The following is a 72,089-nucleotide window of genomic DNA, read 5'->3' as shown; positions in this document are numbered from 1 at the left end:
TTCCCTGCCCCATACATGATTTGCTCAGACAGCATGTTCACGTGCAATTCGTGTATGGAATACCTGGCCATCTGGTCCAGTCGGGGATACACCTCCGCCGACGGGAGACCCCTGGCAATTAAGCCTCTGCTGGAGAACATCATGACCGCCGTAGGGGAGGAAGGGAAAGTCTATATCCATAAGGTTAAGGCCCATTCGAAGACAGAACCCTTGAGCGAGGGTAATCAAAGGGTAGATGAATTGGCCAAGCAGGGAGTTAGGGAAGGAGAGCTTTGGGACCCCTACCAGACAGGTCCGGTAGCCGCAATCCGGGACAAGGGAGGTACACAAGGGGTAGCCTTGGTCCCGGACCTAAAGCAGGCCCAGGTAAGGGATCCCATCCTCAGAGCCGTCTTGGACGCGCTTAGAAAAGGGGAGAAAGTAGAGGGCCCATATGGTACAGCAGCCATCGCCGTCAAGGAAGGCATTCTGTTCAGGGGGAAGCAATGAGTTGTGCTGCAGCAGCACCAGAGGGAATTCCTCCAACTGGCCCATGAGGGTCCAGGAGCGGGGCATCCCGGGCCTGAGACCACCTGGCAGTGGGTGGAACAGGCAGGATGTTGGCCAGGACTGAGGGAACAGGTCCGCTAGTTCTGTGCCAGCTGTCTGGTGTGTGCTGCCAATAACCCTGACCCCCAGAAAAGGAAGGTATCTTTGGGACACACCGGAGGGTACAGGGGCCATGGCAGTTGATCCAGATCGATTACATTGGGCCCCTACCTACCGCCCAGGGAGGCTACAATTACTGCCTAAACCTGGTGTATGTGTTCTCAAAGTGGGTTGAAGTTTTTCGCTGCTGCACAGCTACCGCATTGGGTACATCCAAGATCCTGGTCAGGGAAGTGTTCTCCCGATGGGGACTCCCACAGTATGTGGATTCTGACCAAGGGAGTCACTTTACTGGAAAAGTCATGCAAGGGAACCTCATGGTACTCGGCATTGAAGGGAAATGGCACGTCGCCTACAACCCACAGTCATCAGGTCCTGTAGAGTGTTTAAACCATACTATAAAGGAAAAGCTGTGCAAGGAGATGGGAGACTCACCCAAGAAGTGGGTGGAAGTCTTACCGTTGGTCCTAATGGGGCTCCGAGCCAGCCAGTCAAAAAGCACGGGGTATTCCCCACACGAGCTGATGACTGGCAGAGTTATGCAGACCCCCACCCATGTGCTAGCACCGGTGCTGACAGATGGTCAGCTCAGAGAGGTGAACCGGGACAGTTTTGTCTGGAATCTGTTTGAACACCTTAAACAGATTCACTGGCAGGCTGCTAGCAACATGGGAAAACAGCATCGGAGTAACTGATTGCTGCTAGAGCCCAACAGGTGCCACGAGTGGGAGGTAGGGGATCAGGTCATGCTAAGGAACTTTGCCCAGTTGGGAATTTTTGAAACTTTGTATATGAGGCTGTACAGCATTGTGGACAAGGCAAGCCCCATGGTTTATGCCATCAAAATGCCCCACCACACAAATTGGTTCCACATTAATCAGTGCAAGCTGTTCAAGACTGAGAGTGGAGAACGGCCAGCAAGGGTTAACTGCACAAAAGCTAGAGAGCAGCAGCCTGCAGTTGTGACAGACTCACAGACTGCAAACGTGGGGGCAGTGACATGTGTGACTGGAGAGGCCCTCCCACCAATTAAGTGGGACTCCGGTACACCCCCAGTAGCCGGAGCCTTAAGGAGGTCTCCTCGCATACCACAGCCTAAACTACTGTGGTCATCGAATATCACTTGAAATGGTCCAGCCCCAGGAGAAACCTTAACAGAAAGGGAAATACCAAAGTCAGGGACAAGTCTAACGACACAGATTACCAGCCTACAGCCTCCAAAGGTAAGGGACTCACAGGAGAGGTAATGTTGGGCAAAGAGAGAGAGAAGGGTCCTCAGCCTGTGGCATTAGGCTTTGGGGAACCCTCAGGGCAGGATAGGGACACCGCAACCACACAGAAAGGGGTAGTGTGTTGCAGCACAGGAGGACACACTCCCCTGGTTAACTGGGATTCAGGGAAACTCCCAGGTGTTTGTGTTTTAAGGAGGAATCTCCAAGTTCGGTGGCACAGGTCACCTTACGCCCAGGCGTACAAGCTGCCCAGATTCCACAAAAGGTACAGGCTTATCAGGAATTAGTCTGGCCTTCTGGAGACGGGCGGCAGATGTATATGGCTTTCTGAAGTTTTTTAAGTGTGTATTTACAGTTTGGAAATTTGGGATTTTAGTGGTTTAATTTTAGTCCAGGATAAGTTTAAGTTTTGAATTTTGATAACTGTGTCAGGCCAGAGAACCTTCCCAGGACATGGCTATTTTGTTTGTATGTCCCTACAGAGAGGAAATCGGGATGAGGAAGGTTCTGCTCCTGCTCGCCCTGGTAGGGGTGAGCATCAGATATCGAGGAGACGTGGAGAACTCCTACATCTATGGGTGTTCAGGAGAGAGAGCACCAATCGTTACAGCAGGGGGTGGCGAACGGGGTGTGGAGGAGGTCGCCATCTACTTCCATGAGGGAAGGTGGCCAGGGTGGTTGGGGACCAACTCGACTCAGTACTCCTGCCAGACCGGGTTCACATACAGCGAGGCCTCCATCCCGTGCCCCAGGGTACAGATCGTTGCTACAAGGGTCAGTGTCACCGTGGGGGAACGTGTGTGTTTGGCATGCAAGGGACAGATTCCTTTGGATAGATGGTGGTGGCTCAGAAAGCTGAGCAAGGATGTAGGAATCCCTGCAGTCGATTGGGAACAATTGGGGAACAATACCCATCGGACGATTACAGGGACCTGAGAGGGATTGAGTGTATGCTGGGACAAGTGGTGGGAACCGGACCAGGGGATTTATGTCTGTATGTGGGGGTCAGAGAATATCTGCCCCACAGGCATATCCATCATCTTCCACCGGCAATGGCAAGATGCCGGGGAGGGGATGGAGTGGGATTCCAGCCTGCATGCGTGCACGATCCCACACTCCCCGATTCCAGTCAATGCCACCGAACTCGTAACCTGCCCCCAGAAGTTCCTGCCCACGACCACAACATCACGGACCATAGTCCAGTGGTGTCCTACGACCACCAAGTGACCAGGGAATGGGTTAGTCCTAGTGCCTACTGATAAGCTGCTGTACGTGGGGGTACACTATGCAGTGGCCTCAGTGATCCTGAACCTGACCGAGGTGCACTTACCTGAGTGTTGCCCTAAGGAGACAGAACAGTTGTACCAAGCCCTGCTCACGGAAATGTTTAGGAAATTTTATGAATTCGACTTTGCCAGTGTGGACAAAGCAAAACTGTACATCATGGGCCAGAAATTCCAGGCCAGAAGCGTGAGTACGGTCGGCTTACTCACGCTTCTGGCCGTTGGAAATGCCGGCGTTCAGCATGAACAGCGCATGCGGGGAACGCCGGCATTTCCAGACCTCGAGCGCGTGCGACTGCACAGGCAGCGCTTGCGCAGTGAACTTCGTGGATTTCATTCATGAAATCCATGAGGGTAAGTCCTTAGAAGTTACACTTGGAAAAAGCAAGTGTAAAGTTGTTCATTGGCTGCGGAGGAAGATATATTTTATCGTGGAGCTTTTGAAATGCAATATTTTTGTTTGGGAAAGGGAGGGAAGTTATTTTAAGAAATTTTAAGTAAGTTTTAAAGTTTAAATTTTTTTTTTTTTTTTTAAAAAGGGTTTTCAGAACGGTAGGTAGAAGGAGCAATTGTGGCTGTGTGAATGGAATGTGGGAATGAGTTATGTATGTATGTCCACATACATACATATACGTAAAGGAATATATGTTTTATATTCCTTTACTAATGTGTATGAATGTATGTTTTTAATTATGATTGTCCAATAAGTTACTTTCTCTGAAAGTCATAGTTAAATAATACATTCATACACATAAATAAAGGAATATATACATAACACGCAAAGGAATATATACAGACATACATACTTTCAGAAGCTCCACGATAAGAAATATCTTCCTCCGCAGCCTGTGGAGCAACTGTACCCATGCTTTTTTCATGTGTAAGTTGTAATGACTGGACCTCACTGAAAGCATTAATGAAAGCGGCGAATTATACTGCGCACGCGCTGCCTGTGCAGTCGCACGCGTTCTGCCTCTGAACCCCTTCATTCAGAGGACAGGAAGTGCCGCTTTTCCCCACATGCACTGTGAATGCTGAAAACCGGCATTTCATCCGGCCAGATGCGTAAGTACCCCGACCGTACTAGCGCATTTGGAAGGGAATTACTGGGCCAACATTTTACATGTCAATAAAATAAAAAATTTAACAATTGCACGACTTGCCCCCTCGCATCTGCGACTGAGGGCCCAAGGAGGTGCATTGCGCAAGAGGTCATCATCGTACGTATCCTCACACTGTTCCCTTTGGGGAACTGTATGAAGTGGTGGAAGGATTTATGGCCGTGATTAACGCTCATTCCGTGACCGTAACCATCTTTGAACCAGCCATTAGGGTGGTTAGTCCTATGGCGGGAGGGTTTTACGGGCTCCCACAACCCATCTGAGGGGGGGGGGCCACCAACACCCACGGACGCAAGTATCCCGCTGGATGTCCACCCAGAATTTAAAGTTGGAGCTCCGACTCCACTTGCCGGGACTGTCTGGAGTGGGGTTCAAAACCCTACTCCTTCTGGCCCAGCGGTGGGGATGCTTACTGCTACACAAAAGGCCCACTCCGCACAAAAGGTGACACCCATACGTTTCCTGCGCCTTTTCCCTCCCCGTGACTGGAGCCCTATGCTGCCATTTCACGTTGCTAATTGGATTGGGCCTTTGTCATAGCGGTAGGAACCCCGCCGCTGGGCCAGATCAGGGTAGGGTTTCGAACCCCGCTCCAGACAGTCCCGGCAAGTGGAGTCGGAGCTCCGGCTCTAAATTCTGGGTTGACATCCAGTGGGATATTTGCGTCCGTGGGTGTGGGTGGCCCCACCTCCTTGTATAGCTTGTGGGAGCCCATAAAACCCTCCCGCCATAGGACTAACCGCCCTAATGGCTGGTTCAAAGATGGTTACGGTCACGGAATGAGCGTTAATCATGGCCATAAATCCTTCCACCACTTCATACAGTTCCCCAAAGGGAACAGTGTGAAGACACGTATGACGACGACATTGCTAAATAAATAAATGGAATTTAAAAAATTCTTTTAGGGCTTTTAAAAGTCTTTAAATTGCTTTAATTCTCTTTAAAACTACTTCAGATTACTCAAAATAATGTAAACATTTAAAAAAGTTTATAAAAATTACCAAAATCTTCAAAAAGCTTCCAAAAACCTATTTAAACTGCTGCTTTGCATGTAAAAATCCTTAGCAGCTTGACAGAAACATTGGGGGCGTGTCCAGTGAAACTGAGACCTCAAGGGGCGTGTCTCACTTACACTGCACGCTCCTGGCTTCGCGCTGGCTGCACTCCTGGGCGGCGTGACGTCATACGCTGCCCGGGAATGTGCTTTCTATTTCTGCAAGTTCAGGCGTCCCAGAAGCTGATCGGCACGAGCGCGGGGTAAGTGCAAATACGGGGCTTGCACACGCTGCAAGCCCCGTTCTGGAATTTCTGGGCCATTAAACCCTGAGCATTATATGGGCGTGGGGAGACAAAGAAGGGGGACCTGGAATTATATTTTCACAGCTTATAGTACAGGGTCCTAAGTAATAAACAGCCTAGATGGTATAGAGTTACTAACTCAGATAAATGGTTTAAAGACCCATTTAAGAAAACGCCTAACAGAGGAGAACACAGTGGTCAGCTCAGAGCTACATGAGGACCAGGCCATGACTGTCCATTTAAAGGAGATAATAGCTGAACTGGAAAGACATGCCAAAACAGTAAATGCACTCGTACGGGAGGACAGGAATGCTTTGGATCAAGCTGCACAGAATGAGGTCTGCGTGCTATACAGGGCATGGTTGCTGGGCAAGGGACGCAGCAACCTGGTGGATTTAAAACAAGGTTAAGTCCCCTCCTGGATTACCAGCAAGCACCTCGCAGCCCTCCACCCGTTTAGTAATTCGCTGAGCCCGTGTCCGCTCCGCCTAGCCTCTGAAGCCTACCCTGTTCCTGTGCATTGTGGACTTTCCAATCACACTATCATGGGGATAGTAGTGAGGATACCGGTCATGGTTGGGAAAGAGCGACCCGCACCGCTTTACAGGGTGGAGAACATTGGGATCATTCAAGGGGGTGCACATGTCCGCTTTGCAGAGGTCCCACCTTATGTCATAAAGTGGGAGCACGCTATGACAGGTACAGACCTCTCTGGGTGCCGGAGCCGGGGAGCACACATAATATTATGTCCCCAGCGCTTGAATGCCTATTCGAGACCACAGTGTGGGTTTAAAGCTGCTGGTGCACAACCTGTGAACTGTGCCATGGAGGTAATGGAACAAGACCATGTTTCTCCAAATGTAGCATTCATAAGGGGTGGGACATATTGTGTCACCACAAGTGCGCTCCACTACCGGCATGGTCAGTACATCTGGTGTCCGGTGAGTGACAGCAGTTCTTGTTTTAAACCCGAGGCAGAAGTTCAAGTGGCCCAGGAACAGATCGTACCCATCCCTGAACCCTCAACTGTTCACCCACTGTCAGGGAAAACATTACCAACATGCAAAATTATGTAACACATTTCGGCTATGAAATTCCCCCTCTACCAGAACATCTTACTGCCCTATTAAAAGCAGTGGTCATCTCACAGAAACATTTCTATACATTAGAGCAGGAGACAGTCGAGATAGGGGCCATGGTCTTGGATATTGTAGTTCCAACCTGGTGGGATATTTTTGAAAATATAGGAGGTCCCTTCTTGGATATGACTAGCTTCACATCTTTTACTAGTTTGCCAGCTCAGCATAATTTTATACCTATTGTGGACAAAGTGCAAAGGAAGGGTCCAGATGCTCCACTGTCAACATGAGGGAGCATGGGACAAAAATAAAGTCTATGACCAAGTATAAAACCAACCTTGACCATTATTAAAAATAAAGTTTGATGAGTGTGTGTGTCATTATTTTTCCTATGTGTGTGTATGACTTCTTCCAAGTGGTGCAGCGGTGCTAAACCCGCTCCGTGCTTGGATGTGAATGTAATAAAAGTTGTTGTATTTTGTTAAACACTTCACCTAAAGAGAACGGGAGAGAGTGTTTTGTTTTGGGTATTACTTTAGATAATACAGGGGAAGGTTGGCTCCTGAGGATCAGAGAATTTTGCTCACAACTGCATGATATTTTAGTAATAAAGTGTCACAGGGGGGTGTGTAAGGCTCACAAAATTACACACAATTCCCCCAAAGTAAGAAAGAAGAGATTGCACTCTTTGAATTAATATTGGGCCAAAGGGATTTAAAAATCAAGACCCCAGGAAGATTTGGCTGGTTTAAAAGGCTTGTTCAGGCTTGTGGAAAACTGTGACAAAGGGGAGGTTGGATGGGCCCACCGTGAACCACAGACAGTTTGAGTATTGTTCCGTCTGGGAATGTTCTGGGCCACCCCAACCTTTCTCTATAAAGAAAATAAAAACTGTTCCCGCCGAAACTAACAGAGCCACAAAGAACATGAATAAAACAATACATGCCAACAGTCAACAAAAGAACATGGCCCCAGCAGGAAAAGACAATCAAACAGCCGTTTAAACCCAAACAGAAAGATTTGCAAACTGCTTGACACATTTTAAACCGGTTTCAAGTCAATCCTGAAACCAGTTAAATGCCAATTAAAGTTAGATGGACCATCTCCGAAGCTCGTTAAAGTTAGATGGGTCATCCATGAAGCTAGTAAAAGTTTTACAGCATATTAAAGTTAACGAGCTCACCCAAAATCTGTCTCCACAAGAAGGCAGTTTGTTCAGTTAGATCGATGAGTTCGATGGGTTCGATCAGTTCGAAAGTTGTTCAGTCAGAGAATTGAAATAGCAGTCAGTGAATTTAAGTCAGCAGTACCGTTCGGACAGACACAGACAGAGGTACAGCTCATTCAATAACATCAGCCTTGGGACTATCAATCGACGAAAGGACAACAGAAGGAATCGCAGCAACAGCCCCAAGAAACAAACAACCAACAATATTACCAACAACTAGCTAATACTGGGCCACTGCGACCAACAAGAAACCAACTCAGAAGAAACCAAAGATCTGCAAGGTTTTCCCACTATACAAACTATTCCTGTGTTTGCTGTGCATTATCCCTAATACTTTAGAGTCCAACTTAGCTAGTAAGGTGGGATTAGGAGGGGTGAAGTATTCTGTCTATTGTCATTCTCCCTCATATATTCCAAGTGTTCCCCCTTTTAGAGTGATAAGATTTATTGTGTTGTGTATATTTTCTTGTCTCAAATAAAATCCAACTTCTTTTCACCAACTCAGTTGTCTGCAGCAATTTCATTACAACCCCCAAATAAGTCCAGGTCTACAACCAAGGGAGTGGGAGCGATTCGAACAGCTCAGCGAGTCAGAGGCAAAGCTGACCACACACACCACCCCTTACAACCAGAACCTGTACCCACAGTACCCAGATCTAGTGACCCTGATCCACAATGCAAAGGGTCAGTAATCCCATACTCACAATGCCGATTTGCTATAAAGGATCATTGTGTTCTTCATCAGTTCTGTTGTTTCTGGGATTATTATTGGATAACTGGTTGTTAACATTTTCTTCCTCAAGGCTTTGACTTCCGTTGATCTCCTCTTATCCGATATCTATTTGCTGGTATTAGTTTTCAGTACATTCCTTATTTTATCTTTAATTTTGTGACAGACAATGTTAATTCAAGGAGATGGAGTATCTTCTCTTCCGACCATGCTGATTTCATTCCTTCAGGTTTCTTGGGAACGGCATAAGTTATTTTTTTCTTGTTCCTTAGTTCAGCATGCTGGTACCGTTCATGCTGGCTTAACCCACTATGTGTGTTAAATTTCTTGTGAAAAATTGTGCATTGATAATCTCTTACTGGGTCAGACTGCTTAATCCTTTTACATTTCCCATAGTCGCAAGTGATGGCGTGGTAATCAACTTTTTGTTACATTTGGGAAAATTTTTCACTTTGTTTGACAAATTACATTCTGTATTTAAATGAACTATTTGTGTTAAACTTCGCTCTACTGGGAATTCTCAATCATTGATCTATTGGTTAGTGAATGTTAACCTCACTCTGATTCTTGTGATTATTTTGGGGGTCTATTCTAACCATTTCACTATAGGCACCCTGTATTGTATCTATTAAATCCTCATTATCGTGTATCTCTTTATTGGTATTTGAATTCTGCTATGCGATGGAATTTTGAGGCCAGAGTTGTGAAAGGTAAGATTCTAAATGACGATTCCTCTAGGTCTGTAATTATCATTGGCCCGTATATTCTAATCGGAGGCTTCCTGCGTGCGGAGGCCCCCGATCTGTAAAAAATCAACAAACTTACCTGAAGGCTCCTGATATGCGTACACTTCCACTCCTGGGCCTCTCCGAACGCGATATGCATGCAGGGCCCAGGTATCTCAGAGGCACATGCAGTTTGCAAGCATCCCTGTGATCACATGGGCCAGGCCAGCCAATAGCAGATATTAATCTCCCTTCATAGTTTTGACAGACTTATCAAATATATGAATGAAGGTCACCTCAAAAACACCGTAAAACATTAAATAAATTTTAAACAAGTCGCGTTTTTAAAAAGGGGTTAAGATTACAATAAATTAAAGAACTTAAACAAATTTTTTTTTTGAAAAAAATAATGAAAATTTTTTAAGGGGCTAAAAATAAACTTACCTTATTTAATTCTTGACAGGAGAGGAATACTGGTTTTCAGCGCATCTGCTTCGCATGCCTCAAACCGGCATTTTTGATGTCCCTACGGTTGTGTACACAGCTCGTTGGCATCAGAAAATACGATCCAATATCGTTAGCTTTATTATCATCTCCATAAGGAAAAATATATCACAGTCTTTAACGACCACAATTGGTATCCTACTGGGCATTGGAAATGGCCTTATACTGGCCTAGAAATTCGCACGGGGTTCTCACCCATAAGCCCAATGGAAGTGCCGGTTTTGTGCATGCACTGCGCAAGCGTGGGAAACCGGCACTTCCGCTCCCCTGGAAGAAGGGGTTCAGAGGTCGAACGCGTGCACAGGAGATGCTGCACATGCGCATTGAAACTTTCGTTTTTTTGCAGGTTTTCCCAGGAGGGTAAGTCTCCAGAAGTTAGGCAAAGCCTGCTTTTTCAAGGAATGTGGTGAATTAATTAAAACAATTTTTCAACAGATTTATTATTTTTAAATACTTTAAAGAAAGGTACGTTTATTTTTAGCACCTTTAGAAAATAAAATTAATTTTTTCAAAAACTTAAATTGTTTAAAATAGTTATTTCATGTAATTTATAGTTAATTTAAAAAATGTGTTTATTTTAAATTTACTTGAAGATTTAGTGATGTTTTGGGGCTTATAGTATTTATAATTTTGACAGGTCTTCCTGTCAAACATATGAATGAAGCATTCCCTGCTACCATTGGCTCTCCATGGCCCATGTGAGCTCAGGGGACGCATCGAACTAACTGCGCCCCTGGGATACGCAAGCACTGCGCGCTGGCAGTTGGAGGAGGCCCAGGATCGCAATTCCATGGGGGCCCACAGCTCAACGACCGGCGTGCAAGATTAGTGCAGGTTGGGGGCTTGCACCCGCGGGAACCCCCCAACGTGAATTTCTGGGCCAATGTCTTCCTCATTGGTTTGTATATCTGCAGATTTCAGTACTGGCAGGAGTTGAGCTAGTGAACCCGAAGACTATGCACTTAATATGCATTATTGCTGGAGGAATGAAAACAATGTCGTGGACATTGTGTTCCCCGGCCTTGCTCCAACTGGAATGGTAACCCTCGAGGATCTGATTGTTATTATAGAAAATATGTAAGGCCTGCTCTTATCAGCATAAGAGTTGAAAAAAGTAAAGAAAAACAATTTTTTCACTCATTTGTAATTAAAAAATACTCTTGAAAATGTAAGGTTATTTTTATCCTCTTAAAAAATTTAATTTTTGTTTAAAATATTTAATTTAATGTAATTTTAACACCTTAAAAAATATTGATTGTTGTATTGTTTTTATTTATGTGATCTCCATTCATATATTTGACAGTTATATCTGTCAAAAATATGAAGGGAGGTTCCCTTCTCCTATTGGCTGGCCTGGCCCGCGTGATCCCAGGGACACTTGGAATACATGGGAACTGCGCATTTGGACTATGGAGAGGCCCAGTAGCAGAAGTGTACGGACCTCAGGAGCCCTCAGGTAAGTTCGTAGATTCTTTTCAGCAAAGGAGGCATACGCACGCAGGAAGCCTCCTGTCAGAATTTACCGGCCATAATGTTGCACTGGAAATGCAAGCCACAGCGTGAATCAACGAAGCCCAGGAGCCAGATGGATACATTACGTCCCTGATTTTGTTGTGGTAGTGACGGCGAAACTGTCAGCATTCCCCTCACAACTCCTCTGGAACTGACAGCAACTTCTGGGATCAGCATATGCACAATGAACGCAGCAATCCAGAACTTGCTGTCAGTCATTACTTGCTCCTCGACAGTTTGCGCTGTGGAATTCCCCAAAGCGGGAAATCAATTCAATGCACAGTTCTTGGCGAAAACCTGCGCTATTACGCTGCAATATTACTATTCAACACACCACCCCCACCGAATAAGTTAAACCTTGATGAAAAAGGCGTAACTGGGTTTTTAACAGCCTTTTGACTGCTGAACAACCGTTCTTGCCCCGAAAAATTAATTTTATACTTTTGGAATGTCTTTTTTCTTCATTAATATGATACGAAATACATGGATTATAACAAAATATAGTTTTTTAAGTGTTTGTTTATGATATTTCAGCTTTTACTTTTATCCGTGGGTGCCTATCCCAATCTTCATTTTTCTCTCTGTAAAATGCATATAAAGTAAATTAGAATCTGCGCATTATACTTCCTGGTTTGATGTCTGTGAGAATTCTTGAATGTGATTGGTTGCTTAGCCTGCTTGATGACATCAGTGTTGCTGGACGCTGGAGATTCGTTTCATTTGGCACCAGATTCAAACAACAGTCTGGAAAACTGAAATTCACACCACAGAGATCGCTAGATATTTGTGGGCAGCTATTTTCGAGGTCAGCAGTGAGTGCTGTCGTTTTGGCGCTGATCGAAATTCCATCCCGTATACATTTGGTTTTGTCTTACGCTCACATACGTATCCTCATTATTTTCATTTTGATTGTTAAAAATAAATGGAATAAATAAGGTATTCCAAAAACCATAATAGGAACAAAAGAACATAGGAAATAGGAGCAGGAGTAGCCCATATGCCCCATCGAGCCTGTTCCACCATTCCATAAGATCATAGCTCATCTTTTACATCAACACCACTTTCTCACCTTATCCCCTATTCACTTGATTCCCTTAATATCCAAAAATGTATCTATCTCAGTCTTGAATGCACACATCGAGCATCCATAGCCCTTTGGGATAGAGAATTTCAAAAGATTCAAAACGCTCTGAATGAAGAAAATCCTCCGCATCTCAGTCCTAAATGTCCGACCACTAATCCTGAAACTCTGACCCATTGTTTTCGAATCTCCAGCCAGGGTACACAGCCGCTCAACATCTATACTGTCATGCCTGTCACTGTTTGTATTCCACTGTGTACATGCCTGTACATGCCTCGGCTGACTCATCCCACGAGCCCAGGTATAAAGGTGACTGCTCCACAGTCCCTCTGTATCCTGGACCGGTTGACCACTCGAGGCACACCTTCATTCTCTTGTTAATAAAAGCCTGTTAGTTACTCGCTTAATCTCAGTCTTTTGAGTTATTGATAGCGCATCAATTTTATTAACAAGATTTTTATAATGTAGAAGATCCTCACACCAGCATGCCTGGACTTAGATCATCGGGAGGCGGACTCATCCACCAAGTTTACTCACTGGCTTAGGTGTTTTGAAAAATTCCTGACCGCCTCCGCTGCAACGGTCAAATCGGACGAGGACAAACTGGATGTCATGACCTCCAAAGTGAACAACCGAGTGTACTCGGTCACCCAGGACGCGAGCTCGTACGCGGATGCTATCAAGCTCCACAAGAACCAGTACATGCGCCCAGTGAACGAGGTGTACGATAGGCACCTCCTGGGGAGTCGTAAACAACAACCTGGGGAATTGACCGAGGAATACCTTCAGGCACTGTCTGTGCTTGGCCGGGCCTGTGGTTGTAAGGATGTAAAGGCCGCCGTGTACACAGAGGAAGTTATCCGGGACGCTTTTGTAGTGGGCCACAGGTCCAATTACACCCGACAGCGAATGTTGGAGCAGAGTGAGCTCTATCTCAACAAGGCCTCTGAACTCGCACTATCATTGGACGCAGCCTACCGGGGCATGGATGCCTACTCCTCTGCACCATGGACGCCGCGGGGAACGACAGCCTGGGACACGGTAGGACCATCCCATAGCGCCGTGCCACCCCAGCCACATCCCAGCAACGGCCCAACTACCGCAGCAGTGTCCCAAGGCCAGACAGCAGTGCCCCAAGGCCAGAAATGCTACTCCTGTGGCCAGGCCAAACACCCCAGAGCGCGCTGCCCGGCGAAAAATGCGATCTGCTCACGCTGCGGGAAGAAGGGACACTACGCCAGTGTCTGCAGAGCCAAAGCCACCCCGAACCCCAGCAGCGCCGCGTGTGGGCCGTGCGGGCCGCCAACTTGGGCCTCCCCAGCCATGTGCGAACCACCGGAACAGCAGCCATTTTGGACGACTCCAGCCACATGGGGATCATGGACGCCACCATCTTGGACGACAGCCGGGACACAACAGGCCCCCAACACCGCCTCATCTGATACCCGCAGCGACAGACCGACCCCTACACTGGCCTTCGTTACGCTGGACCAAGCGAGACCGCACCAACTGGCCCGGTCCACAATGGACATTAAGGTAAATGGTCACGAAACAATCTGCCTTTTTGACTCTGGGAGCACGGAGAGCTTCATCCACCCCGACACGGTGCGGCGTTGCTCTCTCCCAGTCCTGCCTGCGCACCAGCGGATTTCTATGGCCTCCGAGTCCCAGTCGGCGGACATTGGCGGCTACTGCATCGTGACACTCGTAGTAGATGGGACTGTGTACGATAAATTTAAACTTCTGGTCCTGCCCCATCTCTGCGCTGCCCTTCTACTGGGGTTAGATTTTCAGTGCCACCTTAAAAGTGTTACGATGGCATACGGTGGACCCCTCCCCCCACTCACAGTCCGCAGCCAGCAGCTTCAAAATTGCCCACCGCGCACCAGGTGCAACCTCTCCACACTCAGGGTCACCCACCCCCCACTGTTTGCTAACCTCACCCCCGACTGTAATCCCATCACCACAAAGAGCAGGCGATACAGTGCCGGGGACAGGGTTTTCATTAAAACCGAAGTGGAGCGGCTCCTGAAGGAGGGGATTATTGAGGGCAGCACCAGCCCCTGGCGAGCCCAGGTTGTGGTCGTTAAGACCGGCGAGAAGCAGCGCCTGGTCATCGACTACAGCCAGACAATAAATCGCTACACCCTGCTGGACGCTTACCCACTCCCCCGCATAGCTGATATGGTCAACCAGATCACGCAGTACCGCGTCTTCTCGACCATTGACCTGAAATCAGCATACCACCAGCTCCCTATCTGCCCTGAGGACCGCCAGTACACTGCCTTTGAGGCAAACGGCCACCTCTATCACTTCCTTATGGTTCCCTTTGGCGTCACCAACGGGGTCTCCGTCTTCCAAAGGGAGATGGACCGGATTGTCGATCAAAATGCGTTGCAGGCCACTTTCCCATATCTGGACAATGTGACCATATGCGGCCATGACTTGCAGGACCATGACGCAAATCTTGAAAAATTCCTCCGCACCACCCAACTCCTGAACCTGACATATAACAAGGAGAAGTGCATATTCCGCACAACCCGCCTCGCAATCCTTGGCTGTGTTGTGGAACACGGAGTCATCGGTCCCGACCCCGACCGGATGCGTCCCCTTATGGAACTCCCACTGCCCCACTGCCTCAAGGCCCTGAAGAGGTGCCTAGGGTTTTTCTCCTATTACGCCCAGTGGGTCCCCTACTATGCGGACAAGGCCCGTCCGCTGATCAAGTCCACCTCCTTTCCCGTGACGGCAGAGGCCTGCTTAGCCTTCCACTGTATCAAGGAAGACATTGCCAAAGCCACCATGCACGCAGTGGACGAATCCATCCCCTTCCAGGTGGAAAGTGACATGTCCGATTTTGCCCTGGCCGCTACCCTTAATCAGGCGGGGAGACCCGTGGCCTTTTTTTCACGAACCCTCCAGGGTCCAGAGACCAGACACTCCACTGTTGAGAAGGAGGCCCAGGCTATTGTGGAGGCCGTGCGTTATTGGAGGCACTACCTGGCCGGAAAACGATTTACCCTGCTCACTGACCAGCGTTCAGTTGCTTTAATGTTTAACAACAAGCAGAGGGGCAAAATCAAAAATGACAAGATCTTGAGGTGGAGAATCGAACTTTCCACCTACAATTACGAGATCTTGTACCGACCCGGGAAGCTCAATGAACACCCGGATGCTCTATCGCGTGGCACCTGCGCCAGCGCACAGATCGATAGACTGCGGGCCCTCCACAATGACCTCTGCCACCCAGGGGTCACCAGGTTCTTCCACTTCATCAAAGCCCGCAGCCTGCCTTACTCCATTGAGGAGGTCAGGACCATGACCAGGAACTGCCAAGTCTGCGCTGAGTGCAAACCACAATTTTATAGACCAGACAGGGCTCACCTGATAAAAGCCACTCGCCCCTTCGAGCGCCTGAGCGTCGATTTTAAAGGGCCTCTCCCCTCCTCTGACCGCAATGTGTACTTCCTCAACATTATTGATGAGTACTCCCGTGTCCCGTTCACCATCCCCTGCCCGGACATGACCAGTGCCACGGTCATTAAATGTCTGAACGACCTCTTCACCCTGTTCTGTTTCCCCAGCTATATCCATAGCGACCGGGGCTCATCGTTTATGAGCGACGAACTCCGCCAGTATCTGCTCGCTAGGGGTATTGCCACAAGCAGGACCACCAGTTACAACCCCCGGGGGAACGGACAGGTGGATAGAGAGAATGTGACAGTTTGGAAGGCCGCCCTGCTATCCTTAAAGTCTAGGGGCCGTCCAACCTCCCGCTGGCAGGATGTGCTCCCCGATGCGCTCCACTCTATTCGGTCACTGCTCTGCACTGCCACTAACACCACCCCTCATGAGAAAATGTTTGTCTTCCCAAGGAAGTCCACATCGAGGACATCGCTACCACCATGGCTGACGTCCGCAGGGCCGGTCCTACTGAAAAGACACGTGAGGACCCATAAAATGGACCCCCTGGTCGAGAGGGTCGACCTCCTCCACGCCATCCCCCAGTATGCTTACATTGCGTACCCGGACGGGCAGAAGGACACAGTCTCCATACGAGACCTCGCACCCTCGGGGGCCGCAGTAACCCACAACCCACTAGCGCCCCCCCACCAGATCCAATATCCAGCCCCAGTAGACGGCAGGCCTGGTCCCCGCGACCTGCTCGACACCCACGAGGACTACACACCAGTGCCCCAGCCTACACGGGACTCGACGCTGGAAGCTTCACTACCCCTGCCATCGCCACGTCGATCACAGCGGCAGACAAGACCTCTGGAGAGACTACAATACACTAACTTATAATACACTTCACCCCGCCGGACTCATTTTTAATCAAGGGGTGAATGTGGTAAACCACTGTTTGTATTCCACTCTGTACATGCCTCGGCTGACTCCTCCCACGAGTCCAGGTATAAAGGTGCCTGCTCCACAGTCCCTCTGTATTCTGGACCAGTCGACCACTCGAGGCACACATTCATTCTCTTGTCAGTAAAAGCCTGTTAGTTACTCGCTTAATCTCAGTCTTTTGAGTTATTGATAGCGCATCAATGCCCACTAGGAATTTTATACTTTTCGAAGAGATCACCACTTATTCTTCAAACTCCCGAGAATATAAGCCCATTCGATGCAATCTCTCCGCATAGGTCCACCCTCTCTTCCCATGAATCAATCTAGTGAACCTTTGATGCACTCCCTCTGTGGCAAATATATATTTGCTTAGGTAAAGGAGACCAAGACACGACACAAAGCTGGGTGGGAGGGTTTGCTGCGAGGAGGATGTCATGAAACTCCAGTACGATTTGGACAGGTTAGGTGATTGGGCAGAATCATGGCAAATGCACTCTAATGTGGATAAATGTGAGGTTATCCATTTTGGTGGCAAAAACAAGAAGGCACATTATTATTTGAATGGCAATAGATTGGGAGAAGGGGAAGTGCAAAGAGACCTGGGTGTTCTTGTGCACCAGTCACTGATGGTAAGCATGCAGGTGCAGCAGGCGGTTAAGAAGGCAAATGGTATGTTGGCCTTCGTAGCAAGAGGGTTCGAGTACAAGAACCAGGATGTCTTGCTGCAGTTGTACAGGGCCTTGGTGAGACCACACCTTATGACGTATGAGGATCTCATTGAAACCTATTAAATTCTGTCAGGCCTAGACAGACTAGATGCTGGAAGGATGTTCCCGATGGTCGGGGAGTCCAAAACCAGGGGTCATAGTCTAAGGATAAGGGGTAGGACATTTAGGACGGAAATGAGGAGGAATTTCTTCACCCAGAGAGTGGTGAACCTGTGGAATTCTCTGCCACAGAGGGTGGTGGAGGCCAGTTCATTAAATATATTGGCCCAGAACTTGGTGTCGGGGGCTTGCCGCACGTGCAAGCCCCCGATGTGCGCTCACCCTGCGCGCTGACATTTGAAACCTGGCCCGCAGTGGATTTCCTTTCAGTGGTCAGTTTCTGATGTCGGCGCGCTCTGCTAACCTGACCCAGCAGTGTAGTTAGTGCGATGTGCCGACTGGGATCAGGTGAGCACTGTTCAGCCAATCAGGGGAGGGGAAAATTCATTCATAAGTTTGAGAGTAAGAACTGTCAAACTCATGAGAAGTACTGCACCCCAAAACACTACTTAAACTTTAAATAAAGTTTTAAAAAACATCCCAATCATTAAATTAAGTATAAATAAGTTAAAAAAATAATTTAAACAATAATTTTTTTTTTGAAAAAAATAAATTTTTAATAGAAGGATCTAAAACTAAACTTATCTTATTGTAGATTCTTTAAAATAATAAACCTGTGGGAAAAAAAATTATTAATTGCACTATAACACCACTTACCTGTAAAAATAAATAATTACGTGTGCTTTTTACAAGCGTAAAGACCGGAGGCCTTCACACATGCGCAAATCCCCCAAAACAGAGGAAATCCAAGACGCACGCATTGCGCCCTACAGCGCACGTGCTAGCCTCTTCAACTCTTGGGCTGGAGGAGAGGAAATGCCGGTTTTCAGCGCATACGCTGTGCATGGTGAAAACCGGCATTTCCTCCAGCCAGACGCGTGAGTACCCCTTCCGTACTCACGCGTTTGGGGAGGAATTTCTGCCCCATTCAAGAAAGAGTTGGATATATTTCTTAAGGCTAAAGGGATCAAGGGATATGGGGAGAAGGCAGGGACAGGGTACTGAATTTGAATGATCAGCCATGATCTCATTGAATGGCGGAGCAGGCTCGAAGGGCTGAATGGCCGACTCCTGCTCCTATCTTCTATGTTTCTATGTTTCTATGTACACAGTACTAAAGGTTTGGTCTCACCAAAGCCACACCTTTAGGAAAATAGGAACAAGAGCATATAGGAAATAGGAGCAGGAGTAGCCCATATGCCCCATGGAGCCCATATATACTATATACTAGCTGGGGGAGCCCGGCGGTGCCGAGGCTTTTTGAGGGCATGTTGTTGTTGGAAGAGAAAGAGGGAGCGACTGGGGGGAAGAGAGAGAGGGAAGGAGAGAGAGGGAGAGGGAAGGAGAGAGAGGGAAGGAGAGAGAGAGAGAGAGGGAAGGAGAGAGAGAGAGGGAAGGAGAGAGAGGGAAGGAGAGAGAGAGAGGGAAGGAGAGAGAGAGGGAAGGAGAGAGAGAGAGAGAGAGGGGGAAGGAGAGAGAGAGATGGAAGGAAAGAGAGAGAGAGATGGAAGGAGAGAGAGAGAGGGAAGGAGAGAGAGGGAAGGAGAGAGAAAGAGAGGGAAGGAGAGAGGGACAGAGAGAGAGAGGGAAGGAGAGAGAGAGGGAAGGAGAGAGAGAGAGGGAAGGAGAGAGAGAGAGAGATTGGGAGTGTGACAGAGATTGGGAGTGTGAGAGAGAGAGAGATTGGGAGTGTGAGAGAGAGAGAGATTGGGAGTGGGAGAGAGAGAGACTGGGAGTGTGAGAGAGAGAGTGATTGGGAGTGTGAGAGAGAGAGATTGGGAGTGTGTGAGAAAGAGAGACTGGGAGTGTGAGAGAGAGATTGGGAGTGTGAGAGAGCGAGAGATTGGGAGTGTGAGAGAGAGATTGGGAGTGTGAGAGAGAGAGATTGGGAGTATGAGAGAGAGAGAGATTGGGAGTGTAAGAGAGAGAGAGATTGGGAGTGTGAGAGAGAGATTGGGAGTGTGAGAGAGAGAGAGAGAGACTGGGAGTGTGTGAGAAAGAGAGACTGGGAGTGTGAGAGAGAGAGAGATTGGGAGTGTGAGAGAGAGATTGGGAGTGTGAGAGAGAGAGATTGGGAGTATGAGAGATAGAGAGATTGGGAGTGTAAGAGAGAGAGAGATTGGGAGTGTGAGAGAGAGATTGGGAGTGTGAGAGAGAGAGAGAGATTGGGAGTGTGTGAGCGAGAGATTGGGAGTGTGTGAGAGAGAGATTGGGAGTGTGAGAGAGAGAGAGAGATTGGGAGTGTGAGAGAGAGAGAGATTGGGAGTGTGAGAGAGAGAGATTGGGAGTATGAGAGAGAGAGACTGGGAGTGTGAGAGAGAGACTGGGAGTGTGTGAGAGAGAGAGGCTGGGAGTGTGAGAGAGAGAGAGATTGGGAGTGTGAGAGAGAGAGAGAGAATGGGAGTGTGAGAGAGAGAGACTGGGAGTGTGAGAGAGAGAGAGATTGGGAGTGTCAGAGAGAGAGATTGGGAGTGTGAGAGAGAGAGAGATTGGGAGTGTCAGAGAGAGAGATTGGGAGTGTGAGAAAGAGAGATTGGGATTGTGAGAGAGAGAGATTGGGAGTGTGAGAGAGAGAGACTGGGAGTGTGTGAGAGAGAGAGATTGGGAGTGAGAGAGAGAGAGAGATTGGGAGCGTGAGAGAGAGAGAGATTGGGAGCGTGAGAGAGAGAGAGATTGGGAGTGAGAGAGAGAGAGAGATTGGGAGTGTGAGAGAGAGGGAGATTGGGATTGTGAGAGAGAGCGAGATTGGGAGTGTGAGAGAGAGAGATTGGGAGTGTGAGAGAGAGAGATTGGGAGTGTGAGAGAGAGAGATTGGGAGTGTGAGAGAGAGAGACTGGGGAGAGAGAGAGAGAATGGGGAGAGAGAGAGAGCGACTGAGGGGGAGAGAGGGAGACTGGGGGAGAGAGAGATGGGGAGAGAAAGAGAGAGAGTAGAGAGACGGGGGGAAAGACAGGATAGAGACTGGGGAAAGAGAGAGAGAGAATGGGGAGAGAGAGAGAGAGAGAGACTGAGGGAGAGAGAGAGAGAGACTGGGGGAGAGAGACGGGGAGAGAGAGAGAGACTGGGGGAGAGAGAGAGATACTGGGGAGAGAGAGAGAGACTGGGGAGATAGAGAGAGAGAGCGAGAGAGCGACGGGGGGAGAGAGAGAGACCGGGGGGTGGGGGAGAGAGAGAGAGATTGAGGGGAGAGAGAGAGAGATGGGGAGAGAGAGAGACTTGGGGGAGAGGGAGAGAGTGGAGGGAGAGGGAGTGAGTGGGGGAGAGAGAGAGAGAGAGAGACTGGGGGGAGAGGGAGAGAGTTGGTGAGAGAGAGAGAGAGACTGGGGGGAGAGAGAGACTGGGGGAGAGAAAGACTGGAGGGGAGAGAGAGAGACTGGGGGGAGAGAGAGACTGGAGGAGAGAGAGAAAGACTGGGGAGAGAGAGAGACTGGGGGGTGAGAGAGACTGGGGGGGAGAGAGAGAGACTGGGGGGAGAGAGAGTGACTGGGGGGGAGAGAGAGAAACTGGGGGGAGAGAGAGAGACTGGGGGGGAGAGAGAGAGACTGGGAGAGAGAGAGATAAACTGGGGGGAGAAAGAGTGCGACTGAGGGGGGAGAGAGAGAGACGGGGAGAGGGAGAGAGAATGGGGAGATAGAGAGGGAGCGACTGAGGGGGAGTGAGAGAGACTGGGGAGAGAGAGAGAGACTGGGAGAGAGAGAGAGAGACTGGGAGAGAGAGAGAGAGAGAGTAGAGAGACTGGGGGGAGAGAGAGGAGAGAGACTGGGGAGAGAGAGAGAGACTGGTGGAGAGAGAGAGAGAGACTGGGGACTGGGGGAGAGAGAGAGGGAGACTGGGGGGGAGAGAGGAGAGAGACTGGGGAGAGAGAGAGTGAGACTGGGGGAGAGAGACAGGAGAGAGAGAGAGAGCGACTGGGGGGGGAAGAGAGAGCGACAGTGGGGGTGAGAGAGAGCGCGAGTGGGGGGGGAGAGAGCGCGAGTGGGGGGGAGAGAGAGAGCGACTGGGGGGAAGTGAGAGCGACTGGGGGGTGAAGAGAGAGCGACTGGGAGGGGAAGAGAGAGCGACTGGGGGGAAGAGAGAGCGACTGGGCGGGAAGAGAGAGCGACTGGGGGGGAAGAGAGAGTGACTGGGGGGAAGAGAGAGCGACTGTGGGGGAAGAGAGAGCGACTGGGGGAAGAGAGAGCGACTGGGGGGGAAGAGAGGGCGACTGGGGGGGAAGAGAGAGCGACTGGGGGGGAAGAGAGAGCGACGGGGGGGAAGAGAGAGTGACTGGGGGGGAAGAGAGAGTGACTGCGGGGGAAGAGAGAGCGACTGGGGGGGAAGAGAGAGCGACTGGGGGGGAAGAGAGAGCGACTGGGGGTGAAGCGAGAGCGACTGGGCGGGAAGAGAGAGCGACTGGGGGGGAAGAGATTGACTGGGGGGGAAGAGAGAGCGAATGGGGGGGAAGAGAGAGCGACTGGGGGGAAGAGAGAGCGACTGGGTGGGAAGAGAGATCGACTGGGGGGAAGAGAGATCGACTGGGGGGGAAGAGAGAGTGACTGGGGGGGAAGAGAGAGCAACTGGGGGGGAAGAGAGAGCGCGACTGGGGGGGAAGAGAGAGAGCGACTGGGGAGAAGAGAGAGCGACTGGGGGGAAGAGAGAGAGCGACTGGTGGGAAGAGAGAGAGCGACTGGGGGGAAGAGAGAGAGCGACTGGGGGGAAGAGAGAGAGCGACTGGGGGGAAGAGAGAGAGCGACTGGGGGGAAGAGAGAGAGCGACTGGGGGAAGAGGGAGAGCGACTGGGGGAAGAGGGAGAGCGACTGGGGGGAAGAGAGAGAGCGACTGGGGGGAAGAGAGAGAGTGACTGGGGGGAAAGAGAGAGAGCGACTGGGGGAAGAGAGAAAGCGACTGGGGGGAATGAGAGAACTGGGAGAGAGAGAGGCGACTGTGGGGGGGAGAGAGAGCGACTGTGGGGGGGGGAGAGAGAGCGACTGGGGGGGAAGAGAACTCCCCCCTCTCCCTCACACTCCCCCCTCTCCCTCACACTCCCCCCCTCCCTCACACTCCCCCCCTCTCCCTTACACTCCCCCCTCTCCCTCCCCCCCTCTCCCCTCACACTCCCCCCCTCCCTCACACTCCCCCCCCTCCCTCACACTCCCCCCTCACACAATCACACCCCCCTCTCCCTCACACTCCCCCCTCTCCCTCACACTCCCCCTCTCCTCTCCTCACACTCCCCCCCTCTCCCTCAAAACTCCCCCCCTTCCCCCCTCTCCTCCCACCCTCTCCCTCCCCCTCCTCCCCCTCCCCACACTCCCCCCTTGAGCTGAGTGGCGGCCGGCGCCGGGAGCGGGAGAGTGGCTCTCGCGGTGTGGCGGCGCAGGCGCGGTCAGTGCCAGCGGAGCGAAGCGGCCTGCGGGGCGCAGGCAGGGAACCCCGCGGCCCGGCGGCCGTTAACGAACGGCAAACCACCGGTTTTTCTGGTCCCGCACTCACTGGAAGAGAGAGAGGGGGAAGTGGAGAGAGAGAGAGAGGGAAGAGGAGAGAGAGGGAAGGGGAGAAGGAGAGAGAGGGAAGAGGAGAAGGAGAGAGAGAGAAATTTTTTGAGCTTCAGGCCTGCCTGCAGCGGGCCTGGAGAGCAGCCCCAAATCCCCCCTGCATGAGGGTGAGGAGGAGGGGGGGGACGGCGGCGGTTAGGGGATCATTTAATTTCCTACTGTTGCTAAACACAATTTAAAACTCAAATAAATTGTTCCCTAACACATAATTCAAATATTTACCTCAGTTCCCTAACACACAGAAAGTGTGGGAAAGAAATCGCGAAAAATCAAGATGGCGGCCACTCACCTCGGTTCAGAACGATAAGGTCCGCCCACACACGCACCGATTGGTCAATCGTCAGGTCACCGAAGCGTAGGATTGGTCAATCGTCAAGTCACTCAACACTCAACTGTAGGATGGCACGCGCCAGGAACCCGCCGTACGATTGGTCGACCTCAACGTCACACAGTCGCTAATTAGATGCTAATGAGCGGAATGTTGAACGTTTTTTGGATAACGCGGGCGCGATTTTTGTCCGGCCGAAACGTTAATACGCCTATGACCGGTCCGTAATCGTAAGCTTTCTATTGACGTGACGCGCGCGTAGGTACGCTCTATAACTTTCAAACGTATAGAGAACAGACAGACAGACAGACAGACAGAAGAGGTCTTTTTTATATATAGACTAGCTGAAGTGCCCGGCGGTGCCGAGGCTTTTTCGAGGGCATATTGTTGTTGGAAGAGAGAGAGAGAGTGACTGGGGGGAAGAGAGAGAGCGACTGGGGGGAAGAGAGAGAGCGACTGGGGGAAGAGAGGGAGGGGGGAGGGGAGGGGGAGGGGAGGGAGGGGGAGGGAGGGAGGGGGGAGGGAGGGGAGGGGAGGGGGGAGGGGAGGGGGAGGGAGGGGAGGGGAGGAGGGGAGGGGAGGGGGGGGAGGGGAGGGGAGGGGGGAGGGGAGGGGGAGGGGAGGGGAGGGGAGGAGGGGAGGGGGGAGAGGAGGGGAGGGGGAGAGGAGGGAGGGGAGAGGAGGGGGAGGGGGGGAGGGGCGAGGGAGGGAGGGGGAGGGGAGGGCGGGGGGGAGGGGAGGGGGGTGTGCGGGCAGGGGGGGGAAGGGAGGGCAGGGGGCATGGGGGGAAGGGAGGGTGGGTCGGGGGGGAGGGCGGGGGGTAAGGGAGGGGGGTAAGGGAGGAGGTAAGGGAGGGCGGGAAGGGAGGGGGGAAGGGAGGGGGAGGGCGGGGGGGGGAAATGGGGGCGGAAGGGAGGGCGGGGGGAGGAGAGGGCGGGGGCCCCCCCGAGGGTCGCGCCACCCCCCCGAGGGTCGCGCCCCCCCCGAGGGTCGCGCCCCCCCCCTCCGAGGTGAAGACCGCCGATTGCGCGCACAGCAGGAGCTGTTGCCAGGGTAACCGTGACGCTGACCAAGCCCCGCCCCCCGGCCGAGCCAGAGAGAGAGACGCCGCGTCTCAGCTGCTCCTGCTGTGCACGCGGCCCCCCCCAAGTGTCGCGGCCCCCCGAGGTTCGTGCCCCCCCCGAGGGTCACGGCCCCCCGCCGAGGTGAAGACCGCCGATTGCAGCTGTGCGAGACGGACGGCGGGGCCGGTTGCCAGGGTAACGCTGGACGCCCAGCAAGCCCCGCCCCCCGGCCGAGTCAGAGAGAGACGCCGCATCTCAGCTCCTGCTGCGCGCGCACCCTAGCGGCGTTGGGCTGAGGCTCGGCCCTCCAGCCTTCGAGTGGGGCCGGGAGGTGCCTAGCTCGGGCATGGGTGCGGAGGAGACGCCGAGGCTTCTGGGCCTACCTGGAAAAACGGGGAAAGGTAGGAAAATTAATGAGATTAGATAAGTTAATTACTTTCTAAATCATTTTTTTTTAAAACAATATGTGTTTTTAAAGCAACCTTTTTTTTTTAAGACGCAGAAAGCGGGAAAAAGAAAGGAAAAGTTTGGAATCAAGATGGCGGCGACTCACCTCGGTTCAGAACGATAAGGCCCGGCCACACACGCACTGATTGGCCCGGCGGCACACACCAGCAACCCGGCGTACGATTGGTCGAGCTCGAGGTCACTCTGTCGCTAATGAGCGGATAATGAGATGCTAATGAGCGGAACGTTGAAGGTCTTTGGGATACCGCGGGCGCGATTTTAGCCCGGCCGAAACGCAAATACGCTTAAAACCGTCTCGGAAGCGTAAGCTTTCTTTGGAGGTAACGCGCGCGTAGGTACGCCCTGTAACTTTCGAGCGCGTAGCCCGACAGATGCACAGGCGATGACAGACAGAATGACAGACAGACAGAATGACAGAATGACAGACAGAGAGACAGATGTACCGATTTATATATATAGATAAGCGCAGCAAGACGTCTTTACTCTTATACTCCAAACCACTTGCAATAAAGGGAAAAAGACCATTTGCCTTTCTAATTGCTTCTACCTGCGTGTTAACTTTCTATGATCCGTATACTAGGACTGCTAAATCTCTCTGAACACCAGCATTCAAAAGTCTCTTACTTTTTTTAAATGTTGCTTTTCCGTTCTTCCTCCCAAATTGGATAATTTCACACTTCTCATTTTATACTCCATCTGCCACTTTCTTGCCGAATCACTTAACCAGTCTACATTCCTTTGCAGCCTCTTTGCGTCCTCCTCACAGCTTACCTAGCTTTTCATCGTCAGCAAATTTGGTTATATTACACTTGGTCTACTCATGAAAGCCATTGATATAGTTAGTAAATAGCTGAGGCCTATGCACTGATAATTGTGGCACTCCATAAATGACCGTTCATTTCTACTTTCTGTTTTCTGTCTGGTAACCAATGCTCAGTTAATGCTAATATATTACCCCCAATTCCAAGAGACCTAATCCAGTGTAAACAGCTTCTTGTGTGACACCGTATCGAATGCTTTCTGAAAATCCAAATATACTACAACCACTGGTTACCTCTTATCTACCCTGCTAGTTAAACCCTCATAAGCTGCAACAGATTTGTCAAACAAGATTTCGCTTTCATAAAACCGTGTTGATTCTGCCTAATCATTTTGTAATTTTCCAAGTGACCTGTTACCAAGTCATTATTAAGCAATCACATCAATTGTTTGCGCTTGATTTCCTGAAATGAAAGTCAAAACATATCTATAATTAAAAGCTAGATATATAATTGGACAACCTTGACAGATTAGGTTGGTGCGTTTTCCAGAACAGTGTGCCGACCAATTAAACTACATTTCTCCAAGCAATAGGCGAGATATTATCATGTAAATTGCATTTTAATTTGAAGGCATACTAGTCAGACAGCATTTTGGCAAAATATGCATGACTATATGCATATAAGTTATTGCCCAGACATATTTCAGCATACTTACTACAAATGTAAACCGAATTATTTCTGACCTCTAAATTTCGCCTCCACTTCTCTCAAGAATAATTTACATTTCCGCTTCGAGGGAAATGAAACTTCAAGGGCTTGCATTTATTATATTGTTTCTGGCATGGTGCTCACCGATAATATATGTGACATCAGAAGAAGCGTTGTTGACGCTAGGAAACGTTAAATAGTGTGATGTCTGAAACTGTAATTAATCGAAAGAGAACAAATATATCTTGCCCGAAAATTCCACGAATATAATGGTAGCGAAGATCGTTAAAGGAACAAATTGCATTAATACAGGACGCTCAGAAATGTTTATGTAATTCAAGTAATCAAATGTTGGTTTAGCAGGATGATAATTAAAACAGATGACTTTCAGGAGGGGCAAAGATGCAGGCGAAAGAAACGGTTTTTGAATTTTCTTTTAGCACAGAAGACAAGAGTAAGTTAGGAAAATAGTGAATTCAGAAGGAAAGGCATGCTGTGCCTAAAATTGCTACCCCCATTTGTGGATCGGAGGAGGTGATAGCAAGGAGTAACCTTATATCAGAGGAGTAGCGGTTGCTTCTGCGATGTATGGCTGGAGGATTTCATTATGGTCGAGTGGAACTAGACCAGGGAAGGATTTGGAGACGAGGACGTGAATTGTGGGGCCCACGGAACCACTGGTGCTCGAAAATGATAACATTTCGGGAGTACGAACATTTTTGGGCGCGAGTACAGATTCCAATGTTCTGAACGATTTGAGATTGATGGAGAATGCAACCAGAGTTAGCAGTGAATATGTTTAGCGATATCGAACTGTGATATTTGATAGGCATGTAACAGGGTCGAGGTAGGGTGTGTGAGAACTAATAGTAGAGAGGGGATCTCTTGCAGGAGTAGAGGAGGAGGGTGAGCGGACGGAGATGTTGAGGGGATCCACATAAATGGTCTAGATAGCAAAGGAGATGTGAGGGATGCCGCTTAGCTTACTTCGCAGTTCACCTATAAACTGAGGCTTTCAAGATGATGACTCATACTAGGATGGAATCTGGAGCGGTTACTGGATTCAAGCACTGCAAGAGGAAATAACCTCTTGTTGACATTAAATGTAGAAACCTTTGTTTCACGAGGGCCTGCATTTTGGAAATTGGAAGATCAGTCTTTGGCACAATATGCTCAGTGGCGAATTAAGTTGGGTATTGAGTGTTTATCTGATCCTGATACTGTCCTGCTGGATCCTTATGCAATGAGATCGCACAGCAAGGATGTTCAGGTGGGGAATTAAGGATGGAACACTACGCTAAATTCTAAATGCTTGTATGGGGAGAGGGCGGAAAAACATTGGAACCGTTGGACTAAAAATATTTGCATAAAAACTGCCAGTTCTGAACACAAGCAAAATGGCACAGAAATTCCGTGCGGAGGTCAGCGATCGGGAAAAATCTGCGGCTAGACCAGAGGGCTCTCGGTAGGCGCAGATTTCTTTTGCAGGACTCTCCAAACTGCCGGTGCGCAGGGCCAAGGTATCACAGAGGCGCAGGCGAGTCGCAGCGTCCCTGGGATCACGTGGACCATGGGGAGCCATTCAGAGAAAGGAATCTCCCTTCATACATTTGACAGGAAAACCTGTCAAATATACGAATAGAGATCAACCCCAAAACATAGTAAAACTTTAAATATTTTTTTTTTAAATCACATTTTTAAAATGACTTTAAATTACAATAAATTAAGTATTTTAAACAAACATTTTATTTTTTGAAACAAATAATTAAAGTTTTTAACGGGGCTAAACATAAACTTACCTTTCTTTAAATATTTTTATATGATAAATCAGTGGAAAATTTTGTGTTTACTTTTTCCAACTCTTATCCACATAAAAGCAAGCCTTGCTCCTGCTTTTATGAGGCGCAAGAATTGTAAGTGTATTCTGCTGGCGGAGGGTTTCTAAAAAGCGGTACCCTCCACCCGCAGAGGCCCTGCTCCCGGGCAGGCGGAGGATCTGTCAAGACAGATCAGAAATGCCGGTTTCCAGTGCATGCGCAGTGCATGCCTAAAACCGGCAGTTCCATTGGCCCTATGGGTGAGTACACAGGGATCGGATTTTCTGCCTCCTTAAATAAGCAGGAAAGACAAGAACCAGTCAGCAACTGTGGAGAGAAGAGATAGATTAACAATTGAAACTTGGTTCATCTTGTGAATACAAGAATGAAACATAAGCATTTTCATATAACGCGGTATCATGCGATTGGGTGGGAGGGGACAAATAAACAAAGGGAGGAACTATTGCTGGAATGCCATTAGGATGAAGAAAAATCTATCTCTCAGGAAATAAAATGAAATGTTAAGAAATTAAAGACTGTACTGGTCTCGCTAAATGTAACTCCTATCCAGTTATCCAGTCAGCTAAACATTCATTCAAATAACTCCTCGAGAAGCAGGGTGCTGTTTTGAAGCTTTACTTGAATAAAATTGTGAAACTGTAAACAAAGACAAAGTATGTTTTGTACACAGAGCTAAGTAATATACATTAGATGTTACATAAGATACAAACATGTTTATGAAAACAGAATAGACTAACTGTATAAGTAAATAGCACTGAAGCTAAACCTCGGTAGCTAACAGCTAATAAACTTCTTATGGACAAAGTATGGTCAAAATACTATACCGACAAGGTTGTTATCATGTTACTATACTAGGATACTCACAGACATTGCATCTTGCCTAGCGTATAAGGATGGATGGAGGAGGATTGAGAATGGCTGCCTCATGTGGGCTTTGTTCACAACTCAGCAAACACTCCCTGGAATACGACTTCTGGGGCAGACAGGAAGGTCAAATAACACACTGCTATACAATAACTACCACTAGAGGGTGCTACCTGCATGCAATAAGTCCAGAACTCTCCCCTCTGGGGTTGTTAATGACCCCACATAATCCTAACTCTACTTGTCACTGGAGTCCTCTGGCGACAAAAGAAGGACCACCTCAGAGACAGGCCGAGAGAAGACCTTGGCTGTTACTTCTTTGACAACTCTCAAGTCCACCTTTCTCATTCTTCCATCCTGGCTGGGAAGGGACTTCACGATGATAGCCATAGGCCATTCATTCCTTTTTGCCTGATTGTCCTTTATCAAGACAACATCTCCTTCTTTGAGATCTGGCCACTTGTCCTGCCACTTGCGTCGGCTCTGCAGTGTGTTGTGGTACTCACACCACCACCTGCCCCAAAACATGTCTGCCAGACTCTGAACCCTTTTCCATTCCTGCTTGAAGAGTTCTCTTTTCCCAAACTCCCCTGGAGGACAAGGGGAAACACCTGCCTTCTGGGTCAAAAGCATGGCCGGAGTGAGGATGAGGGGCGATTCTGGGTCTGAAGATACTGGGATGAGGGGCCCTGCATTCATCACGGTGGTGACCTCAGCCATCAGTGTGGTCAAGACTTCATGTGTGAGGTATGACGATCTACCTTGGAGAAGCATGCAGTTGAGGATGCGGTGGGCAATGCCAATCATGCGCTCCCATGCACCACCCATGTGGGATGTGTGAGGTGGGTTGAATACCCAGGTACATTTCTGCTCTTGGAGATACTTCCCCACACTATCTGAGCTGGAACTTGATCCATCCATCTTCAGCTCTCTGCAAGCGCCAACAAAGTTTGTGCCGCAATCCAAGTGTATCTGCTTTGCCGGGCCTCTGATTGAGAAGAACCTTCTCAGAGCGTTTATGAAGCTGAAGGCGCTCATTGTTTCAATAACTTCGATGTGTACAGCTCTTGTGGACATACATGAGAACATCACCACCCACCTTTTGCTATTGGCGTGTCCTCCTCTGGTGCGGCATGAGACCACGTCCCATGGCCCGAAGACGTCTACACCTACGTAGGTGAAAGGTGGTGCTACTTGTAGCTGCTCGGCTGGCAGGTCTGCCATCTGTTGGTGCTCTGTCTTCCCACGGAGTTTCTGGCAGGTGACACATTTGAAATGCGTGCCACTGATACATCACTTAGCTCCAACCAACCAGAGTCTGTCTGCTCTGATGGCACCTTCGGTGAAATGTCTGCCCTGCTGCTTCACAGCCTCATGATGATGACGCACAAGCAGAGTAGCCAGGTGATGACGACCTGGATTGAGGATGGGGTTGGTTTCATTTGTTCCTAGTTGAGATGGCGATATGCGTCCCCCAACTCTGAGAAGTCCGTCGGTGTCGACGATAGGATGCAGCTTCCATAGACTGCTGAGAGGGAGTAGGTTGTGTTCTGCTGCTATGCACTTCAACTCTTCTGAGTAACACTCGTGTTGAACGCTCTTCATCAAAAGGAATATGGCTCTCTTGAGCTCCTCTTCAGAGGGACTCTTACGACAGATGTGCCACCCATGGCAGCTACTCTCTTGCGTAGGCTGGGAGAAGGTATGAGCTATGTGGGTTAGGCGTGCTACTGTCTTTATGAGAGTGTTCCATTTGGAGAAATGCTCGAAGCGTTTGGTGCTCATCAGGTCCTTAGAGATTTGAATAACGTTCGCTGTGACTTGTGTGCATATCTCGGAGTCAGAAACAGGGTTGAGGAGGTCGAATGACTCATTGAGTTCAGAGGAGTGCAGGGACAGATCCTGAAGAAAAGCAGGTCCTGACAGCCATGTCATGCTGCTGAGAAGAGACGCTGTTACAGATCTAGAACCATGGTCAGCTGGGTTCAGGTCTGTGGGGATGTACCGCCACTGGTCGGGGGATGTGGACTGTCGCATACGTTGGACCCTGTTGTTCGGCAGCCATCGTCTGGGGTTCTGGAAGGGTAAGGGTGCAACCCAGCTGTTAGAGCTGTCACGAGAGACCTCATTGTCCATAATCTGGAGGAATCTCATGTCGTCGATCGATGGAGCAAGTTTGTGGTCATTGATGAGCATCATCTGTGTGCTGTCTGTGGAGATCAGCGCTGGGGGTTCTGAGGCTGGGCCATATGACTGAACTTCCCATTCACTCGGATCTGACTGCTGCCTGGGGTAAGGTAGCTTGGACAACCATTCTCCAAGATGGATGTCTTGAGTGTGCTCACCTGAGATGGCTTGTGTGCACCCCTGTGGCACATGTCTCCAACAATGACAGAGCCGAGATCTAGCCTTTGGGCAAAAGGGGCATCATGTGGACCATTGATCTGTTTCCTTATATTATGTACCCTCAGGAAATCCCTGCCCAACAACAGGAGTATGTCTGCATCTGGATCAAGAGGTGGGATCTCGTCTGCAATGCATCTGAGATGACTGTGGAGATGAGCTGCATTCAGAGTGGGAATCTCAAAACTGTTGTTGGGGACTTGATTACATTCGATCAGTGTAGGAAGGGGGAGAGTAATCTTCCCATCGGCTGACTCAACAACATAACCACAGGCCCTCCTGCCGGCTGTCTCTGAAAGTCCAGCACACGTCTCCAACGTGTAAGGTGACGGACTTCCTTTGACCTTGAAGATGTTGAAGAACTCAGATCTTGCTAGAGAACGGTTGCTTTGTTCGTCGAGTATGGCATACATCTTTTCAGATTCCTGGTGAAGTCCTACAGGGTACTCATTAACAAGGCATATCTTGGAGCATGCTCTTGCGCTCACTCCTTCTCCACACACCTCGGTGCACTTGGGTGTAATCTCCAGATAGGCGGCTCCCTCTCTCTCCCCGCCATGCTCTGAGGCAGGAGGAGATGACTCTGACATCCAGGGAGCTGGGCCTGGGTGGAGTGCTGAAATGAGCTGATCACTTTCACATTCTGTGCATTTTGCATCTACCTTGCAGTTCTTGGCGAGATGGTTCATGGAGGAGTAGCAATTGAAACATATAGAGTTCTCTTTGAGGTACTGTTTGTGGTCTTCCAGGGGCTTCTCTCTGAAGCCTCTGCACTTCTTTAATGGATGGGGCTTGTTGTGGATGGGGCAGTGTTTGCTCATATCCTCAGATTTCTCCTGATCCCTTGTGTTCTCGGTTGAAGACACTTGCATTTTGTGGAGAGATGTTGGTGTCTTTCCATGTCTGTCAAACTTGTCTCTTCTGGCAAGTGCTGTGTGGGAGGAGAAGAAGTTGAAGCTGGGGTCTGTCCTGGCTTTGGCTTCTCTATGGATGAAGTTGGCAAACACAGAGAATGGAGGGAAGGAAACGTTGTGCTCTAGCTTGAACCTTGACCCAAATGATGTCCACTTCTCCTGCAGATTAAATGGAAGCTTCTCAACAATGGGACTTACTCCTCTGGAAGTGTCTAAGTACGATAGGCCAGGTAGGTAGCCATCCTGCTTTGCAGTTTTGAGTTCCAACAGTAGATCTCCAAGGTCGCGGAGCTTCTGGGATTCCTTATTTGTCAACTTCGGAAAGTTCTCTAAACTGGCAAAGAGAGCCCTTTCAATGGCTTCGGGCGAGCTGTAGCTTTATCCCAGCCTTGCCCAAGCCATCGTCAACCCAGCTGGTGGATGTCTCACTTTGACTGCTTTTATCCTGTGTGCCTGTTCGGCAGACTCTTGGCCGAGCCATTTGATAAGGAGGTCGAGCTCTTCTCCTGCCGACAGGTCTAGGCCCGATATGGCACCATGGAAGGAGGACTTCCAGGCCCAATAATTCACTGGTATATCATCAAACGTGGTTAACCCTATAGTCACCAGCTGGCTGCGTGCAAGGTATTTGGCAAGGTCGTAGGTGGTGAGGCCTATGCCATGGTTGCCTTGAGTAGGGGCTCTGCTGGAGGTCTCATGGAAACGAGTGGGGGTTTGCTGCTGACTTTCTCTCTTCAGTGCTCCATTCCTCTGCTCGGTGTCCCCTGTTTTGTGGGGGAGGATCCTGTGACTTGGGACACGCAATCCATTTTGAAATTGGTTGGTGACATGGGGCATGTTACATGGTGCGCTTGAGTCTGCAGAGATGTGCGGGTCTTCATCTCTCTCTCTTGTAAACTGTGTGTCGGCTTGGTCACTCACGCAGTCTGTGGTGCGCTGTAGTCGACTCTGACGTGGAACGGGAATTAAAAGTTTGTTAGCTGACTCGGTATCAGCTTCCATTAAAACTGCCTCCAATATTTGTGCCTCAGCTAATGCAGCATCTATCTCTTTTTCTTCCTGCAGAGCATCTAATGTGGGTTGGAGATGGGCCTGTTCAACTTTTATTTCTATTTCTTTCTTGACATAAGCTGCTCTGGCTTGGGCTGCTTCTGCACTAGCCCGTACTCTGGCGATGGCCATACTAACCCTAGAACCAGCTGATGACCGTGAACCAGCTGATGACCTAGAACCAGCTGATGATCTGTAGTAACGAGAGCTTATAGACAGATTATCACATTCTTCAGTTTCATCTAACTGTTTAAGGTCTTCTACTTGCTGAGTAGCGTTTTCGGTATTATCTCCTGCCATGATGATGTGAGGTAAGTGTGGTGTACAAGGTTAAGACTTAAGCTGGCTGTGTCATGATGGCTTCCTCTGTGCCTAGATGACAGCCACTTAACTCTCGAGTCCTTGCTGCTCCACGTGGAGGATCTCCTCTCTTCACGGCTAGCCATTCTGCTGTCTTTTCACTGTACTGGTCTCGCTAGATGTAACTCCTATCCAGTTATCCAGTCAGCTAAACACTCATTCAAATAACTCCTCGAGAAGCAGGGTGCTGTTTTGAAGCTTTACTTGAATAAAATTGTGAAACAGTAAACAAAGACAAAGTATGTTTTGTACACAGAGCTAAGTACTATACATTAGATGTTACATAAGATACAAACATGTTTATGAAAACAGAATAGACTAACTGTATAAGTAAATAGCACTGAAGCTAAACCTCGGTAGCTAACAGCTAATAAACTTCTTATGGACAAAGTATTTTCATAATACTATACTGACAAGGTTGTTATCATTTTACTAAACAAGGATACTCACAGACATTGCGTCTTTCCTAGCATATAAGGAAGGATGGAGGAGGATTGAGAATGGCTGCCTCATGTGGGCTTTGATCACAACTCAGCAAACACTTCCTGGAATACTACTTCCAGGGCAGACAGGAAGGTGGTCAAATAACACACTGCTATACAATAACTACCACTAGAGGGTGCTACCTGCATGTAATAAGTCCAGAACAAAGACAATAAGCAAACAAATAATTTGTGATCATTTTTTTCAGTAAAAGCCCTCCCAAGGAGAAAAACGCGAAAGCAGGAGAAAGGGAAATACCAATATAGAGATTCTGCCCTTGTTTATCGGCACAAGTAGAATCCCGAGAAACTATACTGTGGAATCAGGCTGTAGACAAAAAAGAGAATAATGGAATGCTTCACCATGTCAAACTTGATGGAGTGGTCAAAGGGGATGGGAACATTGTTGACAGTTGCAAAGAAGCCAGCTATGACTTTGGTTCACACACGTGTAAGTTTGAAGCCTGAATCGAGCGTTTCCAATAAAGAATGATGGAAGGCAACAACTCATTCCAAGAATGAGGAAAATAAGGGAAGCCTGGAGAAAGAGCAGTAGCAGAGTAAAACGGACAAGCAACATAAACACAAATCGCTCGAATCTTTTCAGCCAATCCCCGTTTGCCTAATTTAACTGCTGGTCTTCATCGCTGCGTATACTAGACTTGTATCTTTGTGGTTAGGTCTCGACGTTTTCTTGGAACCAGTCAAATTTAGTGCAGGGTAAGTCAGTTTGTTATCATCGGCTCTCTGTTTGGTCTGTAGAATAAACATTGAGAATATTTCTTTACATTTTTCTTAAAAAAGCTAAATGAAAATTACGTCAAATTAATTTTCAATATCATCGCAAATCCAAACGTATTCTGATGATTGGCATGATTATTGTTTCCACGTATGAACTGTGCTGTACCTCTGCATACACTGTGCTTCCTTTTTTTTTGATGTTTCACCTTCCTTGGAGCCGATCAGTTCCAGAGCAGTGTATGTCAGCTTGTCCTCAGCTCCCTCTCGTTCTTTCTACAAAGTCAATATTTAGCATTCATTAAGTTACTTTTTCTGAAGTTTCACGAGCCAAGATGCCATTAATATAACAAACAATTGAGGCAGCATTGTCGCATTGTCATTGTTATTCATTCTTCGGAATCTTAATATTTTACTATTTATTTCTACAGCAAGCCAGGGAACAATAATCCGAAGCTTCTGGATTTGAAGGGTCTAAACTGCTCGTTAATTTATTTGTCATTATTTTGAAAGCTAGCGGAGAACCTCTGTAACTAGTTGATTTCCGGAAAAATAAGTTTTACGTGTCAGTGCAAAATAAACGATTTGAGTTATTTAGGTATATGACTTTCTGCATCTTTATGTTGTGATCTAAATTCAGAATGCAGTATGTTTAGCTCAAAGGTCATGCTTGAATTGGTATGAATTTACTTTATAATTATTAATAACATTAGTGGATCTCACGTTGACTTGTTCGGAATTAAAATATAAAGAAATAGATGGACGCAATTAAATTAATAGCATCTTCCTTAGCATAGGGTGTACAGTGTAGCAATTGGATAAGTAACTGTAGTCCCTCCCATATGAGAGCTAATCGATTAAATAAATACATTAATTAGAATAAATAAACAAATAAATGGATTTGTATATAGAAACCAGTTAAATAAATCTGCCCCCGATAAGAAGGGGCACATAATTATTTCGATTGGTGACTCTTCAAGCTAATACTTGAGACAGCGAAAATTTGAAGGGGCAGACAAAGGACAAAGTGCATTTATATAGAGGCGTCGGGGTACTCTGGATGTTACAAAACTTTTCTTGGAAATTACTTATTTCTAAAATGTAGTTACTATTTTTTAGTTAGGCTAAGCTACCAACCAATTGATGAAGAACATGGTCGCGTAAATAACAATGATATAAATAACCAGATAATCTGTGATGTTGCTGTTGCCTAATGAAACAATCTTGCAGGAAAATCGTGATAAATCCCCTGCTTTTTTTAAATTGGGCCCTGGGAACTTCTATGCAACACTGACCAAACATAGGGAGACTTGGTTTCTCCTCTTATCTGAACCACCGCAACTGGGACAATGCATCACACTGAGCTCTGCACGTGGATATAAACCTACATCTTATGATCAACTCAAGCAGTGAGGCTTCAAGACAATACCTACTGATTTAACTTAAGAATGCTACAGCGGAGTAAAGAAGTTAGAGCTTGATATGGCTGCAAGATTCGTGTAAACAACATTTACGCCATTTCTTCATGATTTCATTCAAAGTTACAGGAAGGGCTTTAATTTGCTGTGTACTTGCGCGCAGAGCCATGCGTAATCTGGGCAAAATCCAATTACGTGAGTTAAAAGATTGAGTAAGTTTGGCTTTTTTGAGTTATGCGTATAATTACAATACGCCCAAATCGCCTGGACTTTTTATGGCTGTTTATTTATCCCTCCTCCGGATTTTATCTGCGCCAATAGTAATGCCCCACTACAAGCTACTGAGAATTATACACGAATTTCCTTAAATTGCGCTTGCTCAGATCATTCCAATCAGAATCTAAGGCGCACCAGGACAAAGTAAAACATGTTTTTGGTATTTTAGTCCAATTTTTGAGGTTTTTAAAAATTATCCTCCCTGAGAACGGCATTGTATTTTCCGGTTCTATTATTATTGCGGTATAGGTATACATAACCTTCAAAATGGAAAAGCTTCCCGATTGCAGATTCTTCAACTCGCTGCGTATTGTGCAGGAATGATGGTTGAATTAGACAGAAATGAATTTATCGCACTTGGAGACGCAGTATATAGCGTGTGCGCGTTGCTTTCCTGGTGCCTCGATTAGTTACGCTGATTTACGCCCATCTTTCGATCTTGCCTATTCTAATGACATTGGCAGTAAACTTGAATGTATCAGACTCGGCAGAATTGAAAGGGGAATGGGCCCACTTTCAGGTCTAACTTTCAGGTTGCGCACATGGATGTATGATCCAGGCCGTCGGCAGATAACGTTGGTAAAGGTTTTATAATAGGTTCATGTATGTTATATGAAAAGAAATAGGTTGTTGGTCTATATTTAACCTAGACTCACCAGAATCCTTTTTAACCGGAAGCTGGGAGGATCGCTCACGTGGGCATGGGTCAGATCACTTTATATAATGCACACAATGGAACTTATTGTTAAGGGCCCCTGGTATATAATGTCCTTTAATAAAATGATGATCAGTTGCTTGTCGTTGGGGACACGGTGTCCGCTTAGAGGAGAGACCAGTGATGCAGAATTGAGGAAATATCTCGTGCTGACCCGATATTTGTATGAAAGCAAGGAAGTAATGTCACATTATTCCTAACATGGTGAAACACATATAATTCCAGAAAAGTAATTTCAGGTGGTGTCACGCTATTCTGCGGCCTGGACTATTAACCCTGAGCAGAAGTGTTCAAATGGTAGTTTGAGAATCTTCACGCTGATTTACACCCATTTTACGATCTTGCAATATTCTAATGACATTGGCAGTAAACTTCCACGTAACAGCCTCGGCAGAATGGAAACGGAAATGGGCCAATTTTCTGGTCTATGTTTTAAAAATTGGGAGTAAATCATCATTATCATTAACTGCGACCATGAAGCAGTTGAATAGTTGGGAAAATTCAACTGGTTCAATAATGTCCTTTCGGGAAGGAAACCTGCTGTGTCGACAAGGTCTGTCCTGTATGTGGCGCCAATACCAGATCAAAATGGTAGAATGTGAACTGTCCGCTGAAGTGGTCTAGCAAGTCACTCAGGTTTATCAAACCGCTATCAGCTGTTCAAGAAGGTTCACCAGCACATTCTCAGGGCCAGAGTTGGGCAGTTAATATTGGCCTTGTCAACGACACATAAAAAAATAAATGTGTGCTCTAGCACCAAATCTACTTTTTCCAGCTTCCACTTGAGCGCAACTTTTTGGGTTAATATCGAGAAGCGCAAGTAAATATAAGTTGTTCGAGGCAGACAGATTGTGTAAGAGAACCAGAGGCATGCTGCACAGCAAAGACCGTTTAGGTACGATGACCTGGGAGATGGCAGGTTATATCATCAGACAAACAGAATGTGACGGGTTGATTTTGAACAGCGTAGAAAGACAGTATAACAATAATGGATTGTATTGGCAGTTAGAAATCCACTATTGCGATTGGAGTTCTCCCTGGTGTCTTTTAACGTAAAAGGATCAATGTTTGCACTTTAATTCAAGGTGCTGTCACCTGGTTAGCCCGAAGGGACGAGCAACTTTGTGTGACATCCTCAATACAACAATGGGTCATTTAAAATATGATATTTTATTAATAATGTTTAAAGTGAACAATATTTCCTATTATTTAAAATCCGTGCGAGAGTTTCTAAATGTTGCTATCCTTATTCTATATTTCAATCCTTACAGAATATATTGTGTTTTCTACAGAGCAGGGAAACACCAAGACTAAATTCAAAAATAGTTAAAACAAATTCATTAGAGTGCAAAGTCTAAATGCTTTAGTTGACGTTTGAAACAAAGTAGGGGGCAAAATAAGATGACCGTACCCGATCTTCATGCTGAATAGTATTCACTGCATTTCTCTTGCAGCCGGCTGGAAAAGAAAATTAAGATGAATCGCAAAGAACGACGTGCCATTTTGGTTCATCATCAGACCAATGAAATCAAATATAATTTGGTTAGTTTCAGGTTACAATAGGGCCACATGTTCATGTTGTATCTCAAGAACGTTAAAACCGCGTGCATAGCTTGTGTTAGGATCACGGTGATAAAGTTGTGCAAACCTCATTGTACCCATTAAATTCAGCGATAGAGTTCTAGAACGATAGGGTTTAGCAATTTGCAGCTATGAACCTGCTATTCTTCAAGTTGCGATCTAATATTTGAGTTGACGTAAGACGTAAGTTTGAAAACATTTCTCATCATTCACTTCTAAATTAAATAACGTGTTATAATGGGCTATCAGAAAGTCAACTATCAAGAAAGTGGGGATCGTTCATACCTTTGGATGTAATGAATGGAAGTCCCTTCACAGTCATAATGATCAACAATAGAATTATCACCGCACCCGCGGTACATCTAGCGATCAGAATGACACTGGTCGGAGAGACAAACTCTATTAGATTGATAAAAAATCACAATTACAAACTGTGGAATGTAAAGCGGATATACACAGGTTTAAATGTCATAAACATATTTCCAAGTATACTCCTATGAGAATAAAACAACGTGCATAAAGCCTCAGCAGATCGATTTAATTATCTATTTATTCACCACATTTGTATGAAACCAGAAACCAATAGTTTGAAATACCCAGTAGTTTGATTAATTAGCAGCAATGCGAAATAAAGGGAAGAAAACCACACCGAATTGTCGTCTTCTAATTGACGAGATAAAGCGCATTGGATAAGAATTAATCTGTTCGCGACATGTTGACAAATAATAAATAGTTTTGGGTGTTTTCTCTGATCAGTACATAGCACAAATTCGTTCGAGATTCTCTTTGCAGTCAATCTTCACCAAGGCTTTTTCCAAATTTCCACAAATGCGTCCAAATTAATATTATTCCATAATTAACAACAGAAAAAGCTGGAAAATCTCAGCAGGCCAGGCGGCATCCGTGGAGAGAGGGGCAGAGTTAACGTTTCAGGTCTGGGACCCTTCATCAGAAATATTATTCCATTTTTGGGACCATGTCGAGGGAGTCGCACTGCGCAACGGATGATGTTGGGACTGACCTTGGATTGCTTGCTGGCTGCAGGAGTGTGAAGGCCTTCAATTACCCCACTCCATACCTCCACCCCGCGCTAACTTTTCCGGTTTCTGGCATCAAAGCTCACCGTGCTCCGCTTTCGTAAGCTTGCAAATTTATGACAGTTAGTCTGAATTATGTAAACAATACTGAGGACTGGAGTCTCAAATTGGCTAAGTTGCTTACGTCCAACTTAATTCTCATCTGATTGAAATAACCATCAGGCGATGGAATCGCGATTAAATTACCATGTGTGATTCAATTTTACCTTCGTTAGCAACGGTGTAGCTGGCATTAGCTGGAATGGAGTTTGAAACGTGATGAACTTGACAGGTGTAAACTGTGCCGCGCACGATTGGCTCTGTCTCCTCTAAGGAGCTGGTAACTTGATACAGTCCCTCTGTCTTTTCGTGTTGTTCAGTTTTAAATCCAGTCAGGATTGCAGTACTATTTTTATGCCAGGTGAGGTTAAAGTATTTCGGGTAAAAAGCAGCCGTTCTGCACTGGAGTCTCAGAGAAACTGATGAAGCCCCTTCGGATGGTACAGATACAATTATCAGGGGAGCGGGGGAAGCTAAATGGCAAAGAACGCAATTCAGACAAAGCAAAACATCTGACCTCTATTCTATCTACTCCTGTATTTCATAAAATTACCAACAGCTCTTTCGGGGCATCGTAGTTGTATTGTTAAACATTATTAATCCTGACTGCAGCTCAACCAAAGCTTTTCCTCACTTTAGCTAAATGTTCCTCCCCCACGGTATTGACATATCAACGTTATATGTAGTAAAATTGATTTACACCATTGGGTTTCTTTTTGTTAATTCTAATGTGTTCTAATTGCCAGGCTGCGCTTAAATTGCTGCCAGGGTACAGTACAGGTTCTGCTGCTATACCGAGAAGATTTCTTCTTCTGCACAGCAACAAACGAGTTCGGATCTTGGTCTGGACTACGGCACTTGCTGTATCCTATGTGTTTCGTCAGTTCCACCGTACGGCCGGTCTGGAATTTTATCTGGAAGGCAAAATCTAGGAGCGCCGTCTAAAAGATGGTAATCGGAATCGTGCTCGTCTAATTAGATAAAGGACATTTAAAAATATATAATATTCGAGTAAGCCCAATATTCTTCATCCTGCGAATAGTGCTCCAACTTAAATCCTGTTTTAATTCCCAGCATTGTATTAAATTTCATCGACAAACATAGAATCAAATAATCATTGCTGATTTCGGTAAGTTGTCAGGTTTTGCAGAGATGCTGGAACTGGAAACTTTCCATATTGTTGAACACATGTCATTCTTAACAAGTAGAAAGCTCTACTATTTTATACAGAATGCATTTCTCTCTTGAACGCCTTTGTAAAACGCAGTTTAAATAGCGGCAGCAACTAAACACTTCACCTTTCTAATTGTAGCCACACTTACCATATACAACAAGTTGTACACCTGTTCCTGTTGCAACCGTTTGATGCTGATATTTTGCGACAGAATAATACGTTCCGCCGTCCGGGATAGTTACATTCAGGAGGTGAAGGTAGGCGCCGCCTCTCTTTACATTGAACAATTTTCTGCTGTCTTCTTGCAGGAAGGTCTTATTACCATCTCTCCACCAGTAAACAATTACGTTTAAATGATTGAGATCGAAGGGGAAAGAACATCGGAAGGTAACGTTTGTGCCTCTGAACGCCTTCCTTTGTACAATATCTGGAGACACCTTGTCCGATGTGCCCACGGCAACTATTAACAAAAGATGCATATTCGGGTTTAATCATTCATATATAAGGAAGATGATCTGCACCACAAAAATAACATCGTACGTCCAGTATTTTGATACATTTGTAATTCAGTGTAACAAATTATCAGATTTATTTTCCAGTCTGTGAATGAGTTTTATCATAGAATTATCATAAATGACATTACCTTTCTCATCCAGATATTTCCCTCTGGCAAGGAACATATATGAAAACAATTCAGCAAATTAAAACAGTATAAACAATACCCGTTTGCACATCAACTATATGATCGACTTCATGTGCTGTGTCAGGAGCAGTTATTGTATAACAGCAGTAATAAAAGTGTACCTGGATACAAAATGCCCAGGAAACACATGCCCCAAATGAACACATTCATAAACATATCGGCAAAGAAAATACGGTAGATAATCCGTTGTGACTTAGAGCGGAATGGATGAAGATTTGACGAATGGGCGACTGTGTGCGTAATATAATCTCCGACTGATCTGTGATGTCAGAGAGTACATGACTTTTTAATTGCATAATTTTTTTATTCATTCGCGTAATGTGGGGGTCGCTGGCACGTCCAGCATTTATTGCCATCCCCAGTTACCCTTGAGAAGTTTGTGGTGAGCTGCTTTCTTGAACAGCTTCAGTTTTTCGTAGCGTACAACTGAATGGCTTGGTAGGCATGTTAAGAGTCAGCCACATTAGCGGGGAAATACATGCCCTTTAAAGTTGGTCTGCCAAGGTAGTGAGCAGAAACGGTAGCAGGAACTAGGAGGCTGTAGTTAAAGCAAAGTATAGAGCTTAATAAAATTGTACACGAGCTCACATCCCATAAATCCTCTTTACTTCACCCGCCAGGAAGGACGAATACTGCATATCTTCGGTGATTTTGATTCTGCATAATCTGCTAATTGAGTCCATTGTTATCCTAAAAAGGATCGCTTGCGTTCCAAAGTCCATTTCTGTCGAGCTGCTTCGTTTAAGAAATATTATTGGAAGCAAGGATGGCCCATAGATTGTTGGATCGAGCCCAGTTACAAGACATGATGGCACGGTAATATTGTGGTAGAGGACTTCATTGAATGTAGATGGAATGAATGCGTCGAATTTCATATTTATCTTCGAATTGCTTTTAAGAATTTCAGAGCATTATATGGACTATAGATAGCAGCTATTTTACTATAAATTCTGTGACTACAGTTGGATTCACGTCCGCAGTAGCAGTATAACTCGACAGTCAGGTTCCGAATTGAATCTGGAGCTCGTTGGTGTCAAGCAATGACAACGTGAGATGCTCTCCGGCTGGAAAATCAATCCCCTATAACGTGTGGCTGGGTGTAAAACGTAGCATCTCCTGGATATCAAAAAAGCTATTGGAAAAAATTGCAATCTTGTAACATGCCAGTTTTGTCACTTTAGCCTATCTGTCTAACAGTCCGTCTAGCGCCGCTTAAGAAAAGCGTTAAACCAACGCCAAAAATTGAAATTACCTCTATAGTGCTTAATCCCAACATGACAAAGTTGTATCCCCCGGTATCCCAGCATAACTTCTAGGAAATATCTGCGGAAAGCCCGTGAAAATTCTAGCCATTAAAGTTTTAGCAGTTTCCCTAGGTCAATACCAAATTTGGATACAATTTCATTGAGAATGTCAATTTAAAAATAGCAGTTATATTTACAATCCAAAGTAGGCCGTTTCCCCAAGTAGCTATTTTCTATCAATAATCTAAATTTAGTTGGAGATACAAAAGTCTAATGTAGCAAATGACATACATTAAAATGTAAATTAAAAAAGACTTGCCTTATGCATTGCGTTAATATGCGTAGACATAAAATTAAACCGTACTGTCACTTATTGTAAATAACTGACCTGTAGAGTGAAATGGCGTCCCAGAAAGTCATTTATTGAGCTCTTGTTTCAATTCATTCACTTGGAATTGCCGCAGAGTTTCCTGCCAACTCCCTCCACAACATAGAAGCAGCATTAGCGGGACACCCAGAGAAAGCCACAGCAAATATTTCAAATTCCTGATTAAAACCTCATCAGCTACGATATGACGACGGTCACAAATTCTGAGTTAATAGTATATCAGCTATGGTTCCTGTCTGTTGTTTCACTTTATTCACCAAACCGGTGCTAATGGCTGAGCTGACCTTAGTATTGAATTAGCATGCTCCGTTTGAGAGAAGAACTGGTTTATTTTATTATTGGCTGTAAAGTGCAGTAGCGATTCTGCAGTTTACCGATAATATCTACACAGGCTGGAACTCTGAATAATTTTAAACGATTAGCTTGCCAAATAACAGCATCTACAATCGAGCAAATGTATGAAACTCCGAGTGGAAAAAGTTGCAATTGTTGACAGGAGGTCAGCACTATACCGTATATATCTATATAATTTAATGCTCGACTGCAAAGGACGTGTTGCACAACAAGCTGCTATGAAGACGGCCCATGCGGTTCAGGTTAGGTCGGTAGCATCACACAGCCATTGAGTGCTGTTCATTATTGCATTTTCTTTTTAAATACCAAACCGCAAGGTCAGGTTTTTTTTTTACTGGAATGAAGTTAACTTGATGGCGCCTAAATGTAAGATAATTTGCACTTACATTATTAATAGTCTATCACCAGAATATATTTCAATAACAAATTTGGGGCAACTTTTTATCTTTCTGGTCGCGGGGCAGAGTTTCATGCAGCGGGCAACGTACCGTACATGCGTGATTGCTTCCAGTTCTAGGCTCCCATATATTACTGAGAACCGTAGTTGGAGAAATGGCCACACACACAGGCAAATCCGATTCTGGGTTATAGTCCTGCTAGAAATATAATAATAGAAACGAATGGATTTTGAATTTGCCCAAGGCAATATTTGAGCATCATTTGGAGTATTGCATGCTGTCCTGTCCATCACATTATAGCAAATATTTTGTTGACATTAAAGGGTACAGTGACGAATCAATATTGTTGTGAGTAATTAGGGACTGGCCGCACAAAGAACAATTCAGGTGAGCCTTTCTTCAGTGGAACAGAGGAGATTGACGAGGGGCTAAGCGAGTCTTTGATAATGCTGAAAGCTTCTGATAGGGAGACCAGTTACAGTGTGTCCTTATTATCGCCGATGGTATCTGCATTTCCAATTTGGCTAGGCTCAATCTCCCGTCTCTTGTTGTTCAGTAGAGTGCTCCGTCGGAGATATCTTTGGGTAAGTGTAGATTTTCCTCGTTAGCCTTTTTAATTATTCGGTCCAGAAAGTTCGTGTAATCTGTGAAAGCTCTGTGAGAATAAGATCGGTATCAGTTTTGTTTTTAATATCACAATCATCTGAGTGGGTTTGAGTTCAATTTCTTTGAGAATGTGTACCGAAGTTGAAAGTTTTTTCTGGCCACTTATATTCGGTGACATCTGGCCATGGATCGATCTGAGCACCAAGATATTTTTTCTATTGTTCCCGGGGTTATGCAATCCAGCTATTTATTGTCTATGGCCCCGTTCCTTCATTGGTTATATAGGAAAGTCATTTTACTAGAATTCATTTCAAACCCAGCAGTGTTTTTATGTTTATTTTCGGTCCTGTTTTCTGGCAGAACGTCTCCAACATGGAAGAGTTCTTGATGATCTTGGCGTGGGAGTCGCTTAATAGTGCGATGTTGTCAGCGAATGCGAGTATTGTGCATTTCCTTAAGCTGTTGTTATTTCCCATCCATACGCTGGAACCATCCTTTCTATTGAACATAGGAATGGGTCCAATGTTATGGTGAACAGAAGAGGAGAAAGAGAGTCGCCTTGTTTGATCCCTTTTTTGATGATTATTGGGCCTGTAATTTCCCTGTCTCCTTCGATAATCGTTGTAGTTCCAGAGAACACGTTTTCAATCAGTTTAATGAACTGCTTGTTCAGCCCCATCCTGGTCAGACCTTTCCATTTCAAAATAAGAACAGAAAATGCTGGAGATATTCAGCAGGTCAGGTAGCATTTGTGAAGAGAGAATCAGAGTTAACGTTTCAGGTCGATGACCTTTCGTCAGAACTGGAAAGGAGCAGGAAATGGAACAGATTTTTAAGCAAGTGTAGGAGCTGGGAAAGGGGGGAGGTGATGAAAGAACAAAAGGGAAGGTTTGCGATAGGATAGAAGGCAGAAGAGTTTAAGAGACATTAAGAGTTTAAGAGACATTAAGAGATATTCAATGCAACAGGAGATGGTAAAGAGAAAGGTTAAGAAGCAAAATATGGTTCTAGATGAAGTGTAAAATGCCCTGGCAGAATGAAAGACAGCTGCCATTTGGGAGAGAATAAAAGAAAACACAAACAAAAAAAGTGTGGTTAATATATATATATATATATAATAGGGGCCGAGGTTATGATCTGAAATTGTTGAACTCTATGTTGAGTCCAGAAGGCTGTAAAGTGCCTAATCGAAAGATGAGGTGCTGTTCCTCGAGCTGAAGTTAAGCTTCAGTGGAGCAATGTATGAGGCCGAGGACAGTGAAGTCTGAGTGGGAGTGGAGCAGATAATTAATGTGACAGGCTACTGGAATCTCGGAGTCCCCCTTATGGACTGAACGGGGGTGTTCCGCAAAATGGTCACTCGATCTGCGTTTGGTCTCCCCAGTGTAGAGGAGACCGCATCATGAGCAGCGAATAATGTATACTAAATTGGAAGAGATACAAGTAATTCCGTGTTTGACCTGGAAAGGGTGTTTGGGACACTGGACAGTGGAAAGGGGGGAGGTATAAGCGCATTTGTCGCATCTCCTGCGCATGCATTGGAAGGTGCCAGGCGAAGGGGAAGGAGTGTTGTGGGTGATAGAGGTGTGGACCAGAGTGTCGCGGAATGAGTGGTCCCTTCAGAATGCTGAAAAGGGAGGTGTGGAGAAGATGTGTTTGGTGGTTGGATCATGCTGGAGATGGCGGAAATGGCGGAGGATGATCCACTGAATGTAGAGGCTGGTGGGGTGAAAGGTGAGGACAAGGGTATCTCTTTCTTGGTTCTGGGAGGGAGGGGCAGGGGTGAGCGCAGAAGTGCGGGAGATCGAATGGACATGGTCAAGGGCCGTGTCATTCAGAGTAGAGGGTAATCCTCGGTTGAGGAAAAAAGAAGGCATGTTGCAAGCACTGATATGAAAGGTGATTTTCTCAGACCAAATGCCGTGGAAACGGAGAAACTGGGAGAATATCAACTTTCAATTTCGATATCAATTTGTGTGCAACAGAGTCGAATGCCTTTGCCAGCTCAACGAAAACCACAGCCAGTTATTTTCCGTTGTTTTCCACTCCTTTTATAATGTTTTGGATTATGGCTATGTTCGAGTGAACTCCAGGTGTTGCCGCTAAGAAACCGTTGTGTCTAGGATTTAAAATAATAGCTTCGTGTGGTAAACCACTGTTTGTATTCCACTGTGTACATGTCTGTACATGCCTCGGCTGACTCCTCCCACGAGTCCAGGTATAAAGGTGACTGCTCTACAGTCCCTCTGCATTCTGGACCGGTCGACCACTCGAGGCACACCTTCATTCTCTTGTTAATAAAAGCCTGTTAGTTACTCGCTTAACCTCAGTCTTTTGAGTAATTGATAGCGCATCAATTTTATTAACAAGATTTTTATAATGGAGAAGATCCTCACACCAGAATGCCTGGACTTAGACCACCGGGAGGCGGACGCATCCACCAAGTTTACTCACTGGCTTAGGTGCTTTTAAAAATTCCTGATCGCCCCTGCTGCAACGGTCAAATCGGACGAGGACAAACTGGATGTTCTGACCTCCAAAGTGAACCACCGAGTGTACTCGGTCATCCAGGACGTGACCTCGTACGCGGATGCTATCAAGCTCCTCAAGGACCAGTACACACGCCCAGTGAATGAGGTGTACGCCAGGCACCTCCTGGGGAGTCATAAACAACAACCTGGGGAATCGACCGAGGAATACCTTCAGGCACTGTCTGTGCTTGGCCGGGCCTGTGGCTGTAAGGATGTAAAGGCCGCCGTGTACACAGAGGAAGTTATCCGGGACGCTTTTGTAGCGGGCCACAGGTCCAATTACACCCGACAGCGACTGTTGGAGCAGAGTGACCTTGACCTCAACAAGGCCTCTGAACTCGCACTATCATTGGACGCAGCCTACCGGGGCATGGATGCCTACTCCTCTGCACTGTGGACGCCGCGGGGAACGACAGCCTGGGACACGGTAGGACCGTCTCATAGCGCCGTGCCACCCCAGCCACATCCCAGCAACGGCCCAACTACCGCAGCGGTGCCCCAAGGCCAGACAGCAGTGTCCCAAGGCCAGAAATGCTACTTCTGTGGCCAGGCCAAACACCCCAGAGCGCGCTGCCCAGCGAAAAATGTGATCTGCTCGGGCTGCAGGAAGAAGGGACACTACACCAGCGTCTGCAGAGCCAAAGCCACCCCGAACCCCAGCAGCGCCGCGTGTGGGCCGTGCGGGCCGCCATCTTGGGCATCCCCAGCCATGTGCGAACCACCGGAACAGCAGCCATTTTGGACGCCTCCAGCCATATGGGGATCATGGACGCCGCCATCTTGGACGACAGCCGGGACGCAGCAGACCCCCAACACCGCCTCATCTGATACCTGCAGTGACACACTGACCTCTACGCTGGCCTCCGTTACGCTGGACCAAGGGAGACCGCACCAACTGGCCCGGTCCACAATGGACATGAAGGTAAAAGGTCACGAAACAATCTGCCTTTTTGACTCTGGGAGCACGGAGAGCTTCATCCACCCCGACACAGTGCGGCATTGCTCTCTCCCAGTCCTGCCTGCGCACCAGCGGATTTCTATGGCCTCCGAGTCCCAGACGGCGGACATTGGCGGCTACTGCGTGGTGACACTCTTAGTAGACGGGACTGTGTACGATAATTTTAAACTTCTGGTCCTGCCCCACCTCTGCGCTGCCGTTCTACTGGGGTTAGATTTTCAGTGCCACCTTAAAAGTGTTACGATGGCGTACGGTGGACCCCTCCCCCCACTCACAGTCCGCAGCCAGCAGCTTCAAAATTGCCCACCGCGCACCAGGTGCAACCTCTCCACACTCAGAGTCACCCCCCGCCACTGTTTGCTAACCTCAGCCCCGACTGTAAGCCCATCGCCACAAAGAGCAGGCGATACAGTGCCGGGGACAGGGTGTTCATTAAAACCGAAGTGGAGCGGCTCCTGAAGGAGGGGATTATTGAGGGCAGCACCAGCCCCTGGCGAGCCCAGGTTGTGGTCGTTAAGACCGGCGAGAAGCAGCGCCTGGTCATCGACTACAGCCAGACAATAAATCGCTACACCCTGCTGGACGCTTACCCACTCCCCCGCATAGCTGATATGGTCAACCAGATTGCGCAGTACCGCGTCTTCTCGACCATTGACCTGAAATCAGCGTACCACCAGCTCCCTATCCACCCTGAGGACCGCCAGTATACTGCCTTTGAGGCAAACGGCCGACTCTACCACTTCCTTAGGGTTCCCTTCGGCGTCACCAATGGGGTCTCCGTCTTCCAAAGGGAGATGGATCAGATGGTCGATCAAAATGCATTGCAGGCCACTTTCCCATATCTGGACAATGTGACCATCTGCGGCCATGACTTGCAGGACCATGACGCAAACCTCGAAAAATTCCTCTGCACCACCCGACTCCTGAACCTGACGTATAACAAGGAGAAGTGCATATTCCGTACAACCCGCCTCGCCATCCTTGGCTGTGTTGTGGAACACGGAGTCATCGGTCCTGACCCCGACCGGATGCGTCCCCTTATGGAACTCCCACTGCCCCACTGCCTCAAGGCCCTGAAGAGGTGCCTAGAGTTTTTCTCCTATTACGCCCAGTGGGTCCCCTACTATGCGGACAAGGCCCGTCCGCTGATCAAGTCCACCTCTTTTCCCGTGATGGCAGAGGCCCGCTTAGCCTTCCACCGTATCAAGGAAGACATTGCCAAAGCCACCATGCACGCAGTGGACGAATCCATCCCCTTCCAAGTGGAAAGCGACGCGTCCGAGTTTGCCTTGGCCGCTACCCTTAATCAGGCGGGGAGACCCGTGGCCTTCTTTTCACGAACCCTCCAGGGCCCGGAGACCAGACACTCTGCTGTTGAGAAGGAGGCCCAGGCTATTGTGGAGGCTGTGCGTCATTGGAGGCACTACCTGGCCGTAAAACGATTTACCCTGCTCACTGACCAGCGTTCAGTTGCTTTCATGTTTAACAACAAGCAGAGGGGCAAACTCAAAAACGACAAGATCTTGAGGTGGAGAATCGAACTTTCCACCTACAATTATGAGATCTTGTACCGGCCCGGGAAGCTCAATGAACCCCTGGATGCTCTATCACGTGGCACCTGTGCCAGCGCGCAGATCGATAGACTGCGGGCCCTCCACAATGACCTCTGCCACCTGGGGGTCACCAGGTTCTTCCACTTCATCAAGGCCCGCAACCTGCCTTACTCCATTGAGGAGGTCAGGACTATGACCAGGAACTGCCAAGTCTGCGCTGAGTGCAAACCGCACTTCTATAGACCAGACAGGGCTCACCTGATAAAAGCCACTCGCCCCTTCGAGCGCCTGAGCATTGATTTTAAAGGGCCTCTCCCCTCCTCCGACCGCAATGTGTACTTCCTCAACATTATTGATGAGTACTCCCGTTTCCTGTTCGCCATCCCCTGCCCGGACATGACCAGTGCCACGGTCATTAAATGTCTGAACGACCTCTTCACCATGTTCGGTTTCCCCAGCTATATCCATAGCGACCGGGGCTCATCGTTTATGAGTGACAAACTCCGCCAGTAGCTGCTCGCTAGGGGTATTGCCACAAGCAGGACCACCAGTTACAACCCCCGGGGGAACGGACAGGTGGAAAGAGAGAATGCAACAGTTTGGAAGGCCGCCCAGGTAGCCTTAAAGTCTAGGGGCCTTCCGACCTCCCGCTGGCAGGAGGTGCTCCCCAAAGCACTCCACTCTATTTGGTCACTGCTCTGCACTGCCACTAACGCCACCCCTCATGAGAAAATGTTTGTCTTCCCAAGGAAGTCCACATCGGGGACATCGCTACCACCATGGCTGACGTCCCCAGGGCCGGTCCTACTGAGAAGACACGTGAGGACCCATAAAACAGACCCCCTGGTCGAGAGGGTCGACCTCCTCCACACCAACCCCCAGTATGCTTACATTGCGTACCCGGACGGGCGGGAGGACACAGTCTCCATATGAGACCTCGCACCCTCGCGGGCCGCAGTAACCCACAACCCACTACCACCCCCCCCACGACCCAATATCCAGCCCCAGCAGACGGCATGCCTGGGCCCAGCGACCCGCTCGACACCCATGAGGATTACACACCAGTGCCCCAGCCTACGCGGGACTCGACACCGGAAGCTTCACTACCCCTGCCATCGCCACGTTGATCACAGTGGCAGACAAGACCTCCGGAGAGACTCCAATACACAACTTTTAATACACTTCACCCCGCCGGACTCATTTTTAAACAAGGGGTGAATGTGGTAAACCACTGTTTGTATTCCACTGTGTACATGTCTGTACATGCCTCGGCTGACTCCTCCCACGAGTCCAGGTATCAAGGTGACTGCTCCACAGTCCCTCTGCATTCTGGACCGGTCGACCACTCGAGGCACACCTTCATTCTCTTGTTAATAAAAGCCTGTTAGTTACTTGCTTACCTCAGTCTTTTGACTAATTGATAGTGCATCACTTCGGCTATCCTTTTTGTGTTGATTTTGGTAAATGAACGGAGCAGTAGTTGGCCTATTGTGAATTGATCTCCAGTTATCTAAGCTTTTGAGGAGCTCTGGGTCTTCTGATTTAGGGATAAGCAATCTGCGACGTTATTTCCACTATCTGTAATGGATTCTGGGCTAAGGCATAATTTATTCTTTTCTTGTTCCTTTATTTAGCATGCTGTTGCCGTTCGTGCTGACTTAAGCCACTGTGTGTGTTAAAAGTCTTGTGACGAATTGTGCATTGATAATCATCTACTGGGTCAGAAGTGAGGCAGGTACGGGGATCCACGAGGTAGTTTTGGAGGAGCCGCAGCCCCTGCACTTATCCAACAGGTTCGAGGCTCTTACTCCCTGTGGGGACAGGAGCAGGGACTGCAGGGAGGATGAGTAACCTGGCCACAGCACCGTGGAGCAGGGGCCCATTCAAGTGGGGGGAGTTAAAAGAAATGTTGTAGTGGTAGGGGATAGTATCGTTAGGGGGATAGATAGAGTTCTTTGCAGCCGAGAGCGAGAGTCCCGAAGGCTGTGTTGCCTACCCGGTGCCAGGGTTAAGGACATCTCCTCTGGGCTGGAGAGAAACTTGGAGTGGGAGGGGGAGGATCCAGTTGTCGTGGTCCATGTTGGTACCAATGACATAGATAGGACAAGGAAGGAGGTTCTGCTGAGGGAGTTTGAGCAGCTAGGGGTCAAATTAAAAAGCAGAACCACAAGGGTAATAATCTCTGGATTATTACCTGAGCCACGAGCGAATTTGGCTAGGACAAATAAAATTAGAGAGTTAAATGCGTGGCTCAAAGACTGGTGTGGGAGAAATGGGTTTTGCTTCCTGGGACACTGGCACCAGTACTGGGGCAGAAGGGAGCTGTTCCGTCGGGACGGGCTTCACTTGGCCAGTGCTGGGACTAGAGTCCTGGCGGATCATATAACTAGGGCTGTAGAGAGGGCTTTAAACTAACTAGTGGGGGGGAGGTTCCTAGAGAGCAAATAATAAAAATGACAACAGAGAAGGTCATAGACTTAGGTAGCAGTGGGGAAATTAAAAACCAGAGCGTGTCAGGAAGGGGCAGAAGGTATGGAGTAAAAGGTAAAGTAATAAAAAGGGCAAAAGCAGGAACTAAGTGTCACAAAACATCTTTGAAAGTTCTCTATCTGAATGCACGTAGCATTCTTAACAAAATAGACGAGTTAATGGCACAAATAACTACACATGGGTATGATCTTGTGGCCATTACAGAAACATGGCTGCAGGGTGACAATGCCTGGGAATTAAACATACCAGGTTATTTAACGATCAGGAAGGACAGGCAGGAAGGAAGGGGAGGTGGGGTGGCTATGTTAATAAAGGAAGGAATCACTGTAATACAGAGAAATGATATTGGGTCAAAAGATCTGGATAAAGAAACAGTTTGGGTGGAGGTAAGGAAAAATAAGGGGAAAAAAACACTAGTGGGCGTAGTCTATAGGCCGCCGAACAGTGGCAACTCTGTTGGACGGAGTATCAATCAGGAAATAGTTGAGGCTTGTAATAAGGGAACATCTATAATTATGGGGGATTTTAACTATCATATTAATTGGACAAATCAAATTGGGCAGGGCTGTCTTGAGGATGAGTTCATTGAGTGTATTAGGGATGGGTTTCTTGAGCAGTATGTAACTGAACCGACCAGGGGGCAAGCAACCTTAGATCTGGTCCTGTGTAACGAGACGGGATTAATTAAAAATGTCCTCGTAAAGGATCCCCTTGGAATGAGTGACCATAACATGGTTGAATTCCATATTCAATTAGAGGGTGAGAAGGTTGGATCTCAAACAAGCGTGCTAAGCTTGAATAAAGGAGACTGTGAAGGTATGAGAGCAGAATTGAGTAGAGTGTATTGGGAAATTGATTAAAGGGTAAGATGATACATGATCAGTGGTGTACATTTAAGGAGTTATTTTACAACTTCCAAAAAATATATATTCCACTGAGAAGAAAAGGGTGTAAAAGAAAAGACAGCCATCCGTGGCTAAGTAAAGAAATTAAGGATAGTATTCGACTAAAAACAAGGGCATATAAGGTAGCCAAATCTAGTGGGAGGATAGAGGATTGGGAAAACTTTAAAAGACAGCAAAAAATAACAAAAAGATTGATTAAGAAAGGGAAGATAGATTATGAAAGTAAATTAGCAAAAAATATAAATACAGATAGTAAGAGTTTTTATAGTTATATAAAAAGAAAAAGGGTGGCTAAAGTGAATGTTGGTCCCTTAGAGGATGAGACCAGGAAATTAATGGTGGGAAATATGGAGATGGCAAAACACTGAATGAATATTTTACATCAGTCATTACAGCAGAAGACACTAAGAATATCCCAACACTGGACAAACAGGGGTCTAAAGGGGGGGAGGAGCTAAACACGATCAAAATCACTAAGGAAGTGGTACTCGGTAAAATAATGGGACTCAAGGCGGATAAATCACCTGGACCTGATGGCTTACATCCTAGGGTCTTGAGTGAAGTGGCGGTTGGGAGTGTGGATGCATTGGTAATAATTTTCCAAAACTCCCTGGACTCAGCAAAGGTCCCGGCAGACTGGAAAACTGCAAATGTAACACGCTTATTTAAAAAGGGCAGTAGACAGAAGGCTGGAAACTATAGACCGGTTAGCCTAACATCTGTGGTAGGTAAAATTTTGGAGCCCATTATTAAGGAGACAGTAACAGGACATTTGGATAATCATAATTTAATAGGACAAAGTCAGCATGGTTTTATGAAGGGGAAGTCATGTTTGACAAATTTGCTGGAGTTCGTTGAGGAAGTAACGTATAGGGTGGATAAAGGTGAACCAGTGGACGTAGTGTATTTAGACTTCCAAAAGGCATTTGACAAGGTGCCAAACAAAAGATTATTGCTTAAGATAAAAAATCACAGGATTGTGGGTAATATTCTGGCATGGATAGAGGATTGGCTATCTAACAGAAGGCAGAGAGTTGGGATAAATGGTTCATTCTCAGACTGGCAATCAGTAACTAGTGGTGTTCCGCAGGGGTCAGTGCTGGGTGCCCAAATCTTTACAATCTATATTAACGATTTGGAGGAGGGGACCGAGTATAACATATCAAAGTTTGCAGATGATACTAAGATGGGAGGGAAAGTAGTGAGTGAGGAGGACATAAAAAACCTGCAAGGGGACATAGATAGGCTAAGTAAGTGGGCAGAGATTTGGCAGATGGAATACAATACTGTAAAGTGTGAGGTTATGCACTTTGGCAGGAAAAATAGTAGAGCAAGTTATTATCTTAATGGCAAGAAACTGGAAAGTACTGAAGTACAAAGGGATCTGGGGGTCCTGGTGCACGAAACTCAAAAGGTTAGTATGCAGGTGCAGCAAGTGATTAAGAAGGCCAATGGAATGTTGGCTTTCATTGCTAGGGGGATAGAATATAAAAATAGGGAGGTATTGCTTCAGTTGTACAAGGTATTGGTGAGACCACACCTGGAATACTGCGTACAGTTTTGGTGTCCATACTTAAGAAAAGGCATACATGCTCTCGAGTCAGTACAAAGAAGTTTCACTCGGTTAATCCCAGGGATGAGGGGATGGACATATGAGGAGAGGTTGAGTAGATTGGGACTCTACTCATTGGAGTTCAGAAGAATGAGAGGCGATCTTATTGAAACATATAAGATTGTGAAGGGGTTGGATCGGGTAGATGCGGGGAAGATGTTCCCGATGATGGGTGAAACTAGAACTAGGGGGCATAGTCTTAGAATAAGGGGCTGCTCTTTCAAAACTGAGATGAGGAGGAACTACTTCACTCAGAGTGTGGTAGGTCCATGGAATATGCTGCCCCAAAAAGCTGCAGAAGCTACATCATTACATAAATTTAAAACAGAAATAGACAGTTTCCTAGAAGTAAAGGGAATTAAAGGTTACGGGGAGCGGGCAGGAAATTGGACATGAGCCTAGGTTCGGATCGGTCATGGCCCTGTGGGTAACGGAGCGGGCCCAGGGGCCATGTAGCCTGATCCTGCTCCTATTTCGTGTGTCTAATTCTGTTAGATTCAGGAGATGGTTCTGGGATAGTGGATTGGCAGTTAGGATCAGATCAACCATGATCTTATTGAATGGCGGAGCAGGCTCGAGGGGTCGATTGGCCTACTCCTGCTCCTATTTCTTATGTTCTTATGTTCTTATGTACTGCGTACTCCTTTTACATTTGTCATAGTGGCAGGTGGAGGCGTGGTACTCGCCTTTTTGTTACATTGAGTATAATTGTTGATTTAGTTTGAAGAACTGCATTCTATTTTTTTAAATGAACTAATTGTGTTCAACATTGCTCTACAGGGAATGCTCAATCATTGGTCTATTGGTTATTCAATGTTAAGCTCGCTCTGATTCTTGTGATTATTTTGGGGTTCTATTCTAACCCTTTCACTATAGGCACCTTCTATTGTATTTATTACATCCTCAATTTTGTGTGTCTCTCTATTGGTATTTGAATTCTGCGATACAGCGGAATTTTGAGGCCTCAGAATCGTGAAACGTAAGCTTCTGAATGACGATTCCTCTAGTTCTGTAATTATCATTTTCTTTAGCTTTATTATGATTTCCATCAGGACAAAAAAGTCTCACGGTTTTTAACGACCGCAATTGGTATCCTACTGGGCACTAGAAATGGTCTTATATAGTCTTCTTCATTGTTTTTTATGTATGCGGATTTCAGTGCGAGACTGGCAGGAGTAGAGCTCGCGAACTCGAAGCTTTGGCGCTTAATGTGCATTGCTGCTGGATGACTGGAGGCAATATTGGCCCAGAAATTCGGGTCCCAACGCGTGAGTACGCACTGGGTACTCACGCGTAGGCACAGCCAAAGTGCCGGTTTCACGCATGCACTGCGCATTCGCGGGAAACCGGCACTTCCGTAACCCTAAAAGAAGGGGTTGACAGGTGGAATGCGTGCGCCAGAGAGGCAGCGCGTGCAAATCAAAGTTACGTTTTTTTTGCATGTTTCTCCGGGAGGGTAAGTCTCCAGCAGTTACACTTTTAAAAAGCAGGTGCAAGGCCTGCTTTTAACACGGTAAGTGGTGAATTAATTAAAATTAAAACATTTTATTCCACAGGTTTATTATTTTTAAATATTTAAAGAAAGGTATGTATATTTTTAGCCCTGTTAGAAAATGTAATTAATTTTTTCAAAAATTTAAATTATTGTTTAAAAATGTGAAATTTTTTTTTTAATTGAAATTTTAGTGATGATTTGAGGCTCATAGTATTTATAGGTTTGACAGCTCTTCCTGTCAAATTAATGAATGAAGCATTCCCTGCTATGATTGGCTCTCCATTGCGCACGTGATCCCAGGGGACGCATCGAACTAACTGCTCCCCGGATACGCAAGCACTGCGCGCCGGCAGCTGGAGCAGGCCCAGGATTGGAAACACCCGTGGGCCCACAGCTCAATGGCCAACGCGCTAGGTAAGTGTAGGTCGTGGCCTTGCACCCGCGGGAAGCTCCCGTCCCAAATTTCTGAGCCATCGTTGGGGACGTTGCGCTCACGGGCTTTGTTCGAACCAGAATGGTAATACTTGAGGGGTTGTCCGGGAGAGTTCAAATGCAGCGGGGGCAGAGCAAGAGCACAAAAACCCGGGAGAGTTCAAAAGCAGAAGGAGCAGAGCGAGAGCGCCAAAGCCTGGGAGAGTTTAAAAGCAGCGAGAGCAGAGCAAGAGCGCCAAAACCCGGGAGAGTTCAAAAGCAGCGGGAGCAGAGCGAGTGCACCAAACCCAGGAGATTTCAAAAGCAGCTGGACCACGCTGAGATACAAAGGATCGGTGAGTGTAAAGAATTAAAAAGTAATCAAAGTGTGACATCATCAGACAGCAGATAAGTGATTATATCTCTATTTCTCGCATTTTTTCCAAACATGAGCGTCTAAGTTTAAGTGCCTTGGTACAGATTAAAAGATTTTAGTGTTCAAAATTTTAAAACTAATTAATTAATTGAGATGAGAGACCAGGCAATGTGTTGTTGTTGCATGGGGGAGCTCGTGGACACCATTGAGGTACAGGGCGACCACATCTACAGCAAATGTTGGCTGCTCGAGGAACTTTGGCTCCGATTTATTGAGCTGGAGTCCAGCTTCAGACACTGCAACACATTAGGGAGGGGGATCATTACCTGCACACTATGTTCCAGGAGGCAGTCACACCCACTAGAATAATTACTTCCAATTTGGCTCATGGTCAGGGACAGGAGGGTGTGACTACAAGCGATGCAGGTACTGGGATCGAGGAGGTTGTGGTGGAGGAACCTCAGCCCTTGGCCTTGTCCAACGCATAGGAGATTCTTGCTCCCTGTGTGGACGAGGCCACGGACTGCAGGGAGGATTAGCAAACTGAACACTGCACCGTGGTACAAGGAGCCATTCAACTGGGGGAGCAAAAATAATTTTTGTAGTGATTGGTGACATTATAGTGAGGGGGATAGATACTGTTCTCTGCTGCTGAGAGTGCGAGTCCCAAAGGTTGTGTTGCCTTCCCGGTGCCAGAGTTAAGAACATTTCCTCTGGGCTGGAGAGAAACTTGGATTTGGAAGGGGAAGGTTCAGCTGTCATGGTCTGCGTTTCCCAATGACTCAGGTAGGACAAATAAAGAGGTTCTTCTGAGAGAGTATGAGCAGTTAGGGGCTAAATTAAAAAGCAGATGCACAAAGGTAATAATCTGTGGATTACTACCTGAGTTACGAGCGAATTTGCATAGGGTAAATCAAATCAGAGAAATGAACTAATGGCTAAAAGACTGGTGTGGGAGAAATGGGTTTCAATTGTTGGGGCACTGGCACCAATACTGGGATGAAAAGGAGCTGTTCCATTTAAACGGGATTCATTTGAACCATGCTAGGGCTAGAGTCCTGGCAAATCGAATAACTAGGGCTGTAGAGAGTGCTTTACAATAAAGAGTGGGGGTGGGGGGAGGGGCGGCAGGATCATAGAAACATAGAAACATAGAAGATAGGAGCAGGAATAGGCCATTCGGCCCTTCGAGCCTGCCCTGCCATTCAATGAGATCATGGCTGATCATCCAAATTCAGTACCCTGTCCCTGCCTTCTCCTCATATCCCTTGATCCCTTTAGCCTTAAGAAGTATATCCAACACTTTCTTGAATATACTTAATGAACTGGCCTCCACCGCCCTCTGTGGCAGAGAATTCCACAGGTTCACCACTCTCTGGGTGAAGAAATTCCTCCTCATTTCAGTCCTAAATGGCTTAACCCTTATCCTTAGACTATGACCCCTGGTTCTAGACTCCCCGGCCATCAGAAACATCCTTCCTGCATCTAGTCTCTCCAGGCCTGACAGAATTTTATAGGTTTCGATGAGATCCCCTTTCAATTCTCTAAACTCCAGTGAGTATAAGCCCAATTGACACAATCTCTCCTCATACGTCATTCCTGCCATCCCAGGTATCAGCCTGGTGAATCTTCGCTGCACTCCTTCCCTGACAAGAACGTCCTTCCTCAGGTAAGACGACCAAAACTGCACACAATACTCAAGGTGTGGTCTCACCAAGGCCCTGTACAACTGCAGCAAGACATCTTGGTTCTTGTACTCGAACCCTCTTGCTACGAAGGCCAACATACCATTTGCCTTCTTAACCGCCTGCTGCACCTGCATGCTTACCTTCAGCGACTGGTGCACAAGAACACCCAGGTCTCTTTGCACTTCCCCTTCTCCCAATCTATTGCCATTCAAATAATAATCTGCCTTCCTGTTTTTGCCACCAAAGTGGATAACCTCACATTTATCCACATTATCGTGCATTTGCCATGTTTCTGCCCAATCACCCAAACTGTCCAAATTGTACTGGAGTTTCACAACATTCTCCTCACAGCATACCCTCCCACCCAGCTTTGTGTCGTCTGCAAATTTGGAGATATTACATCCAATTCCCTCGTTCAGATCATTAATATATATTGTGAACAGCTGGGGTCCTAGGACCGATCCTTGCGGGACCCCACCAGTCACTGCCTGCCACTTGGAAAATGACCCGTTTATTCCAACTCTTTGCTTTCTGTCCACCAACCAGTTCTCTATCCAAGTAAATACCTTGCCCCAATCCCATGTGCCTTAATTTTGCACGCTAAACACTTATGCAGACCTTATCGAAAGCCTTCTGAAAGTCCAAATACACCACATCCACTGGTTCTCCCTTATCTATTTTACCAGTTGCATTCTCAAAAAATTCCAGTAGATTAGTCAAGCATGATTTACCTTTTGTAAATCCATGTTGACTTTGTCCGATCCTGTCACTGCTTTCCAAGTGCTCTGCTATTGCATCTTTTTTAATGGACTCTAGCATTTTCCCCACTACCAATGTCAAGCTTACCGGTCTATAATTCCCCGCCTTTTCTCTACCACCTATTTTGAATAGTGGGGTAACATTAGCTACCCACCAATCCATGGGTACCGTTCCAGAGTCTATCGAGTTCTGGAAGATGACCAGCAATGCATCAACTATTTCTAGGGCCACTTCCTTAAGTACCCTGGGATGTGGTGAGCGGGAAAATAAAAAGTGAATGAGAAATTAGAAAGCAATAGAGCAGGCTAGAGATGGGGGAAATAATAACCAGAGTGTGACAGGAAGGGTCAGAATTTTTAAAAATAAGAGTGTAACAGAAAGAAAGGCCAAAGCAAGGAAAAATGGTAAAAAGACAAAGTTAAAAGCTCTATATCTGAATGCACGCAGCATTCGTAAGAAGATAAATGAGTTGAGGGCACAACTAGATACAGATGGGAATGATCTGATCACCATTACGGAGACGTGGTTGCAAGGCAACCAGGGCTGGGAACTGAATATTCCAGGGTATATGATAATTCGGAAGAATCAAAAGAAAAAAGGGAGGTGGGCTGGCTTTGTTGGTATAAGATGGGAGCAATGCAGAGGTGGGAAGTGATATTGGCCCAGAAGATCAAGATGTTGAATCGGATTGCGTGGAGCTAAAAGTAATAAGCGGAAAAAGTCTCTGGTGGGAGTAGTCTACAGGACCAGAACAACAGCAATGCTGTTGGAAGAGTATAAATCAACAAATAATGGTGGCCTGTAAAAAATGTACAGTAATAATCGTTGGTGATTTTAATCTCCATATAGATTGGACAAATCAAATTGGCCATGCTAGCCTAGAGGAGGAGTTCATAGAGTGCATCTGGGATGTTTTCCTAGAACAGTTTGTAATGGAACCAACCAGAGAGCAGGCTATCTTGGATCTGGTACTATGTAATGAGACAGAATAAATAAATGATCTCATAGTAAAGGATTCACTAGGAAACAGTGATCATAGCATGGTTGAATTTCAAATTCAGTTGGAGGGTGAGAAAGTTGTATCCCAAACCATTGTCCTGATCTTAAACAAACGCAATTATAATGGTGTGAGGGCAGAACTGGCTAAAGTGGACTGGAAAAGCAAATTAAAGGCTAAGGAAGCTGAAATGCAGTGATGGACAATTAAGGAGATATTTCATAATTCTAAACAAAAATTTATTCCAGTGAGTAAGAAAGATTTTAAGAGAAGGGAGCACCATCCGTGGCTAACTAAGGAAGTAAAGGATGGTATCAAATTGAAAGCGAAGGCATACAAAGTTGCAGAGATTGTTTGGAGACCAGAGGATTGGAAAATTTTTAAAAATGAGCAACGTATGACTAAAAAACTAATAAAGAGAGAGAAGATGAATTATGAGAGTAAGAAGGCAAAAACCATTAAAACAGAGAGTAGGAACTCCTACAGGTATATAAAAAGGAAGAATGCAGCTATAGTAAACATTGGTCTCTTAAAGGGTGTGACTGGGGAATTAATAATGTGGAATGGGAAAATGGCAGACTCTGAAATAATATTTTGCACCTGTCTTCACTGTAGAAGACACGAACAAAATCCCAATAATGGATAATCAAGGGGCCACAGGGAATGGGAAACTAAAGACAATCACCATCACTAAGGAAATAGCACTCAGTAAAATGTTGGCCCAGAAATTCAGGTCGGGGGTTTCCCGCGGGTGCAAGCCCCGACCTACACTTACCTAGCGCGCCGGCAGTTGCGCTCTGGGCCTGCGTAGAATTCCTCTCCGGAACCTGGCCCAGAGGCCGGCGTGCTGTGCTGGCGTGTCCCAGGGGCGTAGTTAGTGCGATGCGTCCCCTGGGATCACGTGAGCCATGGGCAGCCAATCGGAGGATGGAAAAGCCCATTCACAAGATTGACAAAAAGACCTGTCAAAACGTACGAATGCTAAGGTCCCAAAACAGTAGCTAACCTTCAAATATTTTTTTTTTAAATCACACTTTTTAAATGAACTATAAATTACATTAAATAACTATTTTAAACAATAATTTAAATTTTTGAAAAAAATAATTTTATAAAAAAATGGGGCTAAAAATAAACTTACCTTGCTTTAAATTATTTAAAAATAATAAACCTGTGCAAAAAATGTTTTAATTTTAATTAATTGACCACTTACCTTTTAAAATGCAGTCCTTACGCCTGGTTTTTACATTTCTAAAATCTAAAGACTTACCCTCACGGAAAAACCTGTAAAAAAAAACGTAAGTTCAAAGCGCACGCGCAGACTCCCATGCGCACGCGTTCGACCTCTGAACCCCTTCGTTCAGAGGATCGGAAGTGCCAGTTTCCCGCGCATGCGCAGTGCATGCAAGAAACCGGCACTTCCATCGGGTCCACACGTGAGTACCCCATGTGTACTCACGCGTTGGGACCCGAATTTCTGGGCCGTTGACAGTAAAAGAAAACAAGTCCCCTGGACCAGATGTAATGCATACCAGTGTCTTAAAAAAAGTGGCTGCAGAGATAGTGGATGCATTGGTTGTAATATACCAAAATTCCCTGGACTCTGGAGAGGACCCAGCGGATTGGAAAACCGCTATTGTGACTCCCCTATTTAAGAAAGGAGGGAGAGAAAAAGTAGGAAACAATAGACCAGTTAGCCTAACATCTGTCGTTGGGAAAATGCTGGAGTCCTTCATTAAGGAAGCAGCAGCAGGGCATTTAGAAAAACATACTGCAATCAAACCGTGCCAGCATGGTATTAGGAAAGGGAAATCACATTTAACACATTTGCTGGAGTTATTTGAGAATGTAACAAGCAGGCTGGAGAAGGTTAAGCCAGTGTTTGTGATGTATTTGGATTTCCAGAAGGCATTCGGTAAGGTGCCACATAAAAGGTTACTGCCTAACATAAGAGCTCACGGAGATGGGGGTAATATATCAGCATGGATAGAGAATTGTCTAACTAACAGAAAGCAGAAAGTCGGGTTAAATGGGTCATTTTCTGGTTGGCAAACGATAACTAGTGGGGTGCCACAAGGATTAGTGCTGGTGCACTAACTATTTACAATCTACATTAATGACTTGGATGAAGGGATCGAGTGTAATGTAGTCAAGTTTGTGGATGATACAAAGATGGGTGGGAAAGCTAGTTGTGCAGAGGACTCAAAGAAACTGCAAAGGGATATAGGCAGGCTAGGTGAGTGGGCAATCATTTGGCAGCTGGAGTAAAATTTGCGAAAGTGTGAGGTTATCCACTTTGGCAGGAAAAATAAAAAAGCCATCTATTATTTAAATGGAGAGAGATTACTAAATGCTACATTTCAGAGGGACCTGGCGTCCTTGTTCATGAAACACAAAAAGTTAGCATGCAGGTAAAGCAAGTACTCAAAAAGGCAAATGGAATGTTGGCCTTCATTTGAAGGGGGTTGGAGTATAAAAGCAGGGAATTCCTGTTACAACTGCACAAGGTATTGATGAGACCAAACCTGGAGTACTGCTTACACTTTTGGTCTCCTTATTTAAGGAAGGCTATACTTGCATTGGAGGCAGTTCAGAGACGTTTCACTAGGTTAATTCCAGAGATGAGGGGTTTGGCTTATGAGGAAAGGTTGAGCAGACTGGGCCGATACTCATTGGAATTTAGAAGAATGAGAGGTCATCTTATCGAAACATATAAGATACTGAGGGGGCTCGACATGGTAGATGCAGAGAAGATGTTTCCCGTCATGGTGAAATCTAGAGCTCGAGGGCACAGTCTCAGAATAAAGGGTCGCCCTTTTAGAACTGAGTTGAGGAGGAACTTCTTCTCTCAGAGGGTCGAAAATTTGTAGAATTCTCTGCCCTAGAGAGTTGTGAAGGCTGGGTCATTAAATACATTTAAAGTGGAGCTAGACAAATTTTGGCAAGATAAGGGAGTGAAAGGTTATGGGGAGCGTGCAGGGAAGTGGCTTTGAACCCTTGATCAGCCATGTCCTTTTTGACTGGCGGAGCAGGTTCGAGGGGCCAAGTGGTCTATTCCTGCTCCTATTTCTTATGCTCTTATTTTCCAGAAATTGTGTTTCCCTCAGCCTGCAAGGAACTGGATCTCCATAGATCAACGTTACTATTTTGATTTTTTGAGCAGTCGTTTAGCCAACAGCGACTTGTTGTTCCCAGTGGGACCGCATGGCAATACGACACACTGTGATCGAGAAATCTCAAGGATCAAAACTGTTGGCCCATGAAATTCTGGTCGGAGGCTTCCCGCGGCTCAAGCCCCCGACCTGCACTTAAGAAGTGCGCCTACCATTAAGCACTGGGCCCGCACTGATTTCCATTGCTGTGCCTGCTCCAGCTGCTGGTGTGCAGGGTACACGTATCCCAGGGGGGCAGCTAGTTCGCAGTGGCCCTGGGATCACGTAGGCCATGGGGAGCCAATCGGAGCAGGGAATCTCCATTCATAGATTTGACGGGAAGACCTGTCAAAACTATGAATAGAGATCAGCCCCTTAAAGCGTAAGTAAAACTTCAAATACATTTTTTTTAAAAGTCACATTTTCTAATTAACTATAAATTACACAAATTAACTATTTTAAACAAAAATTTAAATTTTTGAAAAATATTATTAAAATTTTGAATGGGGCTAAAAATAAACTTACCTTTCTTTAAAGTATTTTAAAATGATAAACCTGTGGAAAAAGTCTTTTAATTTTACTTACTTCACCTCTTACCTTGTTAAAAGCAGGTCTTGTGCCTGCTTTTCCACACGCAGCTGCTAGGGACTTACCCGCACTGAAAAAACTGAGAAAAAAGCAGAAATTCGATGTGTATGCGCTGCCTCTTTGGCGCACGTGGTTGACCTTCGAACCCCTTTCTTCAAGAGAATGGCAGTTCCGTTTTCCAGCGCATGCGCAGTGCATGCGTGAAACTGGCACTTCTGTTGGCCCTACGGGCGAGTGCACAGCGCGAACTCACCTGTAGGGAACGGAATTTCAGCCCCAATGTAACTACTTTCCCGGGTACGAATCACCACCATCCTTAAGAGAGTCCTAGTAAATCCAGCCACCTACCTTCTCTATACCCGCTGTGTGGCCCAAAATTGTCTATTTCCTTATGCGAAAACAGCATTGCCCTTCTTGATGTCATATCTGCCAGTAATAGACCCATCTATGCATCACCGAAATTGAAAGATCACGTTCGGTTGCAATGAACTCGCAGCTCCTGGGCAATGACATAATTGCTGGAAAATCTTCTATAACCTGCGGAGGGTCATTCCCTCTTGAAGCAGTTGCCAATTCTCTGCCCAACTACTTGTGCCCAAAACACTGGTTGTTTAAAGGTGGATGACCAAAAATTTAGATGCAGATCAGCAGTCAGCATTAGGGCCACACGCATGCTAAATGCACATACACTGGACTTCTCTTTATGTAATGTTGCACTGGAAATGCAATTCACAGCGTTGATCATTGAAGGCCAGGTGTCAGATGGAAACACTACAGCACTGATTTTGTTCTGATAATGACGGCGAAACTGTCAGTGTCTGAAAGTGACAGCAACTTCTGGAATCAGTGTATGCGCAATAAACGCTGAAATCGAGAGGTTGCTGTCAGTCATTCCATGCTCCTCGACAGTTTGCGCTGTGGAACTCCCCAGAGCGGGAAATCAATTCAATTAACAGTACCCCCAAATCACTCTGAAGACCAACATTTAAATATCTTTCACCTTTTAAAAGATGTTGCTTTTCCGTTCTTCGAACCAATGCGGATAATTTCACACTCCACATATTATACTCCATCTGCCAACTTCTTGCGCAATCACTTAACAAGTCTATTTTCCTTTGCCCCCTCTTTGCCTCCTCCTCACAGCTTACTTTAATTTGTATCATCAGCAAATTTGGATATGTTACATGGGCCTCTCATGTAAGTCATTGATATAGATTGTAAATAGCTGAGGCCTATGCACGGATACGTGTGCCACTCCATTAGTTACACGCTGCCATTCCATAAATGACCGTTTATTTCTATGTTCTGCTTTCTGTCTGTTAACCAATCCTCACTCAAAGCTAATATATTACCCGCAATTCCAAGAGACCTAGGGCTAGATTTTCAGTATAGACAGTTTTGGGGTGCTAACCTTAGCGCCCGCCCGAAGTTAGCGCCCGCCCCAAAGTAGCGCCCCGTTGCCGGAAATTCAGTGGCTTCGCCCTAAGAGAGTGGTGGAGCGCTAAAAGAGGTGTTCCACTCCTACCTTTAGGCGCTAAGCCGGCGGTCCAGAGGGATAGCGCCCAGGCGGGGCGCAGCGCGGGTGCGGTCATTTTTGCACTGACAGCAGACCCCGTGGTGCCGACCAGCTGTTAAAGGGGGAAGGGACGAATTGGTCTGCTGCCACGCCCTGCACACTGCAGCCTTGCAAAGAGGCCTCAACACTGCTGCTCAGCCCCAGGGAGTCATGGCAACGCCAGAAAAGGCCCGTCAGCGTGCCCTGCGCTTCTCAGAGGGTGATCTGGACATAATGGTCACAGCTCTGGAGGTGAGGCGCAAGATCTTGTTCCCAGAGAGTGGGAGGAATCCAACCCACCACGACTACACCAAAGCCTGGAAGCAGATCGCCCAGAGGGTGACATTCACCGGCGATGCCCCCAGGACCCACAAACAATGTCGTAAAAAATACAACGACCTGACCAGGATTGTCAAGGTGAGTAGCCTTTCCAGTCTCCTCCTCATTCTTGCATGTACACCTGACATGATGGGCAAAGGGAGCTGAAAGTCCTATTGGCCAGCCCTCAGCCAGCAGCATTGGGACAGTCATGAGCATCAAATGGCCATTCGGCACTCTACACTTTGGCCAAGCTATTCCACCATGGGAGGCTGTGCACACTACATCAGGGCTTCACTCTGTCCAAGCTATTCCACCATGGGAGGCAGTGCACACTACATCAGGGCTTCACTCTGTCCAAGCTATTCCACCATGGGAGGCAGTGCACACTACATCAGGGCTTCACTCTGCCAAGCTATTCCACCATGGGAGGCAGTGCACACTACATCAGGGCTTCAATGCGCACTTACAGCCCGTCCTTTCTCTTGCAGGCTAAAGTAGCGTTTAATTGCCAGGCCCGTGCCAGGGGTGGCCGCGCCAAGCTGCAGAAGCTCACTCGGCTGGAGGAGCGCGTGTGTGTGCTCATGGGAGCCCGTGTGATTGTCCCCACAGCGTGCGGTGTATCCGACCCTCCACTGCCCGGCAATGGTAAGGACCTCGGCTTTTGGCCCTCTCGCGTCGCACTGGCCCATCCGAGCGACCTCCTTTGCCACTGTCCCACCAATGCGCTGAATCCCACCAGTCCTAACTCCCTCGCTGACGCCGTCTCCTCACTCTGAAGCTACTCTTGTGCATTCCTGCTTTCAGCTGGTGACGACCAGGACCCTGAAGCTGCCAGTGACAGCACCTCCGACCAGGAGGAGGAGGAGGAGCAAGCCGGACCTTCGGGGGGACAGTCACGTCCCGCAGGAGAGGAGGAAATGCTTGACACCTCCTCACTGGACGAGTGCCTGGAGGAACTGTCGCAGGGCAATGCAGCTTCTGGGACCAGTGGCGTCCAGCCACCCAGGAGCCGTGCGCGTGGCCCGCGGCCTTCCCCCCAAAGGGGGAAGGATCAGAGGGGAGTGCTGCTGCTCGGCACACTCACCGTCACCAACGTGGCAAGGGTCGCCTAGTTCGGCCCCCTCCTCCCCAGCGGGAGAGTCGCGACTCCAGTCCGGACACCTTCACTTCGGAGGAGGTGCGGAAGCTGGATAAGATGGCCGACGACTCGGACCGGGGCCACACGGAGCTCATGAGCGTGGTGGGGCGCATGCCTGAGGCCATCGAGTCGCTGGCGACCAGTGTGCGCGAGTTCGGGGCAGCAACTGCCGCGAGTGGCCGCATGCTGACTGATGCCGTCAAGACCCTGGCGGATGTGATGCGCGCGCACACCAGGACCACAGGGCCACTCACTGCTGCCACACGCGCTGTCTCAGGCAGGCATCGCCAGGGCAGCCGCCGCGCTGGACCATCCCAGCAAGCCGCCCGTCGGCTGATTGCTGTGGATCCTGCAGTGCGGGCCCGGCCGAGTGCCACCGCACCACAGCACCAGCCAGCGCATCCCAGACGCCAGCTGGCCCACATTGCGCCATCCGTCGCCGCCATTCCCCCTCTGGGGCGTCAAGGGCAAGCGGCTGCAGCTGATGGTGGCCAGGCTCAGGTGCGCCACTCAGCAGACGTCCCCTCGAGGCCCAAACGCCGTGTAGGCCGCCCCCCAGCGGCATCTGGTGGAAGGGCATCTGAGCCTCAGGTGCCTTCCCCCAGCCTCGCAGCAGCCACTGGGCAGAGCTTGCGAAGGAGCAGCAGGCCGGGCAGGGGAGGCAAAAGGCTGGCCAAGGTCTCGCCCTCGCGGGCCACTCAGTAGAGGGTGTGGGCAGCTTTCCTTTAATATGGTGGTGGCCATCTTTATTTTGCCCATGGTTGTGCTTTTGGAGGGCTTATTTTTTGCTTTAGGCCGACGTTGAGGCCCGGTTTGAAGAAAGGTGGAGTGGCTCCTCCCCAGTTTGTGGGAGTGAGTCGTTTGTTGGGCTTTTTGTGGGGCCCGTTTATTGTTTTTGGGGATTCATGTGGGAAGGGCTTTTCATTTTTGTGCAATAAAAAATTATCTTTATTCATGCAGTCTCCATGGTTGTTCTTCTTAGTCTTTGTTGGCTTCGCCGGCTGAGGGCTTGCGGAGCGGCTGCATTCATCTTCCCTCATGGCCCCTGGCCATTCCCTGACAGGGGGCTTAGAAGTACCGTGTAATAAGGTGGCGTCGTGCGGCCCTTGGCCCTGGTCGCTCCCTCCTGGGAACGTACTCCTGCTCCTCCTCCTCCTCCTCCTCCTCATTCTCCTCCTGCTCCTCCTCCTGAGGTGCTGGTCCAACGTCAGGTGGCAGTGCCTGAGTCCTGCGGATAGCCAGGTTGTGTAGCATGCAGCAAACCACCACAAATTGGGAGACCCGGTCCGGCGAATACTGGAGAGCTCCTCCGGAGCGATCAAGGCAGCGGAACCGCTGCTTGAGGACCCCAATAGTTTGCTCGATGATGTTGCGGGTGGTTTGATGGCTCTCGTTGTAGGCCTCTTCAGCAGCGGTCCTGGGCGCGTGGAGCGGGGTCATGAGCCAGGTGCACAAAGGATAGCCTTTGTCCCCGATGAGCCATCCTCTTGGGGGAGGCTGTGCCTGGAACATGTCATGCACAGTACTCTGCCGCAGGATAAAGGCATCGTGGCTGCTGCCTGGGAAGCTGGCATTGACTGCCATGATGCGCTGCTTGTGGTCACATACCAGCTGCACATTCAGAGAATGGTAGCCCTTCCTGTTGCGATACTGCTCGCCATGCTCCAGAGGGGCCCGCAAAGCCACATGCGTACAGTCAATGGCGCCCTGCACCAAGGGGAATTCCCCGAGTCTGGCAAATCCCAATGCGCGCTGATGCTGGCTCTCGAGGGCCATGGGGAAGGAGATGAATTGGCTTCTCCTTCTGAACAGTGCTTCGGTCACGTGGCGGATGCAGCGATGCGCGCCATACTGGGAGATGTTTGCTATGTCCCCAGCAGCATATTGGAAGGAGCCGGTGGCATAGAAGTTCAATGCCACCGTCACCTTCACTTCCACCGACAGAGACGTCCTGCACCTGAGCTTTGGCCGCAGATCTCGGCGAAGCAGGTGGCAGATCTCTGCAATCACCTCCTTTCGGAATCGGAGCCTTCTAACACATCGCGCGGCACTCATGTTTAGGTAGGAGCGCTGCTGGCGGTATAGCCTGACTGGGTAAGGCCTACGTGGCCGACGCCTGTAGCCCCCTCTGCCTCTAGCCAGGGCTGCCCCTCTCACAATGCGTCTGTGAGCCCTACGGACATGGCGCTGCAGCTGCGCGTTGGCACCCCATGCAGCCCCCATCAAATCCTGGCAAACAGTCTAATTTCCAAATGGCCACTTGCAGCGCTCTGGCCTGAGTCCAAAAATACCTGGCTCTTGCTGCTTGAAACCAGTTAGCTATCCTCCTTGTTGTGTCTCCAGAAATGCGTTGCACAAAACTGTTTTCTGAAAAAAGGCTGGCCTTTATACTGGAGAGGACGTTCCCTTTAATTAGCGCCCCCCGGGGCCCGCGCTGGTTGTGTTGCGTTCCTTTTTCCAAACGCTCCGGCCGCCCGCCGCACAATGGGGCGGTCCGACTGAAGTTTGCAATCGGGGCGGCCAAAGGGCGTTGCACGAGGATGTGACGTCATTTTCTGCGCGCGCATCCGGGCGGGCGCTAAACTTTGCGCCGGCGCTAACGGGCAACTTAATTTGGGGCGGGGCACAAACTGCGCTGCGCCCGGGCGCTACACGCATAGCGCCCGGAAATCACTTCTCTTAAGGCGCTAACTGCTGGCGCAAGCGACTGAAAATCTAGCCCCTAATCTTTTGTGAACTTCTTGTATTGCACCTTATCGAATGCTTTCTGAAAATCCAAATGTACTACAACCACTGGTTACCCCTTATCTACCCTGCTAGTTAAACCCTCAAAAACTATAATAGATTTGTAAAACACGATTTTGCTTTCATAAAACCGTGTTGACTCTGCCTAATCATTTTGTGATTTTTCAATTGCCCTGTTACAAAGTCATTATTAATCATTCACCTCATTTTTTCCGTTCGAGATCCTGTAATCAAAGTCGAAACATATCTAAAATAGAAGTCAGATATATAATTAGAGAGCATTGGTAGATTGGATTGGTGCGTTTTCCTGGACAACATTGTGTCGAACAATTAAATTGCATTTCTCTGAACAATACAGGAGATTTCGTCATGTAAAGTACATTTAAATTTGAAGCCATATTTAGCAGACACCATTTTGGCAAAATATTCATCACTATATGAGTATAAGTTATTGCTCAGACATACTTTAGCATAGTTATTACAATTGTAACTCGAATTATTTGAAACCTCTAAATTTCGTCTCAACTTCTCTCAAGAACAATTTACATTTCCATTGTTAAGAAACTTCACAGGGCATGCATTTATTATATTGTTTCAGGCATGGTGTTTACCGATTGTATAAGTGACATCAGAAGAAGCGTGGTTGACGCTATGAAACTTGATTTATTGGCCCTGAAATTCTGGTCGGAGGCTTCCCGCGGGAGCAAGCTTCCGATCTGCACTTACCTAGCATGCCTGCCATTCTGCTGTGTGCCCACGTGGGATTCCGACCTGGGCCTGCTCCAACTGCCAGCGCACAGTGATGGCGTATGCCAGGGGCGCAGTTAGTTCGAAGTGTCCCCTGGGATCACGTGGGCCATGGAGAGCCAATCATAGCAGGGAATCCCTATTCATACATTTGGCAGGCAGACCTGTCAAACCTATGATTAGAGTTCAGCCCCAAAACATAACTAAAACTTCAAATAAATTTTAAAAATCACATTTTTAAAAGAACTATAAATTATATAAAATAACTATTTTAAACAATAATTTAAATTTTTGAAAAAATTAATTACAGTTTTTAGTGGGGCTAAAAATAAACTTTCCTTTCTTTAAAGTATTTAAAAATAATAAACTTGTTGACAAAATGTGTTAATTTTACATAATTCACCCCTTACTTTGTTAAAAGCAGGCCTTGCAACTGCTTTTTAAAAGCATAGCTCCTGGAGACTTACGCTCCCGGAGAAATCTGGAAAAAAATGGAAGTTCCAGGCGTATGCGCTGCCTCTCCAGCACATGTGTTCCACCTGTAAACCCCTTCCTCTAAGGGAACGGAAGTTCCAGTATCGTAAGCATGCTCACTCTGCTCATCGATCATATAAGTGACATCAGAAGAAGTGTTGTTGATGCTATGAAACGTTAAATAGTGTGGTGTCTGAAAGTGTAATTCATCGAAAGACAAGAAATACATCAACTCCAAAAAATTCCACAAGTAATTACGCAGCGAAGATTGTTAAAGAAACAAATTGCATCAATGCAGGGCGCTCAGAATTTTTAATGTAATTGAAGTAAAGAAATGTTGGCTTAGCTCAATGAAAATAAAAACAGTTAAGTTTGAGGTGGGGCAAAGGGGCATGCGAATGTTACAGTTTTCGAATATTTTTGAGCACAGATGGTATGAGTAAGCCCGGAAGATAGTGAATTCTGAAGGGAAG

The 72,089-nt window shown here is 47.2% G+C and overlaps 1 protein-coding gene across 1 annotated transcript; it reads right to left on the bottom strand.

The window, feature by feature from the left end:
* Positions 1-34,104: 34,104 nt before the first annotated feature.
* LOC147116165 (uncharacterized) lies at positions 34,105-42,327 on the bottom strand. The gene is made up of 7 exons (XM_085989500.1): positions 42,236-42,327; positions 41,580-41,891; positions 40,425-40,730; positions 39,407-39,520; positions 38,952-38,998; positions 35,291-35,407; positions 34,105-35,149 (listed from the first exon to the last, which is right to left on the bottom strand). Exons 1-7 carry the CDS (start codon positions 42,288-42,290, stop codon positions 35,021-35,023), a joined length of 1,080 nt encoding a protein of 359 aa, XP_085845626.1. The 5' UTR covers positions 42,291-42,327; the 3' UTR covers positions 34,105-35,020.
* Between the last annotated feature and the right edge of the window lie 29,762 nt (positions 42,328-72,089).

This window comes from Somniosus microcephalus, chromosome 6, assembly GCF_052327205.1.
Source record: "Somniosus microcephalus isolate GS21.2 chromosome 6, FLI_Smic_1.0, whole genome shotgun sequence".
Lineage (NCBI taxonomy): Eukaryota > Metazoa > Chordata > Chondrichthyes > Squaliformes > Somniosidae > Somniosus > Somniosus microcephalus.
Note: the sequence above shows the minus strand (reverse complement) of the source record. Positions and strands in the feature narration are given on the sequence as shown.

Excerpts from the sequence above, each read along its gene's own strand:
- LOC147116165 (XM_085989500.1), bottom strand. The coding sequence starts at position 42,290 with ATGTTTATGAATGTGTTCATTTGGGGCATGTGTTTCCTGGGCATTTTG. Across the intron at positions 41,892-42,235 it reads CCTGGGCATTTTGTATCCAG|TTGCCGTGGGCACATCGGAC; the intron begins GTACACTTTTAT and ends TTTTGTTAATAG. Across the intron at positions 40,731-41,579 it reads TGTACAACTTGTTGTATATG|CTTCCCCCGCTCCCCTGATA; the intron begins GTAAGTGTGGCT and ends TTTGCCATTTAG.